Source organism: Mya arenaria, chromosome 12, assembly GCF_026914265.1.
Source record: "Mya arenaria isolate MELC-2E11 chromosome 12, ASM2691426v1".
NCBI classification, from domain to species: Eukaryota; Metazoa; Mollusca; class Bivalvia; order Myida; family Myidae; genus Mya; species Mya arenaria.
In genome coordinates this window covers 55,480,755-55,541,702 of record NC_069133.1, presented here as the reverse complement: position 1 = coordinate 55,541,702, position 60,948 = coordinate 55,480,755, and the positions used below count along the sequence as shown (strand labels likewise).

General features: G+C 37.5%; 2 protein-coding genes across 3 annotated transcripts; one reads left to right on the top strand and one right to left on the bottom strand.

The window, feature by feature from the left end:
- The first annotated feature begins 827 nt into the window (after nt 1-827).
- Nucleotides 828-39,807, top strand: LOC128210323 (transient receptor potential cation channel subfamily M member-like 2). Its single transcript, XM_052914595.1, has 28 exons — nt 828-859; nt 2,480-2,859; nt 3,363-3,497; nt 4,067-4,173; nt 5,467-5,579; nt 5,936-6,099; nt 8,672-8,845; nt 9,411-9,611; nt 11,871-12,045; nt 14,315-14,486; nt 19,817-19,967; nt 20,385-20,583; nt 25,878-26,008; nt 26,710-26,813; nt 27,464-27,595; nt 28,423-28,566; nt 28,822-28,963; nt 29,330-29,407; nt 29,655-29,792; nt 30,332-30,463; nt 30,944-31,186; nt 32,138-32,324; nt 32,898-33,042; nt 33,531-33,709; nt 34,159-34,291; nt 35,056-35,142; nt 35,678-35,861; nt 36,335-39,807. Exons 2-28 carry the CDS (start codon nt 2,587-2,589, stop codon nt 36,887-36,889), a joined length of 4,578 nt encoding a protein of 1,525 aa, XP_052770555.1. The 5' UTR covers nt 828-859; nt 2,480-2,586; the 3' UTR covers nt 36,890-39,807.
- Nucleotides 39,808-50,674: 10,867 nt separating this feature from the next.
- LOC128210348 (amiloride-sensitive amine oxidase [copper-containing]-like) lies at nt 50,675-58,651 on the bottom strand. 2 transcript variants are annotated; one of them, XM_052914639.1, is made up of 4 exons: nt 58,430-58,651; nt 58,037-58,190; nt 53,947-54,348; nt 50,675-53,679 (listed from the first exon to the last, which is right to left on the bottom strand). In XM_052914639.1, the coding sequence occupies exons 3-4, from the start codon at nt 54,064-54,066 to the stop codon at nt 51,280-51,282; spliced, it is 2,520 nt and encodes an 839-aa protein (XP_052770599.1). In that variant the 5' UTR covers nt 54,067-54,348; nt 58,037-58,190; nt 58,430-58,651; the 3' UTR covers nt 50,675-51,279. The 2 variants fall into 2 exon arrangements, with proteins under 2 accessions (XP_052770599.1, XP_052770598.1); XM_052914638.1 differs by lacking the exon at nt 58,037-58,190.
- Nucleotides 58,652-60,948: the final 2,297 nt, after the last annotated feature.

Genomic DNA, 60,948 nt, shown 5'->3' with positions numbered 1-60,948 from the left:
AATATGACGATCATTCCGATTGACTTTTTATTCGAAGTTTTTGGTGAAAAAAATGGCCACTTAAATAACTAGTTATTTTCGCATTTTCTGTAAAACAGTTGTCAGGCGTAAATTCGAGGAACGAAACATCCATTCACTGTGGTTATAGGGACGCTTGCGTACTGATTACTTGCCTCTTTTTGTTTCAACGTTACGCTTATCACCATCATTAAAAGCATCAAACACTTCTTAAAACATGTCATGAAACCACGTTCCAAAAAGGGGAGTTTCAATTCAGCCTCCCATGTCTGATATACCCCTAAATCCTTTTGATCAGATGTTAACAAAAAGAGCTTAGATCTAACCATCTCAAATTCATATTTATTTAAAAAAAAACATGTGAAAGCCCATTTCATTATTTACCAGGTGAACAGTGACGTTAATTACATCACATTCCGTATTTTGGAAAAAGGCTTTAAACAGTAGAGACCATTGCAAAGTTCCAGTAGACAAATAAAATATATTTTGCTAAAAGTATGTTATAATGACGAAGGCATTCGAATTTATTCAATGTTAGCGAATAACACGAAAAAAGCAGACGTTATAGTTTACACCTATAAAAAAATGCATAAATTAAAACATAATTTTCATATATTTCATTCCATTTTGTTACATATTAAAGCAAATAATATTGTCAAATTAGTTTAACATACATCGGCAACACAATCCGCTGCCCGAGGCTATAATTTATGAACCGGGAATTATGAGACCGGATTTTACGAGGGGAGACCGGGAAATAGTATCGCCCTTTATACGGTAGCGTTTTCTATATATCCGGATGTTGACATATTTTCCATGGCACTCAGAAATCATGAAACAGGTGATACTAAAACTCGCATAAAAGTAATTGTTGCATTTAGATAACAACGAAGTCCATTAATGAGTTTTGATATTAATATGTATATTTAAAATTATTTAGTTTCACATGAATTTGAAGAATGAAATGAAGAAAAGCCGTCAAACTCATAATTACAAGTTGGATATTTTTTTGTGTGCGTACGGAACTAATATAAAATAACATTATCTGGTAATATTTCTTGTTATTATGATATTTTATAGACGCTATATGCTTTAACCCGGAATCCTGATCGGAACAACTACCAACTTTTGATACTAAACAATTTGTACGTGAAGGATTTTTGATATATTTGCCATATCAAAAATCTAAAAAAAATCCGTCAACGTACAATTATTTGGACTACCGCCCGGTAAGCTCAGTTGGTTAGAGCGCTGTGCTAGTGTACCGGCGGTCGTGGGTTCAAGCCCCTCACTGGGCGCACTTTTCCTCCCAGGTTTACTGGCGGCAGCGGTGGGATGGCAGAAGTGCCTCCGTCGGCCTAAAAAGTTAATGGGGGAAGGAGTGTAGTGTGTGTGGGTAAGGACCAGCCGCCCGGTTAGCTCAGTTGGTTAGAGCACGGTGCTAGTGTTCCGGCGGTCGTGGGTTCGAGCCCCACACTGGGCGCCCTTTTCCTCCTAGGTTTACTTTACTGGTGGCAGTGGTAACCGGCAGGAGTGCCTCCGTCGGCCTTAAAGGTTAATGAGGGGAGGAGTGTATTGTGTGTGGGTAAGAACCAGCCGCCCGGTTAGCTCAGTTGGTTAGAGCGCCGTGCTAGTGTTCCGGCGGTCGTGGGTTTGAGCCCCACACCGGGCGCATTTTTCCTCCTAGGTTTACTTTAGTCATCACCCCCTATTTTTTTACTGGCAAACATTTTATATAAATTAAGTGTAATATTTATTATTTCAAGTTTTGTTGACACTACCGCTTAAACAACTATAATTGTAGAGTGTGGGGACAACAACCCATCAAATCAACTATTTTTATTTTAATTATATTTGCTGCAAATTTGAATCATAGTGACATTTTGAAAAGCGTCTCTCTAATTGCCAAATGTAGCTACAATAATAAATGTTTAGGGATAATTTTATTATTTTGACATTTCTACAGTCTGCCACAGTAATAAAACCATTAGACTTGTTGACGGCCAGTTAGGTGATCTACATGTTTATATGATGTATGAAGATTGGAAATTGCCATTTTTTGCTGACACTCTGCAATAACAATTCCCCACATTACGAAGTGCCACAGTTGTATAATGATTCACTAAAAAAATTACCTGAAAAATGCTGTTTCTACTTACATGTATCTAACTCCATACATGAAGGATGGTTTTAAGATAAAATGTAGACATTTGTGTTAAAAACAATATATAAATACAGATTATGAATTATGTAAAAATAAATGTGGGAAATGGTTTTTAAACACCTGTCCATTTGTGGATTCTGAAAATAATATAAATCTGTCCATTTGTGGTGATTGAGCTATGACTAGGCCAAAATCTGCCCATGTTTGTGAAAATCTGACCATTTGTGAGACCCTGCCAGTTTTTGAGTCTTATATTTTATTTATTCATGTATATTGTGTATATGTGTTGTTTTTTAGGTATTCATCGTGATGACCATTTTCAACTCCAGTGATATTTACAAAATTTGACTGGTTCTTCGAAAGAGATGCCATAGATTCTAACCGACTATAATATCACAAACAAGATGCCAGAACATTCCACTCTTAGCAGGCCAGGCCCACCTGTTAAAAGAATATCAGGCCTGTCTGTGGCTTCCCTGCACACCGGCCCATCCAGGACACTGTCAGGAATAAGCGGCAGGGTGGGTCACAATGACTTGAGCACTCCTGCATCAGTGAGTAGGGGAACTGTGGTCACCATACCAACAGAGGAACTCCATATGGCAGAGGAGACACATGGTCAGGGTTACAAGAATGCAAAGATACCTTACCAGGAGATGTCCAGTAAAGACAGGAAGGTAATTGACACAATGAAAATCACTTAAATTCAATGTGATCATAGATTTAGGCTTGCAGCTACCACCCTACAATACTCTACAATACAATGACAGTTCAACTGTCTGATTATTTAAGTTAAACATGTGTTACTACTATTTTATGCATTGGACATCTAAGATTTTCACTAAGAAGTATTGGAGAATTATTCAAAAGATAACAGTACAACTAAAAAGATGATCTTACAAACGATATACATCAGTGTTTTGTTACATATATGCCCTTGCTGCTTTTTTTAAGACAGACAGTAAAACTTTATTAAATAGATACCAGTATGTTTTTGAATGAACCATTATTCCTGCAAAATAGATAAATGTATTTTCAAAGTTGTTTAAATATTTATTTTGATCAAACATTTTTTGCATGATGCCAAAATCTGACAAATTAAAACATTAACTATAAGGTATATTTCTGTTTGTCTAAATTCAAATATGAGTGCAAACAAATACTTTGTTTCCTTTGTCAGTCGCAGCCATGGGAGGATAGTTCGCCACGACAAGAACAGTTCATGTCTCAGCAGTCTTATGCCACACCTTTGCCTCGCAGGTTCAACAGACATGCATCAGACATGTCACCTACATTTACAGCTGAGAATGAAAAGGTATTTATAGCATATGTACTAACTGTACATTGTACAACATGTGAACATGCATTATAGTTTGAATTTTAGATTATCTGATAATTCAACTGACCATAGATGATAAATTTTGATGCTTGGTGACCCTATAGGCTATAGAATGTTGGAATTATTTGAAAGTGTACATGTATAACTTTTTGATAACTAATATGTGAACAAATGACCGACAAAGCATTACACAAAAGCCATTGCTGTTTGTATTTGTGTGAAATTGGATGTGGATTTATATATTTTTTTTGAATTTCAAGGCCAAACAAACTGTGTTTCTTTTATTTAAGCCTAGACATAGGTATATTTTTGTGTTTTGTGCATAGAAATCCTTTCAAAAATACCAAAATTATGTGGTGTCACAATACATAAAAAAAATGTGCATACTTATTACACATAGTGATACATATTTGTGGAATCGATACATTAATCATTTTTGTAAAGCATTTAATTTGTCTGGTGGCACTAAACGCCTGCTTGTTTTATTCTTCATGTCTGTAAAAATGTTTCTCAATACTAATATGTAATATTTTTCTCTATTCCAGTACATGACCGAACTTCGGCAGTTTATTCGTCAACATTTCCACATTCTGGAGTGTAACAGATTTGTTCCTGCTCCCGGCCAGGGTGGAAAGAAAATTAGAGCTGTCAAGTGGGTTTCAATTGTGCAAAAAGTTTATTACTATTTTCTTTATACTAAAATTATATATTTAAAAACTTGTTTCAGTAACATTAGCAATTACAAAAAGTCTTGATACATGATAATTATATAATATAAAAAAACTTTAATTTTTTGTTATACCCCAATCACATAGTGGTTTGGGCTATATAAGAATCACCTTGTCCCATCCGTCCATCCGTTCTGGGACATTGGAACAAGTCTACTTTTCTCTTTTAGACCATATGTTTTCAAACCTCATTATACAGTTAGATCTCATTTAGGTGAAGTGTAGTGCATTTGAACCATAACCCTGTATGCAGTATTGTATATATGCCCTTTGTTAATTTTCATACTTATTTTTTGTCCGTATCATAACTTGAAAAGACTTTGAATTATTAGCTTCAAACTTCATACACAGAAATATCTCATTTAGGAAAACTACAGTGCATAAGAACCATAACACTTGGTTCAGTATTTTTGAGTTATTGGCCATTGTTTTATTATAATCCTTTCTCGTAAGCCGAAGTTGGTGACTGCTCTTGTTATTCTATTTTTTTCACATCCCTCCATATAAACTTTATTTGTTTTTGAGGTATTGATTTCAACTGTACAAAAAAAAACATTATTTTTTATCAGGTCAAATTAATTTAAAGCTGTGGTATGCTTTGGAAACTAAAAAGAACACTTCATGCCTAATTTCTCAGAAGTTATATTCCTTATTTCTTTAAAGTAGGACCATTAAATTAATTGATGCCTTCTCACCAACATAGGGCATGTGGGGGTATTAATCACATCCAGTGAAAGCTCTAGTTATTGTGTTGACTTTGGAATAAAAATAATGGTTTCAGTAATAAGACGGGATATTTGAATATATCGTACACATGCTTTAAAAGGAATCAATTTCATGTTGGCTACAATTTTTTTAAACTTTGTTGAAATTGAGTTTCTTTACTTTTTTTGACAAACAAACACCAAACAACAACTGGTAGCTCCTCATTTTAGTAATAATGTTGTAAGTCCAACCCTATAATTATTCATTTTTTAGTAGATACTATACTGGTTTTTTACAATAGAGCTTTAACTTGACCTGACAATGATATTTCATCATTGTAAAAAGCATTTTGTGTTCACATTTATTTTTTCATGTCAAACCATATAAAACGTGAATGAGTCCCTATACATGTGTTATGTAGTATCTGTTTCTTTAAACAAAAATGTCGCCGTTCTTCTTCTCCAAAACAGTTGGAAGGCATTATGATTGATATATTTTCAATTCTTGTCCAGATGTAAATGTGGTGGCGTATTAACAGAACATGCAGGTATCTCCCAGGCCAAGATTGTCAAGAAACAGACCGTGGACCTGACCAACATAGCAGAGATGGCCATTGTGCCCCCTGGTAAGTACATCTAGTTTAATGTAAGTGTGAATTTTTTTTAAATGAAAGAGGCCATCTTAACTGCTTTAAATTGATACAACGATGATTGGCAAAGTTTTAAGTACTGGTACTGGTAACCATCACTCTGATAGGTATGTGTTCATAAAGCATTATACATTTACCTCATTCATAATAAGTAGAATATTTCCATGATGGAACATAACACTCTTGACAGTGCAATATATTTTCTTTTAACATAATGCAACACCAATGAATCATATTTTTTTTATTGTAAACAATTACAAATATCTATTAAGTATCATATTTTGTATCCACTAAAATGTATATTTGCAAATCATTTCACTTTCAACTTTCAGAGTTGAGGCCCTACTTCCGTCGTGAGAAGTTGGACGACATATGTCCAGAGAAGTTTCCTATGCTGAAATGGGGGGAGGAGGCATTCCGTAAAACAGTGACCAACACATTCGGCAAGATTGACTTTGTCAATGTGGAACACAAGGGTGGGAAGAAACCAGCAAAGGTAAGGACTGGCATTGTCCCTTGTGACTTATTTGTTTTTCAGAAACAAAAAAGCACATGTTCAATTTTGACAAGAATTAAAGATATACACATGCAACTTGGTTCACATGTTCAATCTTGAAAACAATTTAAGATATGCACATGCAACTTGGTAAACATACACAATCCTGAAAACAATTAAAGAAATACACATGGAACTTGGTACACATGTTCAATCTTGAAAACAATTAAAGAAATACACATGCAACTTGGTACACATGTTCAATCTTGAAAACAATTTAAGATTTACACATGGTACTTGGTATACATATACAATCCTGAAAACAATTTAAGATTTACACATGGAACTTGGTATACATATACAATCTTGAAAACAATTAAAGATATACACATGGAACTTGGTATACATGTACAATCTTGAAAACAATTTAAGATATACACATGGAACTTGGTATACATATACAATCTTGAAAACAATTAAAGAAATACACATGGAACTTGGTATACTATACAATCCTGAAAACAATTTAAGATATACACATGGAACTTGGTATACATGTACAATCTTGAAAACAATTTAAGATCTACACATGGAACTTGGTATACATATACAATCCTGAAAACAATTTAAGATTTACACATGGAACTTGGTATACATATACAATCTTGAAAACAATTTAAGATATACATACGGAACTTGGTATATATGTTCAATCTTGTAAACAATTAAAGAAATACACATGGAACTTGGTATACATATACAATCTTGAAAACAATTAAAGAAATACACATGGAACTTGGTATACTATACAATCCTGAAAACAATTTAAGATTTACACATGGAACTTGGCATACATATACAATCCTGAAAACAATTTAAGATTTACACATGGAACTTGGTATACATATACAATCTTGAAAACAATTAAAGAAATACACATGGAACTTGGTATACATATACAATCTTGAAAACAATTAAAGAAATACACATGGAACTTGGCATACATATACAATCCTGAAAACAATTTAAGAAATACACATGGAACTTGGTATACATGTACAATCTTGAAAACAATTTAAGATTTACACATGGAACTTGGTATACATATACAATCTTGAAAACAATTTAAGATATACACATGGAACTTGGTATACATGTACAATCTTGAAAACAATTAAAGATATACATATGGAACTTGGTATACATATACAATCTTGAAAACAATTAAAGAAATACACATGGAACTTGGTATACATATACAATCTTGAAAACAATTAAAGATATACATATGGAACTTGGTATACATGTTCAATCTTGAAAACAATTAAAGAAATACACATGGAACTTGGTATACATATACAATCTTGAAAACAATTTAAGATAGACACATGTAACTTGGTATACATGTTCAATCTTTGAAACAATTAAAGATATACACATGGAACTTGGTATTCATGTTTAACCTTGGAAACAATTTAAGATATACATATGCAACTTGGTATACATGTTAAACCTTGGAAACAATTTAAGATATACACATGGAACTTGGTATTCATGTTTAACCTTGAAAACAATTTAAGATATACACATGGAACTTGGTATACATGTTCAATCTTGGAAACAATTAAAGATATACACATGGAACTTGGTATACATGTTCAATCTTGAAAACAATTAAAGAAATACACATGGAACTTGGTATACATGTTCAATCTTGAAAACAATTAAAGAAATACACATGGAACTTGGTATACATATACAATCTTGAAAACAATTTAAGATATACACATGCAACTTGGTATACATGTTCAATCTTGAAAACAATTTAAGATATTCACATGCAACTTGGTATACATGTTCAATCTTGAAAACAATTAAAGAAATACACATGCAACTTGGTATACAATCTTGAAAACAATTAAAGATATACACATGGAACTTGGTACACATGTTCAATCTTGAAAATAATTAAAGATATACACATGGAACTTGGTATACATGTTCAATCTTGAAAACAATTAAAGAAATACACATGCAACTTGGTATACATATACAATCTTGAAAACAATTTAAGATATACACATGGAACTTGGTACACATGTTCAATCTTGAAAACAATTAAAGAAATACACATGGAACTTGGTATACATGTTCAATCTTGAAAACAATTAAAGAAATACACATGGAACTTGGTATACATATACAATCTTGAAAACAATTTAAGATATACACATGCAACTTGGTAAACATGTTCAATCTTGAAAACAATTAAAGATATACACATGGAACTTGGTATATATGTTCAATCTTGAAAATAATTTAAGATATACTCATGAAACTTGGTACACATGTTCAATATAACAACACGCACATGTGTTGCAACTCCCATATATTGTGTTGGCATTTCTAATTAAAAATGTAACCAGATTCTAAGTTATTGATGTTCATATCTATCTTCCATGGATTTTTTCTTAAAGGATTTACCCATCAAGCAAGATTATTTTAAAATAACAGGAGGAAAATGATGTGACAACTGTTGACATGCATGAGTAAATTAATTATTTGATTGCAGTACATTCGCCTGTGTGCTGACAGTGCTGTGGAGGATGTTTTCAATCTGATGCAAGACTATTGGAAGATAATGGAGCCCCAGGCGCCGAACCTCGTCATCTCGGTGGTGGGAGGAGCTAAAAACTTCAAACTTGATGGCAGAAATAGAACCACATTCTCTGATGGACTTATCAAGGTTCTTCTTAAAGGAAACATTTGCTATTTATGTGTAGTAGATTGTCTTATTATTAGATTAAATTGTATCCCACGTATCGGTGCTTTTACACCGAGCACAATAAAGAACCAAGATGTCACTTTGCAAAGAGCTAGGGTAAAGCACCCAGACTTCTTGTAACTCCCTCTGTTACTTCAAGTCTCTAATACCCGAATTTGACAGGAAATTGCAGTCACTTCTATGTCATGTCACTTATTGCATTCAAACACAATTTAAGTTGTGATGGCGTTATGGGGATTTCAAGTCTTAATATACAGGGGCGTGCGGACCTTGATAAATTTAAATAAACAAACATAACAAATGTATTGGTTTTATTCTATGACAGGTTGAAAGGTTGTTGAATATGTGACAAAGATCAATATCATATTTTTTCTTCTATTATCCTTACTTCTGTATGTACATGAGTATAGTTGGTGAATTATGCCTTCAGAATGCATGATGAATTAATAAACTAAACAATATATATCATGAAAAAAATAAATAGTAAAGATAACTGTAAAAAAACTTGTACCTAACTCCACCTCAGACAGCCAAGACGACATCAGCTTGGCTTATATCCAGTGGTTTCAACATGGGAGTGATGAAGGCTGTTGGTCAGGCTGTACAACAGGGTCAATCATTTGCGTGGGATAACAACCGTATGGCACACCGCCTCCGCTGTATCGGTATCGCACCCTGGGGCTATATACGGGACAGAAAATGCCTCGTGGAAACAAATTCTGGACAGGTATCTCAAGAATCATTGTTTTCGATTAAATTGTATTTAATTGTAAGCACACGCTTTTTTGCTGATATCCTATCTAGAATGTTTGAATGTAGTCAATCTTTAACTTTCTAACTCAGCTACATTTGAGTCATAATTGGCAACTTACTGCTTAACCCTTTCACACAGATTGCAAAGATTTAAATTGGAATCTCAAGCTTTTCTGTCTTGATATATTATAAAGACCTACACTTTGAAGTGTTTTAGTTTTACACCATGTCGATAACTTCATAATATAACTTCTAACTCATTGAGCAAGTTCAGACAAATTAAATTTTGAATTCACATGATATGCATAGCTGATAATAAATACACTGAGGGATTTATAATGCATGCCATTTTTTTCATTTATGTCATGATGCGGATAAAGGAACTGACAAAGGTAACACTTGCAGCCATTTCATTTCACGTCTGATGCCCATTGGTTGAAAAAACAATGCTATTTATAGCCTGTCTGCAGTCATTGAAATTAGACTTTTGGATAAACAAGCCCGAATTCTTATACTTTTGCTTGACATCAAATTTTTTAACAAGCCCTGCTATATAAAATTAGAATTTGAGCAAGCCCGAAACATATTTTACCAGTGCAGGGCTAGTGGGCTTGTGTTAATTTCAACCACTGTGTCTGTTTTTCAAAAAAAAAAGTTAGGTCTTGTTAAAGCCTTGTCATTGTCTAAGAGGCGGCTCACAAAATCTTTTACCTATTGGCCATAACTAAAAATAATTTCAACATATTCACATGAAACTTAGTACCCATATCACCAATGGCAATAGACAATCACTTATGGTATAAACTTTCTTTGCTGTTGTTGTTGTCATAGAGTAGGACGCTGTCTTGTCTGTATAACTGAGGTTAGTGTTCAATATGAACATAGTACTTTTATTGTTCAATTAGTTTATATTTTCTATCCATTGCACAGACCTTTAAGGGGAATATGAATTAATTGCTAGATTTTCATCCCTGCCTGCCACCTCTTTTTGCTACCGCCCCATTATTGACTCAAATAAAAAATGTGGAACTAGGGTCTATGTTTGTCAGTCCGGTAGTGTCCAGTAGCAGCCTTTATTCATACCTACACTGTTGATGTATAACATTCACATGTAAAAAAGGAGAAATGTTACAATCGTATTCGTGGTCATTAGGAAACACATGTACATGGTCCCTTATGCAATAAGAAATTTAATGGTGATACAGAATCATACAGTCATCTAAGAAATGTAAAAACATAAAATTAAAATGTCAACCTCCGGCCCCATTTAAAAAAATGGATGAAAATCTAGCAAATAATTTATAATGAACTAATCATCATAGGTCACAATCACCTAACATATTGTACATTCAGCTGTCACCTTTGCTTTCCATTAACTTAGAAGTTTAGGGACATGTCCTTGTCAAATGAAGAACGATAATGTTTCTATTAGTATATTTCTGTGATTATTATATTTTCATTGACAAACAGTTTAACACCTGCAGCTACTATCTAACTTCCTACTCTCTTACTCAGCTTTATTAGCCCAAATACCAGTACTTGAAAGATGTGTGACCTCACTTGCATTCTGACCTTGTTTTGTTGTGCCATTGTCCTTTGTGCATGATTTCAAATATTTGTCCATAGGAATTAGGTTTAATCTTTGCTAGAGGAATTGGTAAGTATGTGTAAATCTCTTCTTCAAAGTTTTGGTTTGACATTTTACAACAAGAGCACAATGAAAATGAAATAAGAATAGTATTTGCTGTTTCAATCTGTCAATAAAGACACTGGTGGCTACAGAGAATATTGTGAACAATCCATCTGTTTAGTAGCAGATCTGTGGTCTAGTGTATACACTGGTGCACATCAAAGTACAAGGGGTTACTCTAACCAGAGCTACATTCTGCCTGTGCACTACACCCCTCAACCTAACAAGACTGATACATGAACTGGGGCCGACACCCATGTATAGGCCAGTGGCATAGTTAAATAAATATACATGCCCCACCCCCCGTTCATGTGTATAACAGGACCAAAACATCTGAATGACAACAACCATATGATGTGGATTGCTTTACACTAAAAGCAGATCTCATTAACTTTTTTGCATTGGATTTAATGTCATAAAAGACACATACTATAATTTTTAATGTTTATTTGAATGATAATTAGTATATTAATTAGTAATTACTAATAATAATTTTATATGATTATTTTTTATTTGTCAGGTAAATAAGTGTATCTGTTTCAGGGCCAGTTCTATGCCAAGTACCGTACAAGTAACGTGATTCTACACGGTGAGCCTGTGCCTCTCAACGCTGACCACACTCACTTTATATTTGTGGATGACGGCTACAGGAACCGGTATGGGGGCGTGGCTGAAATGAGGTCGAAGATTGAACAGAGAATATCAGCGCCTAAATCTGGTATTTTGCATAGTTTCAGTACTGTATATATTCATTGTTACATATATTTCTATTTTTATTATAACAAGGGTTTGCCTAATTATTACGTAGGATTCAGTGTCAGTCACATGTATGAGCGTTGATACAGAATTACGTGGACTTTTTTAATAATTCACATACCATTGCACATACAACATAGAAACTTCGCATAAAATACATATAACATATCAGGTATAATTCCTGAATTTGCAGACCAAAACATAAATATTTCGCTCAATTACAATCCATTCACGGTATATGGTTGAATCTGACCAGCGCAGTCCAATGACGTCAATGACATTGCGCTCATAAAGCGTCACATTTCGAAGTATTTCTCACCAACACTGACACACTTTTCATGACGCGTAATCCACTGCGTATGAACATTTGAATACAACTCCCTAAAAAACGTGGCTATCTCATTATACACATTTAGTGTCAGGTTTTATCGGTAGTAATGATCTGGTTCATAAATTGTTCACCTTCCCTTGCATATCTTCGCAGAAATGTTTTTGAATCACGTACATGCTTTTCTCTCTCATTTTAACTTTACAGTCGAGGGACCCATCTCGCACAATTTTTTTGAATGCCTAAATTGTCTGTTAAAAATAGGGATGCAAACGAATATTCAAATATTCGATCAAACGTTTGGTTTCGAATGTCAAAATCGTATATATTCCAATATTCGATCTTTTGGTGTCGAATAAGAATAATAATAAACCTTTTGCCTACAACTCTGTTATTGTATTTAAAGTTTGTCTTGTTTTTACAACAACTGGCCAATACTGCCATAGGTGTGAATGTGAAACACTAAACACGCGTCATATGCCATTTAGGGACATATCGTCGGCTACCATAAAAAGACCCCGTAATTTTACAATAACTGCCTTAATAAAACAAGTGACACACAAATTTCAATTAGTTTCGGTAAATTTGAATGCTTTTGCCAAGCAAGGAATAAACTAGTCCCGAGGTGGTTTGGTTTTTCCATAATTTTATTTAGTAGAGGTCAATCCCAGAACGAGGCTGCTCGTACTACGGAAAGACCTTCCATTGGCGCATAACAACATTTGACCAGAATCCATCTAAGTTTACTTTGTCTACAGATATAAAGGCAGAGGAATATAAATTAAAATATTTTGTTGTTTCTTTGTTCATATTTTATTACTTTTTGTTTTCTAAAATGAGGAATTTCCGGGGCTCATTAGGTGAAATTCATGGTCTGCCGCGCGTAGTGGTTACGACAAAGAAGGGCTAAAATGTAACACTATTACTTTAGCAAATATAATAAAAGTTAACTACAACTTTTATAAGATGTATTTTGGTTATAGAATATTCGAATATTCGTTCGAAAGAATTACCGAATATTTGAATATCAATTTTGCCATTCGTTTGCATCCCTAGTTAAAAGCATCGCACACTTCTGTGCCCCACCCCGACGGTGCTTGCTACATCAGGGACTGTCAAACGGCTATCCCCTTTGATGATGTTCTTCACCAACGTCACTCACGTCGTGCACCTTGTCTTATTCTGTCCTCTTCCCTTATCGGCTTCTATGGAATCTGGCCCTTTTCTAAAAAGTTGATGTCAGTTGAATACTAATGAACGGCACACAGGTTGCTTCATTTTAGCCTCTGCCATCATTGTCATAGACTTTTAAACAGAAATGACGCCAGAAACTTGAACAGAATATGAGTAAGCGTAAGTCAGCGTGATAAGTGATGATATTTGGCAGAATTTCATAGATAAACGTGGAAGAAAAGCATGTTGTGAAAGATGTATACTTTTTTGTAAACATACATTTTAGACGATGCGCAGACTGTGCATTCCTGTTAATTTAAACCCATAATTTTTCAATACTCATTAAATTTACAAACCTGAACATGCAGAACACTTTGAATAAGACATTCATGATTTTTTAAATGATTAAGACAAAAAAATATATAAAATATGTAAGTCCACGTAGTTCTTTACCACCCCTCGTATCGGTTACATATTAATGAATGAATGATACAAAACTGACAAGTAGGATTTAAGTGAAAAACTGTCTTTAACAACTTTAATTGTATTTTTTTGAAAACAAAAATAGTGAGCTTAGCTTAGCTTAGTGTTGTTATAAGGAACTTAAGAAATTCACACCTTGGAATTGGAGATCCTTGAGATGGAAGGGTTTTGTTTATTATCATTCAAATATTGTTTATATCATTACTGATTAATTGAACCATCTTCATATACAATGTTCTATCCCCAGATGGTGGACTAGAGATCCCTGTGGTGCTTATAGTGGTTGAGGGAGGGATAGACGCCATCGAGGATGCGAAATCTTCTGTCCAGCATGATATCCCTGTGGTTGTGTGCTCTGGCACTGGGAGAGCAGCAGACATTCTGGCATACGCGTACACTCACACCAAAACATCTTCCAGGTAATATATACCATACACTCACACCAAAATATCTTTCAGGTAATTTATACCATACACTTACACCAAAACACCTTACAGCTAATATATATAAAACGCTCGCACCAAAACATCTACTAGGTAATCTATACCATACACTCACACTTAAACATCTACTAGGTAATATATACCATACACTCACACCAAAACATTTTCCAGGTAATATATACCATACACTCATCCTAAAACATCTTCCAGGTAATCTATACCATACACTCACACTTAAACATCTTCCAGGTAATAAATATCGTACACTAACACCAAAACATCTTTCAGGTAATATATACCATACACTCACACCAAAACATCTTTCAGGTAATATATACCATACACTCACACCAAAACATCTTCCAGGTAATACATACCATACACTCATACCAAAACATCTTTCAGGTAATACATACCATACACTCATACCAAAACATCTTCCTGGTAATATATACCATACACTCACACTAAAACATCTTTCAGGTAATATATACCATACACTCACACCAAAACATCTTCCAGGTAATCTATACCATACACTCACACCAAAACATCTTCCAGGTAATACATACCATACACTCACACCAAAAATCTCCCAGGTAATATATACCATGCACTCACACTTACATCTTTCAGGAATATATACCATACACTCACACCAAAACATCTTCCAGGTAATCTATACCATACACTCACACCAAAACATCTTCCAGGTTATATATACCGTACACTAAAACCAAAATATCTTTCAGGTAATCTATACCATACACTCACACCAAAACATCTTCCAGGTAATCTATACCATACACTCACACTTAAACATCTTCCAGGTAATCTATACCATACACTCACACTTAAACATCTACTAGGTAATCTATACCATACACTCACATTTAAACATCTACTAGGTAATCTATACCATACACTCACACTTAAACATCTTCCAGGTAATCTATACCATACACTCACACTTAAACATATACTAGGTAATCTATACCATACACTCACACTTAAACATCTTCCAGGTAATCTATACCATACACTCACACTTAAACATCTACTAGGTAATCTATACCATACACTCACACTTAAACATCTTCTAGGTAATCTATACCATACACTCACACTTAAACATCTTCCAGGTAATCTATACCATACACTCACACTTAAACATCTACTAGGTAATCTATACCATACACTCACACTTAAACATCTACTAGGTAATCTATACCATACACTCACACTTAAGCATCTTCCAGGTAATCTATACCATACACTCACACTTAAACATCTACTAGGTAATCTATACCATACACTCACACTTAAACATCTTCCAGGTAATCTATACCATACACTCACACTTAAACATCTACTAGGTAATCTATACCATACACTCACACTTAAACATCTTCCAGGTAATCTATACCATACACTCACACTTAAACATCTTCCAGGTAATCTATACCATACACTCACACTTAAACATCTACTAGGTAATCTATACCATACACTCACACTTAAACATCTACTAGGTAATCTATACCATACACTCACACCAAAACATCTTCCAGGTAATCTATACCATACACTCACACTTAAACATCTACTAGGTAATCTATACCATACACTCACACTTAAACATCTTCCAGGTAATCTATACCATACACTCACACTTAAACATCTACTAGGTAATCTATACCATACACTCACACTTAAACATCTTCCAGGTAATCTATACCATACACTCACACTTAAACATCTACTAGGTAATCTATACCATACACTCACACTTAAACATCTTCTAGGTAATCTATACCATACACTCACACTTAAACATCTTCCAGGTAATCTATACCATACACTCACACTTAAACATCTACTAGGTAATCTATACCATACACTCACACTTAAACATCTACTAGGTAATCTATACCATACACTCACACTTAAACATCTTCCAGGTAATCTATACCATACACTCACACTTAAACATCTACTAGGTAATCTATACCATACACTCACACTTAAACATCTTCCAGGTAATCTATACCATACACTCACACTTAAACATCTACTAGGTAATCTATACCATACACCCACACTTAAACATCTTCTAGGTAATCTATACCATACACTCACTCTTAAACATCTTCCAGGTAATCTATACCATACACTCACACTTAAACATCTACTAGGTAATCTATACCATACACTCACACTTAAACATCTACTAGGTAATCTATACCATACACTCACACTTAAACATCTTCCAGGTAATCTATACCATACACTCACACTTAAACATCTACTAGGTAATCTATACCATACACTCACACTTAAACATCTTCCAGGTAATCTATACCATACACTCACACTTAAACATCTACTAGGTAATCTATACCATACACTTACACTTAAACATCTACTAGGTAATATATACCATACACTCACACCAAAACATCTTCCAGGTAATATATACCATACACTCATCCTAAAACATCTTCCAGGTAATCTATACCATACACTCACACTTAAACATCTTCCAGGTAATAAATATCGTACACTCACACCAAAACATCTTTTAGGTAATATATACCATACACTCACACCAAAACATCTTTCAGGTAATATATACCATACACTCACACCAAAACATCTTCCAGGTAATACATACCATACACTCATACCAAAACATCTTTCAGGTAATACATACCATACACTCATACCAAAACATCTTCCTGGTAATATATACCATACACTCACACTAAAACATCTTTCAGGTAATATATACCATACACTCACACCAAAACATCTTCCAGGTAATCTATACCATACACTCACACCAAAACATCTTCCAGGTAATACATACCATACACTCACACTTAAACATCTCCCAGGTAATATATACCATGCACTCACACTTAAACGTCTTTCAGGAATATATACCATACACTCACACCAAAACATCTTCCAGGTAATCTATACCATACACTCACACCAAAACATCTTCCAGGTTATATATACCGTACACTAAAACCAAAATATCTTTCAGGTAATCTATACCATACACTCACACCAAAACATCTTCCAGGTAATCTATACCATACACTCACACTTAAACATCTTCCAGGTAATCTATACCATACACTCACACTTAAACATCTACTAGGTAATCTATACCATACACTCACACCTAAACATCTACTAGGTAATATATACCATACACTCACACCAAAACATCTTCCAGGTAATATATACCATACACTCATCCTAAAACATCTTCCAGGTAATCTATACCATACACTCACACTTAAACATCTTCCAGGTAATAAATATCGTACACTAACACCAAAACATCTTTCAGGTAATATATACCATACACTCACACCAAAACATCTTTCAGGTAATATATACCATACACTCACACCAAAACATTTTCCAGGTAATACATACCATACACTCATACCAAAACATCTTTCAGGTAATACATACCATACACTCATACCAAAACATCTTCCTGGTAATATATACCATACACTCACACTAAAACATCTTTCAGGTAATATATACCATACACTCACACCAAAACATCTTCCAGGTAATCTATACCATACACTCACACCAAAACATCTTCCAGGTAATAAATACCATACACTCACACCAAAACATCTCCCAGGTAATATATACCATGCACTCACACTTAAACATCTTTCAGGAATATATACCATACACTCACACCAAAACATCTTCCAGGTAATCTATACCATACACTCACACCAAAACATCTTCCAGGTTATATATACCGTACACTAAAACCAAAACATCTTCCAGGTAATCTATACCATACACTCACACCAAAACATCTTCCAGGTAATCTATACCATACACTCACACTTAAACATCTTCCAGGTAATCTATACCATACACTCACACTTAAACATCTTCCAGGTAATCTATACCATACACTCACACCAAAACATCTTCCAGGTAATCTATACCATACACTCACACTTAAACATCTTCCAGGTAATAAATATCGTACACTAACACCAAAACATCTTTCATGTAATATATACCATACACTCACACCAAAACATCTTTCAGGTAATATATACCATACACTCACACTAAAACATCTTTCAGGTAATATATACCGTCCACTCAAACTAAAACATCTTTCAGGTAATATATAATATCTACCGTACACTCACACCAAAACATCTTCCAGGTAATATATAATATATACCGTTCACTCACACCAAAACATCTTCCAGGTAAATTATAATATATACCGTACACTCACACTAAAACATCTTCCAGGTAATATATATTAAATACCATACTCTCGCACTTAAACATCTTCCAGATAATATATAACATACACTCACACCAAAACATCTCCCAGATAGTATATACCGTACACTCACACCAAAACATCTTCCAGGTAATATATACCGTACACTCACAGCAAAACATCTTCCAGGTAATATATACCGTACACTCACACCAAAACATCTTCCAGGTAATATATACTGTACACTCACACCAAAACATCTTCCAGGTAATCTATACCATACACTCACACCAAAACATCTTCCAGGTAATCTATACCATACACTCACACCAAAATATCTTCCAGGTAATATATACTGTACACTCACACCAAAACATCTTTCAAGTAATAAATACCATACACTCACACCAAAACATCTTCCAGGTAATCTATTCCATACACTCACACCAAAACATCTTCCAGGTAATAAATATCGTACACTAACACTAAAACATCTTCCAGGTAATCTATACCATACACTCACACTTAAAACATCTTCCAGGTAATCTATACCATACACTCACACCAAAACATCTGCCAGGTAATATATACCATACACTCACACCAAAACATCTTCCAGGTAATATATGCCTCACTAAATGATCATTTAGGTATGGCATAAGCGTACACTCATAGCTTGTTTTTTTTGCAAAACTGGTCATTTTACTTATTTTTGAGCAAAGGGTTATCTGAATGGCTAAGATGGTATATTGTAGTATAAAAACTGATAATAAGGGGACCCCAAAAGTTGCCCTACCTTCAGCAAGTATTTATTGCTATTCCTGCTTATTTTGTGTTACATAAAATGTGTTAAGATGGTGCTTTTAACAAACAATTTCAGTGCTGTAATTTTCATTTTATTAAAAGTTTTAACGTTATAGATGTGTACATAGTAAAAAAAAAAATGAAATTCAGTTTGGCCTATGTATGCTCCTGACTTGTCTCACAAATATTGACATCCATGATTGTTTAGTGGTGAGCGTGAAATGTCTGACAAGCACCTGAAGAAGCTCCGTGAGAAGATAATTGACGCATACGGGAAGGCTTGGAAGGCAATGGAAAAAGAGACGAAATTTACGGGCATCAAGGATTCGGTCCAAATCTGTTGTAAAAATCCTGACCTTGTAAGTACTCTCGTATAAAAATTAGGTTATTTGACATTATAAGCTCAATGCTTTTCAAAGAAAAAAAATCATTCAATCAATTCATGATTTCTAGCTTATTTCATTTTAAAAGCAAGAAATATATTTAAAATATGTTCATGCAAGAGGATGTTAATTAAAGGTCTTGCAATACTTTATTTATTTTTCATTGTAATACAACAGAAGCTTACCAACTGACTACACATATATGACCGTTATAATGGTCTTCCAGTCCAAGAAAATAAATGATGTTGTTTTAAATAATTTTACATTTTAAGCTTAAATTCTAGACTTTACCAGTATAGTATGACAAACATATGTGATTCCATCAAGGAATCTAGAATAAAAATATTTTTTTTAGAATTTTATGATGACGCTTTATTCTGCTTGTTTCACTAGATGACAGTGTTCAACATGAACAAACATGATGAGCTTGACCTGGCCATCTTGTCTGTGCTGCTCAAGAAGAATTCAGGGGCAGATAAGCATGTGGGGGACACAAACCAGCGACTCAACCAGCTGAGACTCGCGCTTACATGGAATAGGGTTGACATCGCACAGGAGGAAATCTTCCGAGAAGATGTACTCTGGGAGCAAGGTTAGATCACTAGTCTGTCTCTCACAATAGATATACAAAAAGGTAAAGGCAAATTGTAAAGGCCTGCCCTCTGGACTTATGAGGCACCTTGATATATGAACATCTTTGCCTGGGGTTGTATCACTTCTTGTTGCTTGCGTCAAGTCCATATCACATGGGACCAAAGGACACAATAACAAAAGGTCTCGTGAGATGTGTCTTTATGCAAGCAACGAGAATGATATATTCCCATAAATCAGCTAACTAACATAGGATTTCTTTCATTTCATACCTATAGCATTTAAATGCAAAACAAAAACTTCCTACTTCTTTCGTGTAGTATTGCGGAAGTGATTTGGTATGCTCACTTTGCTGCTGTGTGCCATAGTGGATGATTAGGTGGCCTTCCTCAAGTTGATCCTGGAACAGGGCATCATCTTCAATAAACATGTATCTTTTATACCACAGGTAGCCTAGACCAAGTGTTGACAGAGGCCATAGTGGATGATAAGGTGGCCTTCCTCAAGCTGATCCTGGAACAGGGAACCACCTTCAATAAACATGTATCTTTTATACCACAGGTAGCCTAGACCAAGTGTTGACAGAGGCCATAGTGGATGATAAGGTGGCCTTCCTCAAGTTGATCCTGGAACAGGGCATCATCTTCAATAAACATGTATCTTTTATACCACAGGTAGCCTAGACCAAGTGTTGACAGAGGCCATAGTAGATGACAAAGTGGCCTTCCTCAAGTTGATCCTGGAACCAGGAATCATCTTCAATAAACATGTATCTTTTATACCACAGGTAGCCTAGATCAAGTGTTGACAGAGGCCATAGTGGATGATAAGGTGGCCTTCCTCAAGCTGATCCTGGAACAGGGAACCACCTTCAATAAACATGTATCTTTTATACCACAGGTAGCCTAGACCAAGTGTTGACAGAGGCCATAGTGGATGATAAGGTGGCCTTCCTCAAGTTGATCCTGGAACAGGGCATCATCTTCAATAAACATGTATCTTTTATACCACAGGTAGCCTAGACCAAGTGTTGACAGAGGCCATAGTAGATGACAAAGTGGCCTTCCTCAAGTTGATCCTGGAACCAGGAATCATCTTCAATAAACATGTATCTTTTATACCACAGGTAGCCTAGACCAAGTGTTGACAGAGGCCATAGTGGATGATAAGGTGGCCTTCCTCAAGCTGATCCTGGAACAGGGCATCATCTTCAATAAACATGTATCTTTTATACCACAGGTAGCCTAGATCAAGGTTGACAGAGGCCATAGTGGATGATAAGGTGGCCTTCCTCAAGCTGATCCTAGAACAGGGAATCATCTTCAATAAACATGTATCTTTTATACCACAGGTAGCCTAGATCAAGGTTGACAGAGGCCATAGTGGATGATAAGGTGGCCTTCCTCAAGCTGATCCTGGAACAGGGAATCATCTTCAATAAACATGTATCTTTTATACCACAGGTAGCCTAGACCAAGTGTTGACAGAGGCCATAGTGGATGATAAGGTGGCCTTCCTCAAGCTGATCCTAGAACAGGGAATCATCTTCAATAAACATGTATCTTTTATACCACAGGTAGCCTAGATCAAGGTTGACAGAGGCCATAGTGGATGATAAGGTGGCCTTCCTCAAGCTGATCCTGGAACAGGGAATCATCTTCAATAAACATGTATCTTTTATACCACAGGTAGCCTAGATCAAGGTTGACAGAGGCCATAGTAGATGATAAGGTGGCCTTCCTCAAGCTGATCCTGGAACAGGGAATCATCTTCAATAAACATGTATCTTTTATACCACAGGTAGCCTAGACCAAGTGTTGACAGAGGCCATAGTGGATGATAAGGTGGCCTTCCTCAAGTTGATCCTGGAACAGGGCATCATCTTCAATAAACATGTATCTTTTATACAACAGGTAGCCTAGACCAAGTGTTGACAGAGGCCATAGTGGATGATAAGGTGGCCTTCCTCAAGTTGATCCTGGAACAGGGCATCATCTTCAATAAACATGTATCTTTTATACAACAGGTAGCCTAGACCAAGTGTTGACAGAGGCCATAGTGGATGATAAGGTGGCCTTCCTCAAGCTGATCCTAGAACAGGGAATCATCTTCAATAAACATGTATCTTTTATACAACAGGTAGCCTAGACCAAGTGTTGACAGAGGCCATAGTGGATGATAAGGTGGCCTTCCTCAAGTTGATCCTGGAACAGGGCATCATCTTCAATAAACATGTATCTTTTATACCACAGGTAGCCTAGACCAAGTGTTGACAGAGGCCATAGAAGATGACAAAGTGGCCTTCCTCAAGCTGATCCTGAAACAGGGAATCATCTTCAATAAACATGTATCTTTTATACCACAGGTAGCCTAGACCAAGTGTTGACAGAGGCCATAGTAGATGATAATGTGGCCTTCCTCAAGCTGATCCTGGAACAGGGAATCATCTTCAATATACATGTATCTTTTATACCACAGGTAGCCTAGATCAAGTGTTGACAGTGGCCATAGTGGATGATAAGGTGGCCTTCCTCAAGTTGATCCTGGAACAGGGCACCATCTTCAATAAACATGTATCTTTTATTCCACAGGTAGCCTAGACCAAGTGTTGACAGAGGCCATAGTAGATGACAAAGTGGCCTTCCTCAAGCTGATCCTGGAACAGGGAATCATCTTCAATAAACATGTATCTTTATACCACAGGTAGCCTAGACCAAGTGTTGACAGAGGCCATAGTAGATGACAAAGTGGCCTTCCTCAAGTTGATCCTGGAACAGGGCATCATCTTCAATAAACATGTATCTTTTATACCACAGGTAGCCTAGACCAAGTGTTGACAGAGGCCATAGTAGATGACAAAGTGGCCTTCCTCAAGCTGATCCTGGAACAGGGCATTTAGTAAACATGTATCTTTTATACCACAGGTAGCCTGGACCAAGTGTTGACAGAGGCCATAGTGGATGATAAGGTGGCCTTCCTCAAGCTGATCCTGGAACAGGGCATCATCTTCAATAAACATGTATCTTTTATACCACAGGTAGCCTAGACCAAGTGTTGACAGAGGCCATAGTGGATGATAAGGTGGCCTTCCTCAAGCTGATCCTGGAACAGGGAACCACCTTCAATAAACATGTATCTTTTATACCACAGGTAGCCTAGACCAAGTGTTGACAGAGGCCATAGTGGATGATAAGGTGGCCTTCCTCAAGTTGATCCTGGAACAGGGAACCACCTTCAATAAACATGTATCTTTTATACCACAGGTAGCCTAGACCAAGTGTTGACAGAGGCCATAGTAGATGATAAGGTGGCCTTCCTCAAGCTGATCCTGGAACAGGGAACCACCTTCAATAAACATGTATCTTTTATACAACAGGTAGCCTAGACCAAGTGTTGACAGAGGCCATAGTGGATGATAAGGTGGCCTTCCTCAAGTTGATCCTGGAACAGGGAACCAGCTTCAATAAACATGTATCTTTTATACCACAGGTAGCCTAGACCAAGTGTTGACAGAGGCCATAGTGGATGACAAAGTGGCCTTCCTCAAGTTGATCCTGGAACAGGGCATCATCTTCAGTAAACATGTATCTTTTATACAACAGGTAGCCTAGACCAAGTGTTGACAGAGGCCATAGTGGATGATAAGGTGGCCTTCCTCAAGTTGATCCTGGAACAGGGCATCATCTTCAATAAACATGTATCTTTTATACCACAGGTAGCCTAGATCAAGGTTGACAGAGGCCATAGTAGATGATAAGGTGGCCTTCCTCAAGCTGATCCTGGAACAGGGAACCACCTTCAATAAACATGTATCTTTTATACCACAGGTAGCCTAGACCAAGTGTTGACAGAGGCCATAGTGGATGATAAGGTGGCCTTCCTCAAGTTGATCCTGGAACAGGGAACCACCTTCAATAAACATGTATCTTTTATACCACAGGTAGCCTAGACCAAGTGTTGACAGAGGCCATAGTGGATGATAAGGTGGCCTTCCTCAAGTTGATCCTGGAACAGGGCATCATCTTCAATAAACATGTATCTTTTATACCACAGGTAGCCTAGACCAAGTGTTGACAGAGGCCATAGTGGATGATAAGGTGGCCTTCCTCAAGTTGATCCTGGAACAGGGCATCATCTTCAATAAACATGTATCTTTTATACCACAGGTAGCCTAGACCAAGTGTTGACAGAGGCCATAGTGGATGATAAGGTGGCCTTCCTCAAGCTGATCCTAGAACAGGGAATCATCTTCAATAAACATGTATCTTTTATACCACAGGTAGCCTAGACCAAGTGTTGACAGAGGCCATAGTGGATGATAAGGTGGCCTTCCTCAAGCTGATCCTGGAACAGGGAACCACCTTCAATAAACATGTATCTTTTATACCACAGGTAGCCTAGACCAAGTGTTGACAGAGGCCATAGTAGATGATAAGGTGGCCTTCCTCAAGCTGATCCTGGAACAGGGAACCACCTTCAATAAACATGTATCTTTTATACCACAGGTAGCCTAGACCAAGTGTTGACAGAGGCCATAGTGGATGATAAGGTGGCCTTCCTCAAGCTGATCCTGGAACAGGGCATCATCTTCAATAAACATGTATCTTTTATACCACAGGTAGCCTAGATCAAGGTTGACAGAGGCCATAGTGGATGATAAGGTGGCCTTCCTCAAGCTGATCCTGGAACCAGGAATCATCTTCAATAAACATGTATCTTTTATACCACAGGTAGCCTAGACCAAGTGTTGACAGAGGCCATAGTGGATGATAAGGTGGCCTTCCTCAAGCTGATCCTGGAACAGGGCATCATCTTCAATAAACATGTATCTTTTATACCACAGGTAGCCTAGACCAAGTGTTGACAGAGGCCATAGTGGATGATAAGGTGGCCTTCCTCAAGCTGATCCTGGAACAGGGAACCACCTTCAATAAACATGTATCTTTTATACCACAGGTAGCCTAGACCAAGTGTTGACAGAGGCCATAGTGGATGATAAGGTGGCCTTCCTCAAGCTGATCCTGGAACAGGGAATCATCTTCAATAAACATGTATCTTTTATACCACAGGTAGCCTAGACCAAGTATTGACAGAGGCCATAGTAGATGACAAGGTAGCCTTCCTCAAGCTGATCCTGGAACAGGGCATCATCTTCAATAAACATGTATCTTTTATACCACAGGTAGCCTAGACCAAGTGTTGACAGAGGCCATAGTGGATGATAAGGTGGCCTTCCTCAAGCTGATCCTGGAACAGGGCATCATCTTCAATAAACATGTATCTTTTATACCACAGGTAGCCTAGACCAAGTATTGACAGAGGCCATAGTAGATGACAAGGTAGCCTTCCTCAAGCTGATCCTGGAACAGGGAATCATCTTCAAGGAGTTTCTTACCATGGACAGGCTCAATATCCTCTACAGCAAGGTACAAAGATCAGGGAGAAAAACTGCTCAATCTTTTACATGTAAATGCAATTGACAAGTCGCCAGTCAGTTGAAGAACAAAATAATTATATGTCTAAAATAAATATAAGTAAATGCTTGCTTTGTTCAGTGGATTGACTTGAAACCCATTGCCAAATGATCTTGAGTTGTGATAATTTGTTGCCTTGTCAATTGCTGAAAGAGAAAAATGCTTTTCTGTATGAACTGTAATATAAGTAACACTAGAATTTTATCCGAATAAATAAGATGCCTAAGATGTGTACGTTTGAATCTATCAAATTACAGTATAACTATTATGTATTTCTCAGGTGCCTATCGGTAAGTTTCGATCAATAATTAAAGTGAAAATTACTGTGTCTTGCGGGTGCCTCAGTTGTGATTCGTACGTTAACTGTGAAAATTATTGTGTATTTCGGTTGCCTAAGTTTCGATTTATACAATTACTGTGAACATTATTGTGTATTTCGGTTGCCTAAGTTTCGATTTATACAATTACTGTGAACATTATTGTGTATTTCGGTTGCCTAAGTTTCGATTTATACAATTACTGTGAACATTATTGTGTATTTCGGTTGCCTAAGTTTCGATTTATACAATTACTGTGAACATTATTGTGTATTTCAGTTGCCTTAGTTTAAATTCATGCAATTACTGTGAACATTATTGTGTATTGTATTTCAGGTGCCGAAGTTTCACCCAATTTTCAAGCTCCTACACAAGCTCACAGGACTGTCTGAACTCAACCTGAACAATGTCGCCAAGCTGCTTCTCAAGCTGCTGGACAGGTACACAGTCCTTTATGTCCAAACTTAAGTTTAGATGTTGAGAATCTAAATGGGTGGAAAATGGTTTAAGACTACAAGTGTTTGCCTTTCCCTCAAAAGGTCACAGAGTCCCACCCGGGGAATATTCTAGTGTACTTTTGAACACCAGTACTGTTTTTACCACAGGAACAGACACATGAGTGATTCAAATCAACTTACAGCTGTTTTTACAATTAGGCTAAATAAATTAAAAGCTCAAAATACATTTACTTGAATTATATGTTTCATACTTTCTTGTATGATCTGCAATAAGTGATAGGTGAACATTTGATTAACATTATTTCGGAAACACAGACAATCATTGTCTTATAAATCAGGTTTGATCTTTTAAATAAAAAGGTAGCCATCGTCCTTTTAATAGCAACATTACAAAGGCATGCCATGGAATTGTTCTGAAATCATTCATGTTGAATTTTCTTCAATTGCATGTACAAAGCGTAATTTCCAAAATATACACTCAACATTGGAACAATGGTTTAATTGTTGACAGTGAACAGTGAATTCCTGTATTCTCATAGCATGATGTCAACAAATTTTTGATAAGAATATTGTCTTAATAACTTGTTTCACAATCAATGTAAATGAAACTAAACTATGTCCCCTGTTTCCAGGTTTGATGAAAATGAGATGTCAGTGTTCTCCGACGTGGATGGTGCCTATGTCATAGACAATGATCAGGAGCAGGAGAAAGAGTTCTTGCGGCCATACAAACACCTCCTCATTTATGCTGTGTTGCTCTACAGGTGAGAAGAACTTTGATACACTTTGATACACACTTTACAAAGGACTGGAACTAATATCAATATTTTAACCATATTTTACATTTGTAAAAAGTTCTCCACAAATGTATTCTTAACCTTAAAGAACTTGTCAGGGTTTTCTTCATATGAAAACAGATGAAATAACAATTTTGTTTTAATTTTAAGTGTTATTATAAACAAATGAGCTTGGCATGAAAATGGGACAGTCATATGACAGGAGTCTATATTTACATCAGCTAAAAGTACTTCCACTTAAGAAAATTATCTCAAAATGGAAATGTACCTGGTTAGCAATACATATTCCTATAAGACATAACAGATATAAAGTCTTGTCAATGTTTACATACCCAAAACTTACAACTTGAATATATTTTTTTAAACATATTATTCAAATTACATGTAAAAAAATGTTAATAGTTTTGATTTTGTGTTGGATATGAATTTAAAACCTATCGATTTATCATTTTATTTATGTTTATTGATGAATAAGAGTGTCGCCAAAGTCACACAAAAAATAAAACTATATAACAATTAAAAGAATTTCCAGTTTGCATAAACATTTATACCATGGCCAAACATATGCACTAGATGAATTAGTATGGGGCTATGTCAGGACCTGTGATCAAACATTGCTACAACAGTGCATACACTTGTACAAAAGCATGGGTATAGAAATGTTATAGGCAGACCTGGCTGAGTTTTGCTGGGAGATGGATGAAGAACAATTCACAGCACCATATGGGTAACATATCAACATAGAGCAATCACATTACACATTATTGATACTATGATATATAAACATGTTACAGGCAGGACCTGGCCAAATTTTGCTGGGAGATGGGTGATGAACCAGTTACCAGTGCCATCGCGGTCACACGGCTCTATGGAGCCATGGCACGACACATTACGAGGGATGAGTCGAATGTCAGAGATATGTTCCATCAGTATAAAATGTGAGTTTGATACAAAATTAAGAGTATTCATGCTTTTGTTGTACAATATTAAAATACGATATATCATAAGGAGAGCACCGATTAATCAATTTTGGTAATTTTTGTGATATAAAAAACATTACGATTTTCATTGTTGAAGTTCTGTCAAATCTCCAATATATCAGCATTCATTGTGGATTCTTAACTTAACAAATAATTCAGACATCTGGAATAGGTGTAAGTCTTTAGTGCTCATTCATCCCTGTTTGTCTTCAGTGAGTTTGAGCTGCTAGCGACAGACGTATTGGAAGAATGTCACCAAAGTGACCCTGACAAAGCCATGATGATTGTGGAACGCCGGTCTCCAGTCTGGGGAGAAATGACCTCCCTCCAGATAGCAGCTGCTTCTAATGATCAGGTACAGCTTGTTTCATGTCTAGTCTTATTGTCACTAACAACATGGACAAGGCCTTGATGAAAGCGAAACATCATGTAACACCAGTTTCCAGACTGGCACATTGTAAAATGTCCACCTTCCAGCTGGCAGCCACCACATTGATTAGCTATGGCTTGTATTGTATCAAATCTAGTGTGTGTTGTTGTGCTCAAGTTGTTTACAAAAAGCATGCACAACTGAAAATGACATTTTTTTGTTTATTTCATAGTAAACTATTTAATTAAGCATAATGGTAGCAGAAGACATTTACCGGTAGTAAGCTTTCAAAAATAGAAAAAAATATGAAGCTTTTACATAGCATCTACATATGTGTGTGTTGAATTTCAGGTGTTTTTGTCAGCAGAAGCATGCCAGAATTCGATAACCACGACTTGGAAACAAGGCATCATGTCCGGATGGTCAAAGGTTTAATTGACATTTACATTCTGCTAGGAGAAAGACCTGACTTTTAAGATCTTAAATAGTTAAAATATTTCAAAAGAAAATATGTTCATACTGTCTTAAGAGTATTTAAATTTTGGTACATGCTGACTAATAACAGTTTTCATTCAAAACAAAACAACAATAGGGTTATTAGTTCTGCATTTTGTATTTTGTGATATGTATTGCATGCAGATTTCTGATGCATGTGATAATAAAAATGTATTTGCAGATGTTTTTAGCCATTATCTGCCCGCTGCTTGTCCTCTGCAATATGGAGATCACAAACATTGGCACCATCCAACTCAAGTGGTACCAGAAACTCGGGGCCTTCTACACTTCGCCCATTGCCAAGTTCTGTCATAATCTGGTCAGATTTACTATAGATCATATCATTTAGATTTCAAAAGAAAGGGAAAACTTTGGAACAATGGAAACCTTCATTTGAATTTACTTTAAGGAAATTGAATACGTCCTCATGCCTTAAAAATTTATGAATTATTTTTCTTTTCTCTAAATGCAATTAAATTAGTGTACCAAAATTTATGAAAATGTAATGAATTACGATAGTTTTGCTGAATAACTCTGGCTTAAACATTGAGTTAAGACTTTACTGGTACTCAGAAATGGAACAGTGTCACTCATTAAGTAAGTAAATAAAGAGTTTTTCAAATATTGAAAATAAACATCAGTTTCAATTTCAATATTATCAGTCATACCCGGTAATCAGTGTTTTCTTACACATTCTGTAGTAGAACTAGCATTTTTTTGTTTTATGTTGTAAGACAAGCATTCTCGTTCACCAGAGTGATGATGCCTCAGATTTATCACAATCAAACCTCTGATGAATGAGAATGTAAGACAAGATACCAGGAGAGTATTTGTCACATAACGCATTCTCTTTAACAGTTCATGCACCTGATATTCCTCGGGATTTTCTCATACCTCGTATTGGTTGATCTGACGCCGGACCGTGTGACACCCCTTGAAATTGTCTGCTTCATATGGGTCGTCTCCCTAATGGTCGACAAAATATATGTGGTAGGTGGCCTCTGTTTATTATGTTTTATTTTTGAATATGCATGGTTAGCTCCCTGAGTTAACATGTAGTTTTTTTATATAAACAATGAAGAAATTAGCTTATTTATATGATATTTTTAATCCATTTTCATAGAATGTTAAATGTTTGTAGTGATCAAATCAACACAAAACTGCAAGCCTGGAATTTCTAAAAAATTGAAAAATGATCATAATTCAAAATTCAACTTTTAATATGATAAAATATAAACTGGGGTTGTTGCAATTTTCAAAGTAATATTATCATAACCGGATTGGGGTTCATTAATCCAAATTCTAACTTCATTGTTTGACTCCTCATTTGTTTAACTTTTGTTTCATTTCTTTTAAACTTTCCTAGCCGAAGCTCTTTGACCGGTTAACTACATTGAGATGGCCAACTACTTTGTATTCTTATTGCAATGAATGTGTTTGACTCATTATTTTGTTAAAATTTTGTTACAGTTTATAACTTTCCCAGCGCCGACCCTGATGTCTAAGCTCCGTGATTGGTACGGCATGGTGAACTACTTGGAGGCGCTCAACTACCTTTTGTACATCCTTGCCTTCATTCTTCACCTCCTCGACTTCTACCAAGCCTCCAAAGTCCTCTACTGTATCAACTCTGTCGTCTTCATCTTGTTCTTGACCAAGTTTTACACGGCCAGTACCAGCATTGGCCCCAAGATGGTCATGATTCAGAGAATGGTAAGCTGCTCTCTGTTTTTGTGTATTTGTATAATTTAACATCTATTGAAAATGTTTTTTTGCAAAAGTTTATTCATATGTATTCAACAAGTAGCAATTTTAATGTAATGGAATAGCAGCCCTATCAAAATGGTGCCGGTTACCCTTCATATATCCATTTGATTGCATAATTACCACCAATAACAAAGCTTAAACATGTGAAAACTTTTCACATACTTAACCGAATAGGACGAAATAAAAAGTAATGATTTCATGAAAGACGGTATTTAAACAATATCCAACGTCAAGTGTATTAAAACTACTTTTTTAAAATCATCTGAACTCCCTGTCATTTTAAGCTGATCTAGCCTAGGTCATTGTCATTGTCAGCATCATCCTCGGGCAAAAATATTAAACTTGCTAATTTCTCAAATATATTTCAAGATATGGTATTCAAATGAAATTGGTACACATATTGCCAGAGACAATAGGCACATAACAAGGCTCGTAATTCTGGCCTTAATCGCTTTTGAGTTATGCTAAACATTGGCGTTGATTGCAAGTAAATGAATAGTGTTAATAACATAGGTATCAAACACAAAAATTGTACTTATATTTTGTTATATGAAATCCTTCCTAACACTCAAAATAGTGAAACATTTATTATTGTCTTCCTTTTGTAAATAAAATTATGCCAAAATCAAACCCCTTAAAATATAACATTGTATTGAGTCTTAAACTGTCAAATCATCAATTTCGCTGGCTTGAAAAAATGTCTTTCTTATCAGCAAAAGAAAACCTTTTAGATATAGTTGTATGTACAGATGGGAAATGTTGGTGCCTTCAATTAAAGATGTAACTTGTTGTAACAGTTGCACATCTGCCACACCCTGCAATTATTCATCCACTTTATCTAATGAATCACTTTTTCATATCATTATTCATTATCACATTATTCCTTGTCTCTTATAGTTGGGCGAGCTACAGCTGTTCATATTTGTGGTGTTGGTATTCCTATTGGCATATGGGATCGCGGCCCAGGGCCTTCTGTACTCTGAGCGTTCCCCGAGCTGGACCATACTGAGGGACGTCTTCTACTATCCGTACTGGCAACTTTACGGGGAATTGTTTTTTGATGCCATTGGGGACGACGGTGATGGTAACTATATGAGTGTTACATCTTCAGCAGAACATTATACAGGCAATGCTAGAGCAAATACATCTTTAACATAATCAGGAATCCTTGTAGTAAATGGAATACATTTATAGTGGAACAATATCAAATAAAACTAGAATGCACCAGGAGAGCTGGACTGTCTGAAATTCCACTGGATATTGTCCTTATGTCATGTATTGATGTGTGTTTACCCCAGGTTGTAAGAGTGAGCAGTCCATGAGTGGGTGCATGTCACGAGAACAGGACTGTCTGGCATTCCACTGGGTGGTGCTGTTATGTCATGTACTGACGTGTGTATACCCTGGGTTGTGACAATGATCAATCCATGAACTCATACATTCTGGGAGGGAATGGTTGTTAAATTGCACTGATTTATGCCGTTATCATTTATTTATGTATGTGTACCCTAGGTTTTGACAGTGACCATTTCATGGGACAGTGCATTGAGGGAGAGTGTGAATGTCTGACATACCACTGGGTATTGCCGTTATGTCATGTTGTTATGTATTTGTACCCCAGGTTGTTATGTCATGTTGTTATGTATTTGTACCCCAGGTTGTGACAGTGACCAGTCAATGGGCAAGTGCATCCAGGGAGATCGTGATTGTCTGACTTACCACTGGATGGTGCCGTTTATCCTCGCGGCCTACCTCATGATTGGAAACATCCTCCTCCTTAACCTTCTCATAGCTATATTTAGGTAAATAGTGTTTATTCTTTAATGACATTGGTCTCCCATGTTGCATAATAACCTACATGAATTTGCTGTGCAGGTTGGACATATTTTAATGACATCATAATGATGATGTCAGGATGTATGTTATGTTTCTCACACAATTTTTCAAATAACATGAAATTGATATTTTAAGTTTTTCTGTTATTCGAAGGAAGAACTCGAGGTATTGTCATAGCCTGTATCAGTGTTGGCATATTTGTGCCCATACTTTAACCTTGGCCTAAGTCAAACCCTTGATGATGTTTACATGAAACTGAGAACATGAGCCAAGAAAGTCATTTAATGGTTGGCATCTATCATCCATAGTGCTGTTCTTGTTGTTTTTAATCTGTATATTTTGGTAGCTGTAGAACATGGTGAAACTTTTTTCATTTAATGCTAAAGAAGAAACTTGTTTGCAATTTTCAATTTCCTTCATATGGTATTCAAGAGAGGGAGTGTTTTTTCCACAGTAACGTGTTTCACACAGTTGAGAAGAACTCATTTGAGATATGGAAGTTTCAAATGTATTACCTGGTAATGGAGTACAACCAGAAAACGTTCCTCGCTCAGCCTCTGTCCATCTTCTGTCACGCAGCCCTGGCTCTTAAGTGGCTCTATGAACTTGTATGCTGTAAACTGAAGCACGAAGGTAGGTGTTCAAAATGAAACAAATCTTCAAACAGAAACCATGGTATTTCAGTAGATTGTCAGTTTTCTTTTTAAAATGACGTTTTTTGGAGTAGTCAATTTTGCAAGGTTAAAATTTGCAATGCCATTTTCTAATCACCAGAAAGCACCATTTACCTGCACCTTTTGAAAGTAAAAGCAGACTATACATGTGCTATTTTAGACAAAATGTCCAGGGATATATGACCTTCCTGATGGTTCAGAGGGCCCATAGAATATGGTCATAGGTGTTTTATATTAATGTATATGATCAATTGAAAAACAAGTTAAAATGCAACTCCATTGAAGAGAGATACCTGGCCAAATAACCTGATGTGTTTGCAGGTGTTAGGTTGTGTTAGTTCCATTTTTTATGTAGATTTTGATGTAAAATAAGTATATAACAAAACTAAAGTTAGTTCCCAATTTCAGAGCAGTTCCTGGGCCGGAAGCATCTGGAGTGGTTACAGATATTTGAGAAGGAGATGATGGCCAACTACCTCCGCCTTCGTCGGGCTGCCGACCAGAACAGCCTTGATACACGGGTACAGCAGCTGGAGAAGAGGTAACACCTTTGTTTATACAGGATTCAAATTGCAATAGCTAATATGATAGAGAACCTGTCATTATACTTGGTCAAAATGATATAATTGGTCATGCTAATGTTAAGAAAACGTACAAAATTACGTGATTTTATTTACTTCAAACTGTTGAAAACTATGCTTATATTTGGTATGTTTTCTCTGATTGAGATCAGATGCTAGACATAAACCATGCAAGTCAGATCAAGTGAACACATTTATTCACTAAAATTCATTAACATGTTCATACTGAGTCTGAGAGTCTGGCCACCTAGTGTTTGTTATTAAAACAATGGTGAATAGTGGTTTCCTTATTTTGATCGATTTGATAATGGTGAGTTATTGGTTGATGATATTGACATTGATAATGATTATGGTGTTGGTGGTAGTGCTGGTAGTTGTTGTCAGCTGCTACAGCATACAAACATTTAGAAAATAATAATGGTATAATGATGATGATTGATGATGATGATGATGATGATTGATGATGATGATGATGATGATGATGATGATGATGATGATGATGATGATAATAATGGTAATGATTGACAATGATGAGGAAAAAACAGCAATGATGAAGATGATGACGACCACAATGAAGATGACGATAATTGTGATGCTGAAGTTGATATATTTTTTAGACGCACAGTTTTTGGTTATGGACCCTTGGTTCTGAAAAATGTCAGTCAAAATGAATCAATGAAGATGTTGATAATAAAAAAAATAATATATTGTATCCCTCCTGCAGAGTTGACATGTTGACAAAGCTGATTGAGGATGAGGTTATACAGGACCAGCAGCCAGAGCTGCCCCCGGAGCTCACATTTGTGGCAGGGTAGGCTTGTCATCCAGTTCTTTTAATAATAAATGTGACATTTGTACTCTCCATGTTTATTTCCAAAGGATAATAAGATAATACTTCCCCTAGTACTCGCACTCTTTACTCAACATTTTGAGTATTTATTTTTCATTTCCAATGGAATAAAAAGTTAATGCAAATCTAAAATTAACCGTGACTTTCATTTCATTGGAATGACGTCTGTCTTCAACTTTCAAGGATAATATGATGTTTAAAAAAAGTTATGTAACTATTCTTATATAAATATTCACTATCTATTAATAATGGTTTCAAGATCTGATGCTATTTATATTTTTCATCAAAATATCATTCACAAAATCAGAACATCATTTAATATGTATATGGAAAACCATAAATGATCAAGAATATATCATTTTCAGTGTAGCAAGGTCATAACTCTGATTCAATTATTGTCAACTATGGCTATTGTTTGACTGCAAAGTAGACTCGTATGGGAAATTGCCTGGCGGCATTTTTGCCATGTATTACATTGCTTCTCTACCTGTTCCAGTGAGACAGGCCAACGGCTGATTACCTCCCGATCCAGCTCGGTACTTTCCCAGGCCGGCAGGAGTTACAACTCCTGGCCTTCCACTCTTGATGTCATGGCAGTGAGCGTAGCTGAAGGCGCTACTGATGGTTCCCTTAAAAACCTCAGCTCAACTCACCCTGGTCCGAAACCACAGGCTCAACTGGTAGGTTCACAGTTAGCTTGTCTTTTTGATAAACCTCCATAGACCAAGTTGATTTTGGTTTGATATGTTGGGAGGGGAGAGTGGGATTAAGAAAATAGTCAAGGTATTGTTGTTACCTGGGTGTCATTGTCATTAATGTACTGAGTAGCTACAGTAGACGCCTTGCTCTGAGATATTCCATATGATAATATTTAACTAAAGTACAGAAAGATTATATTTCATTAACTGAAATATTTAAGTGTATTTATATGTAAAAGTTGTAAAAAAATTGATGTACATTGGTCCTGCACAAAGTGTTTAATGTTTGTGCAAATGATGCATACATTGTAGAAACCTGCAAAAAAGTGTGTTTGAACACTTGTGCTGTACACCAGATTAGTGTTTTAGGTATGCATTATTCGGCCTGTTAGATACAAAAATTATGCTGAAAAATAAAAGATATGTACATGTACATTTCTGCTCTTTGTCTCTAGCTGAGATTGAAGTCAGTGTACCAGCTGATTCATAAGCCAACTTCACCTGTGCTTTCTCGCATGAAATCTGCTCCTAACCTTCTACACGGCCAGTCTGAAAAAGAGCGGGAACACATCGATGAACCAGTCAAGGAAGTTAAAGGTGATGTTTTAGATCTTGATAAAGAGAAAGATGATACCATGAAGGACATTGATAATGATAAAAATGTTGGTGCCATTGGTGGGATGGAGTTGACTGAGAAAGAATTAGAGAAAATAAGGAAAAAGGAAGAAAAAGAATTGCGGAGAAAGAAAAGACAAGAACGAAAAGAAGAAAAAAGGAAAAAGAAAGAAATGAAGGAAATTAATGACAAGTTTGACAATGAGATGAATGATGTGAACAGACCTGGTAATACAAACAAACCTGATCGGCAGGTGACCTTTGACCTTGATGAGGAAGAGGCTGAAAGGTCAAGGCCTATGACAGCTCCTGAAATGTTTAGGTCAATTGAAATTGATGAGCAAGAAAACATAGCAGACAATAGTGGAAGATTTGAACATCGTTCTGCATGGTGAAAAGCTTAAAGTTTCAATTCAGTAGTTGAGCACTCTAATGATTGCAATAATATGAGTAATAATGATATTTAGTGTGTTTGTTGTTGATTTTTCTGAACAATATAAAAATATTCAAGTATTTCTTTAAATACCTAGACCAAGTGCTTAATTAATTGCTTGATAAATGTGTTCGAAAATGTATAATATACTCTTTGATCTTTTTGTTAATGCTATTTGGCACAATGTGCTTGAAATAAGATAAGCTTTTAGTGTCAGGTTTGAAAATACTGAAGTTGATACTACTGTTTGCAAATAGAGGAAGCGAAACTTGCTTGTAGTCTGTAAATAAACTCACACTGCACAAACAATAACAGTCAAACTCATTTTCAACAGGTTTTGAAGGTCGCGTTTAAGTCACCGCACTGCTTCAGTATTCGCAATTGGCCTGTTTTTGACCTGCTGATTATATTACCAGCTTAACCAAATATCTTTGAAATATGTCTGATAAAATTTTAACAGTTTTGTCACATCATACTTTTACATCCTTTACTGGCAGACTTTTCATGTTCCTCAAACTTAAATTCTTCTGCAGGCAGTCACGGACTAGAGCAGAATTAATAATTCATTTAATACTTAAAGAATTTAATATTTTTTTCAAACATTAGTAGTTTGATTATCAAAAATGTGTCATAGAGTTTACTATTTTTGTATTGTGATACTCAATAATGATATTATAGGAAATTTGCTAATGATCGTGTTGCCTTCGTTCGCACATATGAGTGCATTAACATATCTATCATCATTTGTATTTTATATATCTAACCACTTCTAAGGTATCTTTAACCATTTAATATACAATGGGCTGATTCTTCAAAACTTTGTTAAAGTTAACAACTTTGTTAACATTATCATTAACTTTCAAAAAAGTGTAACTGCTCTGGACGTTTTATGGAAACAAGGGTACACTTGTGACCTGCAGTATTTGTAACAAGATTTGAGACAGCTGTGTCAGCTGTACTTCTGTTATGTTTATTTCAACTATTTGACTGAACAATCGGCCCATTGTCATGATCATTGATCACATTGTTAACTTTAACAAAGCTTTGAACAATCGACCATTGTCATGGTCATTGATCACATTGTTAACTTTAACAAAGCTTTGAACAATCGACCATTGTCGGGGTCATTGATCACATTATTAACTTTAACTAAGCTCTGAACAATCGACCATTGTCGTGGTCATTGATCACATTATTAATTTTAACAAAGCTCTGAACATTCGACCCATTGTCCTGGTCCTTGATCACATTGTTAACTTTAACAAAGCTCTGAACAATCGTCCCATTGTCGTGGTCATTGATCACATTGTTAACTTTAACAAAGCTCTGAACAATCGACCATTGTCATGGTCATTGATCACATTGTTAACTTTAACAAAGCTTTGAACAATCGTCCCATTGTCATGGTCATTGATCACATTGTTAACTTTAACAAAGCTTTGAACAATCGACCATTGTCATGGTCATTGATCACATTATTAACTTTAACAAAGATTTGAACAATCGACCATTGTTGTGGTCATTGATCACATTGTTAACTTTAACAAAGCTCTGAACAATCGACCATTGTCGTGGCCATTGATCACATTGTTAACTTTAACAAAGCTCTGAACAATCGACCATTGTCGTGGTCATTGATCACATTGTTAACTTTAACAAAGCTTTGAACAATCGACCCATTGTCATGGCCATTGACCACATTGTTAACTTTAACAAAGCTCTGAACAATCGACCATTGTTGTGGTCATTGATCACATTGTTAACTTTAACAAAGCTTTGAACAATCGACCCATTGTCATGGCCATTGACCACATTGTTAACTTTAACAAAGCTTTGAACAATCGACCCATTGTCATGGCCATTGACCACATTGTTAACTTTAACAAAGCTCTGAACAATCAACCATTGTCGTGGTCATTGATCACATTGTTAACTTTAACAAAGCTTTGAACAATCGACCATTGTCGTGGTCATTGATCACATTGTTAACTTTAACAAAGCTTTGAACAATCGACCCATTGTCATGGCCATTGACCACATTATTAACTTTAACAAAGCTCTGAACAATCGACCATTGTTGTGGTCATTGATCACATTGTTAACTTTAACAAAGCTTTGAACAATTGACCCATTGTCATGGTCATTGATCACATTGTTAACTTTAACAAAGCTCTGAACAATCGGCCCATTGTCGTGGCCATTGACCACATTGTTAACTTTAACAAAGCTTTGAACAATTGGCCCATTGTCATTGATCACATTGTTAACTTTAACAAAGCTTTGAACAATTGGCCCATTGTCGTGGTCACTGCTATTTTATGTTACCATCACTATGCCATATTCATAAATTGATGTAATACTCAGATTGACAAATTTGCTATCAACCATACTTAATATATGTACATATTTGCTTAACATTAGATCCTTCTAATAAATGTTAAAGTATTTGTTAAAGAAACAAATAGAAACATCCATTTATGTATAAAGAAAAAAAAGTTTTTAGGTTATTGACTTATCTGTTAAATAAGCATGTCTAAGCTCTAGGAGCCTCTAAATTGTAAATGCCAATTGTAGCCTATCTGTTTTTTGGAAGTTAAATGTTAAGACTGCGTAACAACCATTGATGTATTTGTTGTCCGCAGAAGTCATACGAAGAAATCAACCTTTTGCCATATCTCAAAAACTGTACAACTGTTTAACATATTCACAGGTAAATATATTTAAAGAATATAGCATCAAATATATTATTATCATATTGTTGTTAGTCGCTTGTTACTCTTTAACAGAATGACCACGTGCATTAAGTATTGTATATACATATTACAAATGTTTTAACTGACATGAATGTATGAGGACTAGATCTTAATGAAAGAAATCTCTCTCTTTCTACCTCTCTCTCTCTCTCTCTCTCTCTATATATATATATATATATGTATATATATATATATATATATATATATATATATATATATATATATATATATATATGTTTGCATAGCATGTTCTGATGCTCACATGTATTACAATCAATGTTAGATATTGGTATGTTTTATTGTTATCCGTCCATGTTTCTAGTCTGTGATAAACCTTGTACTGCTATTCATATTTTCATTCTGTTTATACTTTATAGTCTACAAGATCACTTTCATTATAATGCTCTGTATGTGACATGAATAACTAACACAAGTGAACATATATGTTTAGTGCAACTTTATAAGTCATTGATGGGTTATTTATCATTTTCTTATTTTGAATGCATTTGAAATTTTGACGACACGACAACTCCATGAAAAGTTTTCTTGTAGAATTTAAAATGTACATTTAATCGCTTTTCTATTGATTTTCATCATTTGTGCCTGTTATTTTTTTACCACAAGTTCATGTTTTTACCATATACAATCTCCAGAATCATTAGAAATATTTTATCAATCAATTTAGATCAATAACTTTTTTTGCAATTTTTGTCTCACAAAATATATTTATATTATAATAGTGCTGTATTTTCTTGCTTGTTAGAAAGGATAGCACAACACCATTATATCTTGTATGTGTATGTTTTATAAGTAAAGAAGGTACTTGCATTGTATTTACTAATGGTGTCTGATACTCAGACATTGTGTATGAACACAAAGGAAATACTTTTGATTAGGGATAAAACGATGATCAAGTATTGTCGAAAGTCGATTATTTGTGTCCGAGGTCGGCGATAATCAATTTCATTATTCCATAATCGATTATCGGCAATGTACGGCCAAGGGAAGTAACCGTGTTGTGTATGTACTGATTTTCTTTAAAACGGGAAACAGTACAGACTTATACGGGGTTATACGGCAATTTATTCTCAATTATTTTAGAATTAAGTAATCTCCTAAAAACATTTTACTAAATTATCAATTGTAACCTAGAATGTATAACAAAACAGCATATAAAACAACTGATTGTAATATGTTTATTCATTTAAAGACATGTATAAACAAACCAATACAGTTTTGGATATATTTGTAATATATTCACTTGTTCTGTTTCAATTATATAATCGATGATTGATCGAAATGGCTCGTCCGATTATTTTCGATGATCGATTATGGCTTTGGTCCGATTTTCAATTCCTACTTTTGATATTAGTAATAAAGGCAATATCAACCCAGGAGCAAGCCCCAAAATGTACTGTGGTGTTGTTTAGGCAAAAAAGGCCAAGTTACCCAGGCGCTGCCTCCTTCATTTCCCCGCCCTTTTTTTGTTTAATTCCCAAAATGAATTTTTATACCGTATTTGTTCAAGTCAAAATATGGTAATTTTGGGGGGAAATGTATTCAAGAGGTCATTTTGAGATCAATTGAATAAATAGTATAATATTGAATTTTGTAAAAATATAAAGTGATGTAAATTTGATAGGTGTCAATATGTTTTACAAAAGTTCAGCGCAAAATTGCATCAGTGTTGGAAATATATATAAATAAAAAAAATATGCGCTCATCACCATTTGTTTAAATATGCCTCAGAAACTAAACAAAATAGATATTGGCCTTGATAGCACACAGACCTCTAACAAACAAGATATTTTTGCAAAGTACATGTTTGACTAAGAATATTATAAATCCAAAACAAGTATTGAAGTGTTTGTTCTTTGTATCCTTCAAATAAAAATAATGTATGTGCCGCAATATGATGGAGTTGTGATTATTTGTTCTTTTTTGTACACTGTTACTAAGCATGTTACACACTTTATAATGTACAGTAGAACTGTGATATTTATTTTGAAGTTTATCATAACTGTACATGTAGTTATAGCTTGGTGTTTGTTGTTTTGATAGTCTTGGTTTACATTCCACATGTTAATGGACAATGTTTTACATTTATACATGCTTTTTTGTTTACTCTACAGAACATGTGTTTTATGAATAAAAAATAACTTTCACTATTCTTTGAGTTACTGGTCTGCATAACCAGAGAGTATTCCGAAAAAAATGCCTACACTTTATTTTCGCCTATTGCTGATGTGCCATGAACTTTTATGATGTTGTAATAGCATAAATTAAAAAATATATTATCAAAGAATAATGGATCAGTCTGCTTTCTCTGGAGGCGTGCGCTTTCCCAATTGGCAATTCTAATATATGTATGATCTCCGTTATATAAACATTGTATGGTATGGTAACATTAAGGAATAAGCTATGTTAAAAATGTATGCCAATTCATTAAATGAGGTATTTTATTAACGATTTATTAACGATTGACAAAGCTTGAACATTCATTTTCAGAGTATATTTGCCAATAGTTTTTTTTGCGTTTAAAGGAGTTGGCAAATGTACAATGTGGCTATCAATGGACTGGAACATAATATTTAACACTTACACTTTCATTATGATTGATCAAGTATATGGGTGGTTTTGTTTCGGCTGTCGAATATCATTCTGTTTCTGGTTGATTATGATATCAATTTATGATATCAATGATAATAAATACTGAGCCGAGGTGTGAGTTTGAGAACTCGTAGACCGACTAAACCCCTTCCCCGTGGATCATGTGTTCAGTGGCCGTTCCAAGGTGATAACATGCTGAAGACTAAACCCTTACCCCGTGGATCATGTGTTCAGTGGCCGTTCCAAGGTGATAACATGCTGAAGACTAAACCCCTACCCCGTGGATCATGTGTGCAGTGGCCGTTCAAAGGTGATAAAATGCTGAAGACTAAACCCCTACCCCGTGGATCATGTGTTCAGTGGCCGTTCCTAGGCGATAACATGATGAAGACTAAACCCCTACCTCGTGGATCATGTGTTCAGTGGCCGTTCCTAGGCGATAACATGCTGAAGACTAAACCCCTACCCCGTGGATCATGTGTTCAGTGGCCGTTCCTAGGCGATAACATGCTGAAGACTAAACCCCTACCCCGTGGATCATGTGTGCAGTGGCCGTTCCAAGGTGATAACATGCTGAAGACTAAATCCCTACCCCTTGGATCATGTGTTCAGTGGCCGTTCCAAGGCGATAACATGCTGAATACTAAACCCCTACCCCGTGGATCATGTGTTCAGTGGCCGTTCCAAGGCGATAAAATGCTGAATACTAAACCCCTACCCCGTGGATCATGTGTTCAGTGGCCGTTCCAAGGCGATAACATGCTGAATACTAAACCCCTACCCCGTGGATCATGTGTTCAGTGGCCGTTCCAAGGCGATAAAATGCTGAAGACTAAATCCCTACCCCTTGGATCATGTGTTCAGTGGCCGTTCCAAGGCGATAAAATGCTGAAGACTAAATCCCTACCCCTTGGAGCATGTGTTCAGTGGCCGTTCCAAGGCGATAAAATGCTGAAGACTAAATCCCTACCCCTTGGATCATGTGTTCAGTGGCCGTTCCAAGGCGATAATATGCTGAAGACTAAACCACTACCCCGTGGATCATGTGTTCAGTGGCCGTTCCAAGATGATAACATGCTGAATACTAAACCCCTACCCCGTGGATCATGTGTTCAGTGGCCGTTCCAAGGCGATAACATGCTGAATACTAAACCCCTACCCCGTGGATCATGTGTTCAGTGGCCGTTCCAAGGCGATAACATGCTGAATACTAAACCCCTACCCCGTGGATCATGTGTTCAGTGGCCGTTCCAAGGCGATAAAATGCTGAAGACTAAATCCCTACCCCTTGGATCATGTGTGCAGTGGCCGTTCCAAGGCGATAACATGCTGAAGACTAAACCCCTACCCCGTGGATCATGTGTTCAGTGGCCGTTCCAAGGCGATAAAATGCTGAAGACTAAACCCCTACCCCGTGGATCATGTGTTCAGTGGCCGTTCCAAGGCGATAAAATGCTGAAGACTAAACCCCTACCCCGTGGATCATGTGTTCAGTGGCCGTTCCAAGGTGATAACATGCTGAAGACTAAACCCCTACCCCGTGGATCATGTGTTCAGTGGCCGTTCCTAGGCGATAACATGCTGAAGACTAAACCCCTACCCCATGGATCATGTGTTCAGTGGCCGTTCCAAGGTGATAAAATGCTGAAGACTAAACCCCTACCCCGTGGATCATGTGTGCAGTGGCCGTTCCAAGGCGATAACATGATGAAGACTAAACCCCTTCCCCGTGGATCATGTGTTCAGTGGCCGTTCCAAGGCGATAAAATGCTGAAGACTAAACCCCTACCCCGTGGATCATGTGTTCAGTGGCCGTTCCTAGGCGATAATATGCTGAAGACTAAACCCCTACCCCGTGGATCATGTGTTCAGTGGCCGTTCCAAGGCGATAACATGCTGAAGACTAAACCCCTACCCCGTGGATCATGTGTTCAGTGGCCGTTCCAAGGTGATAACATGCTGAAGACTAAACCCCTACCCCGTGGATCATGTGTTCAGTGGCCGTTCCAAGGCGATAACATGATGAAGACTAAACCCCTTCCCCGTGGATCATGTGTTCAGTGGCCGTTCCAAGGCGATAACATGATGAAGACCAAACCCCTTCCCCGTGGATCATGTGTTCAGTGGCCGTTCCAAGGCGATAAAATGCTGAAGACTAAACCCCTACCCCGTGGATCATGTGTTCAGTGGCCGTTCCAAGGCGATAACATGCTGAAGACCAAACCCCTACCCCGTGGATCATGTGTTCAGTGGCCGTTCCAAGGCGATAACATGCTGAAGACTAAACCCCTTCCCCGTGGATCATGAGTTCAGTGGCCGTTCCTAAGCGATAACATGCTGAAGACTAAACCCCTTCCCCGTGAATAATGTGTTCAGTGGCCGTTCAAAGGCGATAACATGCTGAACACTAGACCCCTACCCCGTGGATCATGTGTTCAGTGGCCGTTCCAAGGCGATAACATGCTGAAGACTAAACCCCTACCCCGTGGATCATGTGTGCAGTGGCCGTTCCTAGGCGATAACATGCTGAAGACTAAACCCCTACCCCGTGGATCATGTGTGCAGTGGCCGTTCCTAGGCGATAACATGCTGAAGACTAAACCCCTACCCCGTGGATCATGTGTTCAGTGGCCGTTCCAAGGCGATAACATGCTGAAGACCAAACCCCTACCTCGTAGATCATGTGTTTAGTGGCCGTTCCAAGGCGATAATATGCTGAAGACTAAACCCCTACCCCGTGGATCATGTGTTTAGTGGCCGTTCCAAGGCGATAATATGCTGAAGACCAAACCCCTACCTCGTAGATCATGTGTTTAGTGGCCGTTCCAAGACGATAATATGCTGAAGACCAAACCCCTACCCCGTGGATCATGTGTTCAGTGGCCGTTCCAAGACGATAATATGCTGAAGACCAAACCCCTACCCCGTGGATCATGTGTTCAGTGGCCGTTCCAAGACGATAATATGCTGAAGACTAAACCCCTACCCCGTGGATCATGTGTTTAGCGGCCGTTCCAAGGCGATAATATGCTGAAGACTAAACCCCTACCCCGTGGATCATGTGTTCAGTGGCCGTTCCAAGGTGATAACATGCTGAAGACCAAACCCCTACCTCGTAGATCATGTGTTTAGTGGCCGTTCCAAGACGATAACATGCTGAAGACTAAACCCCTACCCCGTGGATCATGTGTTTAGTGGCCGTTCCAAGGCGATAATATGCTGAAGACTAAAGCCCTACCCCGTGGATCATGTGTTCAGTGGCCGTTCCATGGCGATAACATGCTGAAGACTAAACCCCTACCCCGTGGATCATGTGTTCAGTGGCCGTTCCAAGGCGATAACATGCTGAAGACTAAACCCCTACCTCGTGGATCATGTGTTCAGTGGCCGTTCCAAGGTGATAACATGCTGAAGACTAAACCCCTACCCCGTGGATCATGTGTTCAGTGGCCGTTCCTAGGCGATAATATGCTGAAGACTAAACCCCTACCCCGTGGATCATGTGTTCAGTGGCCGTTCCAAGGCGATAACATGCTGAAGACTAAACCCCTACCCCGTGGATCATGTGTTCAGTGGCCGTTCCAAGGTGATAACATGCTGAAGACTAAACCCCTACCCCGTGGATCATGTGTTCAGTGGCCGTTCCAAGGCGATAACATGATGAAGACTAAACCCCTTCCCCGTGGATCATGTGTTCAGTGGCCGTTCCAAGGCGATAACATGATGAAGACCAAACCCCTTCCCCGTGGATCATGTGTTCAGTGGCCGTTCCAAGGCGATAAAATGCTGAAGACTAAACCCCTACCCCGTGGATCATGTGTTCAGTGGCCGTTCCAAGGCGATAACATGCTGAAGACCAAACCCCTACCCCGTGGATCATGTGTTCAGTGGCCGTTCCAAGGCGATAACATGCTGAAGACTAAACCCCTTCCCCGTGGATCATGAGTTCAGTGGCCGTTCCTAAGCGATAACATGCTGAAGACTAAACCCCTTCCCCGTGAATAATGTGTTCAGTGGCCGTTCAAAGGCGATAACATGCTGAACACTAGACCCCTACCCCGTGGATCATGTGTTCAGTGGCCGTTCCAAGGCGATAACATGCTGAAGACTAAACCCCTACCCCGTGGATCATGTGTGCAGTGGCCGTTCCTAGGCGATAACATGCTGAAGACTAAACCCCTACCCCGTGGATCATGTGTGCAGTGGCCGTTCCTAGGCGATAACATGCTGAAGACTAAACCCCTACCCCGTGGATCATGTGTTCAGTGGCCGTTCCAAGGCGATAACATGCTGAAGACCAAACCCCTACCTCGTAGATCATGTGTTTAGTGGCCGTTCCAAGGCGATAATATGCTGAAGACTAAACCCCTACCCCGTGGATCATGTGTTTAGTGGCCGTTCCAAGGCGATAATATGCTGAAGACCAAACCCCTACCTCGTAGATCATGTGTTTAGTGGCCGTTCCAAGACGATAATATGCTGAAGACCAAACCCCTACCCCGTGGATCATGTGTTCAGTGGCCGTTCCAAGACGATAATATGCTGAAGACCAAACCCCTACCCCGTGGATCATGTGTTCAGTGGCCGTTCCAAGGCGATAACATGCTGAAGACTAAACCCCTACCCCGTGGATCATGTGTTCAGCGGCCGTTCCAAGGCGATAATATGCTGAAGACTAAACCCCTACCCCGTGGATCATGTGTTCAGTGGCCGTTCCAAGGTGATAACATGCTGAAGACCAAACCCCTACCTCGTAGATCATGTGTTTAGTGGCCGTTCCAAGACGATAACATGCTGAAGACTAAACCCCTACCCCGTGGATCATGTGTTTAGTGGCCGTTCCAAGGCGATAATATGCTGAAGACTAAAGCCCTACCCCGTGGATCATGTGTTCAGTGGCCGTTCCATGGCGATAACATGCTGAAGACTAAACCCCTACCCCGTGGATCATGTGTTCAGTGGCCGTTCCAAGGCGATAACATGCTGAAGACTAAACCCCTACCTCGTGGATCATGTGTTCAGTGGCCGTTCCAAGGTGATAACATGCTGAAGACTAAACCCCTACCCCGTGGATCATGTGTTCAGTGGCCGTTCCAAGGTGATAACATGCTGAAGACTAAACCCCTACCCCGTGGATCATGTGTTCAGTGGCCGTTCCTAGGCGATGACATGCTGAAGACTAAACCCCTACCCCGTGGATCATGTGTTCAGTGGCCGTTCCTAGGCGATAACATGCTGAAGACTAAACCCCTACCTCGTGGATCATGTGTTCAGTGGCCGTTCCTAGGCGATAACATGATGACGACTAAACCCTTCCCCGTGGATCATGTGTTCAGTGGCCGTTCCAAGGCGATAACATGCTGAAGTCTAAACCCCTACCCCGTGGATCATGTGTTCAGTGGCCGTTCCTAGGCGATAACATGCTGAAGACTAAACCCCTACCCCGTGGATCATGTGTTCAGTGGCCGTTCCAAGGCGATAACATGCTGAAGTCTAAACCCCTACCCCGTGGATCATGTGTTCAGTGGCCGTTCCTAGGCGATAACATGCTGAAGACTAAACCCCTACCCCTTGGATCATGTGTTCAGTGGCCGTTCCTAGGCGATAACATGCTGAAGACTAAACCCCTGCCCCGTGGATCATGTGTTCAGTGGCCGTTCCTAGGCGATAACATGCTGAAGACTAAACCCCTACCTCGTGGATCATGTGTTCAGTGGCCGTTCCTAGGCGATAACATGCTGAAGACTAAACCCCTACCTCGTGGATCATGTGTTCAGTGGCCGTTCCAAGGTGATAACATGCTGAAGACTAAACCCCTACCCCGTGGATCATGTGTTCAGTGGCCGTTCCAAGGTGATAACATGCTGAAGACTAAACCCCTACCTCGTGGATCATGTGTTCAGTGGCCGTTCCAAGGTGATAACATGCTGAAGACTAAACCCCTACCTCGTGGATCATGTGTTCAGTGGCCGTTCCAAGGTGATAACATGCTGAAGACTAAACCCCTACCTCGTGGATCATGTGTTCAGTGGCCGTTCCAAGGTGATAACATGCTGAAGACTAAACCCCTACCTCGTGGATCATGTGTTCAGTGGCCGTTCCAAGGTGATAACATGCTGAAGACTAAACCCCTACCTCGTGGATCATGTGTTCAGTGGCCGTTCCAAGGTGATAACATGCTGAAAACTAAACCCCTACCCCGTGGATCATGTGTTCAGTGGCCGTTCCAAGGCGATAACATGCTGAAGACTAAACCCCTACCTCGTGGATCATGTGTTCAGTGGCCGTTCCAAGGTGATAACATGCTGAAGACTAAACCCCTACCCCGTAGATCATGTGTTCAGTGGCCGTTCCAAGGTGATAACATGCTGAAGACTAAATCCCTACCCCTTGGATCATGTGTTCAGTGGCCGTTCCAAGGCGATAACATGCTGAAGACTAAACCCCTACCTCGTGGATCATGTGTTCAGTGGCCGTTCCAAGGTGATAACATACTGAAGACTAAACCCCTACCTCGTGGATCATGTGTTCAGTGGCCGTTCCAAGGCGATAATATACTGAAGACTAAACCCCTACCTCGTGGATCATGTGTTCAGTGGCCGTTCCAAGGCGATAACATGCTGAAGACTAAACCCCTACCTCGTGGATCATGTGTTCAGTGGCCGTTCCAAGGCGATAACATGCTGAAGACTAAACCCCTACCTCGTGGATCATGTGTTCAGTGGCCGTTCCAAGGCGATAACATGCTGAAGACTAAACCCCTACCTCGTGGATCATGTGTTCAGTGGCCGTTCCAAGGTGATAACATGCTGAAGACTAAACCCCTACCTCGTGGATCATGTGTTCAGTGGCCGTTCCAAGGTGATAACATGCTGAAGACTTAATCCCTACCCCTTGGATCATGTGTTCAGTGGCCGTTCCAAGGCGATAATATACTGAAGACTAAACCCCTACTTATTGGATCGTATGCTCAGTGGCCGTCCCAAGGCGATAACATACGGAAGACTAAACCCCTACCTCGGGGATCGTATGTAAAGTGGCCGTCCCAAGGCGATAATATGCTGAAGACCAAATTCCTCGCACGTGGAACATAAATTCAGTGGCCATTCCGAGGCGATAGCACGTTGAAGACCAAATTCCTACCCCGTGTATAATAAATTCAATGGCCGTTCCAAGGCAATAACATACGGAAGACTCAAATGCGACACTGTTTTATCTGCTCAAGTTTAAACGTGTCCAGTTAGGCACCTGTTGCTTTTCCTGGAGGCTTGTGCACGATAAAAAAGGCACACTTTTAGTTGTTCTAAACTAATGTCCGTTAACTTGTTTTTGCAATTAAAATTCTGCAATTAAGCCATTGTCAAACTGCGCTACCAAAGCGTTCATATACTTTTCAATATTTTTATACAGATCCGGGACTAATAAGAACAGCATACGCTATTCAGCATTAAATGAGCACAAAGTAGTTTTTGCAAAATACATTAAGCAGGGATTTTGGTTGTTGGCACTTTGGTGACAATCGAGATAGGCACGTGAACACTAGCGTATACTTGGTACCATGTTCTTGTGAAGTGTCATGTGGGTTGTTTTTCATGTTAATTATGTGTGTTGGCATGCATACCTAATGCCGACTCAGTATCTCCGAACCTATTTTAACCAAGGTATATCAAAGTGTTTATCCTTTTTTTAAAGCTGCACTCTCACAGATTGAACGTTTTGACAACTTTTTTATTTTTTGTCTTAGAACGAGCCAGATTTTGCGAAAATCCATCAAAGCCAGTTATAAAAGACTGCTGACAAAAAAGCAGATCGCAGAATTTAACATTTAAGTTCAATAATTGATGTTTTATGCATATTTCTTAAACCGTCAGTAACGGTTTAAGCCATAAAACATTAATTTTCGAACGGAAACAATTACATCTACGATCTGTTTTTTTGTCAGCAATCTTATATCATTGGTTTGCAGATATTTACGCAAAATTTTGCTCTTTCCATGACAAAAAATATAAAAGTTGTAACAATGGTAAATATGTGAGTGTGCAGCTTTAAGTGAACGATTCTGACGAATGCATAAAACTAAATAAAATATTGAATTTCTTGAAAACAATTTTCACGTAAATATTCTTTCGTCAAAGCTATTCATAGCAAATGCAGGTATATGCCCATAAATTATGTTTTACTTCTCTCAAGTTTCAAGAGAGTAAAACAATCTTGAAGATCGTCGAATTGTATATACATTATATCCTAACATATTGTCCGCCATCCCGACTGATACTGCCGGCTATGGTAAAGACATAAAAAGGTTCAGAAGGGTACGTCTTTCTATCTAGTACAGCTTAATCTAACTTTACACGAGTGAAAAAAGGAAGTCACGCGTGATTTAATACATTTTTTATATAAATATTCAATAAAACATAATGCAAATATTGTTGGTTTTTACGGAAAAGTTCAGTGAGCCATTTAATGACATACAATGTACAATGTTTATAATTGAACTATGTGTAGCGGGATCATATGACAATAACATAGAATAAAAAATGTTCAATGAAATATTCTAATGAGTATATGTGTGATTATGTATTGCTTAATCATAGAACTTTCATCACAACAATACATGGAATAAATATGTAGGCCTGTTAATAACATTATAGAACACAAGAGCGATAATGCTATACGTACCACAGATAGTAAGATTGATCATTATCAAACCTTTGATGAATGAAAATGGTTAATAAGAGCTAGATCGAAAATAAACTATTTGGAAACACAAAAGCATAGGACATTAAACACCGGTTAAAACACACAATCAAATATACATGTATAAGCAGTTGGTAATATTGCGTTCTTGTTCCATCCTGAATAGCAAGCATATCACATGTACATGACAGTCAAAGAAAGTCTGAAGTATATAATACCTCGTGAAAGCATAATCCTAATTAAGGGACGTAAGTGATGTTCCCATAACACAAACAGTACATATTTGCCTCCCTTAATCGTCTGCACGATACCCGTAGAATGTCTGCGGACCCAGCGATTGAGGAGCGCAACTGACGTCATCTGACGTACCGAACATGTTTACTTTTATATCCTCGCCATCAGGAATGATTTGAACTGTATTAGGAGACGACACACTCGGGTCCTCTGTGAAGAAATTGTACGGGACGAGCCGAAGTGATCTACTTTGCGATGACGTTGACGTTGACGGTACGTCTTCTGTTGACGGCACGTGGTAAATTCCAACTGCTGCCCAGATAACAAGATCCTCGTTCACGATTGTGTCATTATCATTAACAAACCTTTCAAAATCCACCACAGGGTCCCAGGGATCATTTTGAGCGTAGATTGAACTCGAATGGTCCTCTGTATCGTCATATTTAGTGACAATTACCGGATACTTTACCCAATTAGCTGCGTTAGTGATGTTGACGTCATCTAGGAGAAATGGCGTCACGCCTTCATTTATGATTCTATATGAACGATGAGTCCCGTATTGATTTGTCGGGTTCTCGTCAAATAGTAAATAATAATTTGGATAAGGAAAATCTCCCACAACAAGGTCCATTTCTCGTAAAAGACTGTGTTTCTTTAGCCGGAATTGTGTTTTATTGAGTCCGGGGTACCATGGGTGTCTCTGCGTCTCTTTTTTAATTTCTAATATAGCGAACCTATTTTCTACTCTCCGTATATCTAAATCAGTTTTAAAATGAAATACAGTCTGTAGAACGTTTCCCGCGACACCAAAATATAATGGATTTCCGTATGGACTTTCAAACGGTACGTCATATGTAGCTTGAACGTAACCCGTTAGAGAAACACGTAATTGTATTTCCCCATTCAAATGAAATATGTAATCAAATATGTAATCACTACTCTGAATAGTCGCTATATGCCTGACAACTAAATGATAATCGACCAGACCACCGTAACGTCGATAGCCGTTACGTAAATCATCCTCGTAATGACGGCGTAACGGAATACCGGGGTCCTGCTCAAATACACACACAGACTTTCTATAAAGCATAGGTTCATCAGAGTTCACAAAATGATGAAGGTCCAGAAATGAAGCGGTGTCCGGACAATCCACGCCACGGACGAGTTCGAACGAGGACGCGCCAATCATCCACGAGGCCAGGTACAGGTTGCTGATCATCTGCGCTGGGCCGTAACCGGATGAGAAAACTACTGCGTCCTGTAAGCTGATTTCATACGCCAACCTCTCCCCTTGAAATCGGACATCGAATATCTGTAGCCCAGTTGATGGCCTCATCCGAACGTCGAGGTCCCAGTGCATGTATTGCACATGCTGGTTGGTGATTGTAAATCGGTTCCCATCGGGTTCCATCAAGCGTGGTGGACGCAGTGGATGTGGCATTTCCGACGTCCCGCGTCGATGATAGGAGGAATAAAGATCCTCGGGGCGTCCGACAGGTCTCAAGAGAGAAACTTTTTTAATTTGGCCAGTATTATAACGTTCAATAAAATCTGAGACGGTATAAATGAGATGACCATTGTACATGATACGTTCAATCATCCAGTCGGAAATGTCTGTAGATTTGTGGTCAATCTGTATCTCCAGTCCAAGGGGATGTAGGAAGTACCCGTCGACGTCCCTATAGGCGCGGAACCACGTGATTCGATCGCCGCTCTCCAGGCCACTGGGCGCAGTGTCCCTAAATAGCATACAGTTTATACCTTTTGTGCAATTATGATAACACAACCCATAACTGTCCATAAGTATATGATAAATTTCTTTGGTAAATTGTGAAATTATCGGGTAAACGAACCGATAATCGACCTGGTCCATGGGTCGGCTGGTGTACGGTACCGGGTATCGGGCGTAAAGAGGGTTTCTCGCCAGACGGTGACTCGTGGGAACCGGAAGTGGGGATACAAGGTACTCCTCAACCCGAGGCGATTCTAAATTTCCTCTGATTACAACCACTTTTGCGACCCGTTTTAACCTTACACTTCCCCGGTCTAAATGTTCAAGCACCGACGTCTTCAATGGAATGTGTAAATCTATCAAATAAATGTAACTTTGATTCGGAAAAGCTTTGGTGATGGGAACTAAGCCGATTTTCGACGTTTCAAACATGTAGTCTCTAACAGATTTGTACTCATTGGGAGACAGGTCCTCAAACACACCTCGGTTCGAGTCATCGGTGTCCCGGAAGATCCGAGTGTGTCCGAATATACAGTAGTGTACGGCTCCAAGGTGGAAGGCCATGATGACCACGACACACACCAGCACCATGGACACGAGGCCGCTCGATATGGCCACACACGTGGGACTGCACTTCGGGCATTTTTGACACAGGGGTTCAGATGCTTCATGACCGGAACTGCCTTCACAATCCGCCTCAGTGTCAGACGTCGGCGCTAGTGGATCCTGAAAAAGACAAAGAATACAAATGTAAATTGCAATAACAAGATCTGAGTCTGTACATGAGCACCAGAATTATAGGAAAATAACAACATGATATTATCCGTTTGTCCATTTTGTGCTACTTATTTGTCACATTAATTAATATATATATATATATGGAGCCAAATGCTGTCATTCTAAACAGAACTGATCTAGAGTCTTTATACATGTTTATTTATAATATCGAAGTATTTTTTTATATGAATAATAACATATACGCGCTGCATTTACACTGCTATCATCCTCTTCGGTCGGCGCATCGCCATTGGCATCCGGTTCCGATTCCTCTTCTATGACGTCAAAAGTGGCACCTTCTGGGTCCTTCCTAGGCAGGGGAGTTAATTCAATCATTTAAACGGTTGTCGACCCTAATTTGAACTTTGTGGCTAAGATTCTTCACTCTAACAACGCTGAAAGATCTGACCATTTCCAGGAATTTTGTTTTTCCATGTAATTTAAGATATTCATCCATAGGATTTTCTAAGCATACGTTCCTTTGCATGTACATCAATTTTCACAGTGATTTAATATGTGTCTGTTGTTTGTGTTTGCCAACTTGACATGGTGTTTATTGCTCTAACATTCCGTTCTTGGCATCATTCCCTTGTTTTGACATAACACTGTCTCCTTGGCCTGGAAATGAAACAGGTGGAATGTGATTTAAAATTTACAAACAAAAAACATAGTATGTGCTTTTCTTTTTACAACTCCACCCACTGCTTTTAGTGGTCAACATTTTATTTTGTCCAATGTGAAAGCAGTATTTCTATAGTTTTTACATTTATTTCAGTAAATCAGTAGTCAGCCATTATTGATTATAATCAGGTGAAGCGGTAGATATAAACAGTTACTGTCCCAGTTGATGGATAAAATACATAATATCATGAAGATGCTTTTTAGTATGTACTTACACAAAAAATGCTTATGTGACTGTGTCGTACCAAACCATTTATTTATATACAGTTTGGAAATACATACTTACAAGCTTTAACAATTACTTAAAACGTCCGCCTCGCACATGACATGTCATAGGTAACAGTGGCGTAGCTACATTTAGGCCTTGTAGGCCAGGGCCTTCAACTTTTTTGAAAAATGACAAAATTTAAATATGCCAAAGATGCAATAAAAACTTATAGCTGATCAAACAATTTGAACAACTCAAAAGTTTGTTTTATTTTAACCAAAGTTTGGTGTTTATTGAAACTACGTACAGGGTGTATTGCTTGATTTTATTGTAATCATTGCAAATATAATTGTGTGTACTGCACATATAAAAGTCCCCAAACTCACAAAGAACCATCAGGCCTTCAAGTTTTTAGGCCTAGCTACCGTGTGGCTACGCTCCTGGACCGTAATAGCATCATCGTATATTTTCAAATTAATTTTAATCATTCTTCTGCGTGATTACTCACTACTATTGTAAAATAGATCATAAAATTCGAACTAAAATCTTTATACCATGAACCAATGAGATGTGAAACAGATTGATGTATAACGTAAGAAAACTACAGGTAGAATAAAATTGTTCAAAAGATGTATTAATTACACGCTTCTTAGAATCCATAAACATCATAAAGAACATTGAACTCATTGTGTATATCACCATATGAAACATTTCAGATATCATTAAGTCATTCTTGATAAACACCGGGTAGCATCAAGAACATTCATATGAGAAGTTGTGTATGTAAGTTTGTATATTTTTGTGATGTTATGTTTCACCTGGGGATGGGGTGATTGAAATATTCCTGATTAAATGAAGCACTTCGTGAGATTTCCCAGCTATAACATGAACCTTGCATTAATACATCATCAAAGATTCTTCATTGGCTTCATCATGTACAGTAGAGAAATGGAATGAGTGGTAAATGTAACGCTGAAATGAACTTGGTTGAAGTGTTAGCAGTACTGAAAGCAGTTAGATTAAGAAGTAGATGTAGTATAAGTATTGGTACAAGAAGTAGCAGCAAAAACAGCAATAGTAGTAGGAGCAGCAGAACAGTAATATAAGAATAGTAGTACTACTCCTACTAGTATTTATAGTTGTAGTAGCAGTAGCATAAGAGTAGCAGTAGCATACGAGTAGCAGTAGCATAAGAGTTGCAGTAGAGTAGCAGTAGCAGCAGCGTAGCAGTAGCATTAAAGTAGCAGTAGTATAAGATTAGCAGTAGCATAAGAGTCGCAATAGAGTAGCAGTAGCAGCAGCGTAGCAGTATCATTAGAGTAGCAGGAGCATTAGAGTACAAGTAGCATAAGAGTAGCAATAGCATAAGAATAGCAGCCAGCATAGAATAAGAGTAGCAGTAGCATAAGAGTAATAGTAGAATAGCAGTAGCAACAGCAGCGTAGCAGTAGCATTAGAGTAGCAGTAGCATAAGAGTCGCAGTAGCATAAGAGTAGCATAAGATTAGCAGTAGCAGCAGCAGCGTAGTAGTAGCATTAGAGTGGCAGTAGCATTAGAGTAGCAGGGCCATTAGAGTAGAAGTAGCATAAGAGTAGCAGTAGCATTAGAGTAGCATCAGCAGCAACTGCAGAAGCAGTTGCAGTTGCATTACAGTAGGAAGTTGCAGTAGCAGTAGCAGTAATACTTAGTAAAAATGCATATATATATGTATATAGTTATACGTGAAACCCGTCTTAACCAGATGATTCAACTGAGCTATGATCAATTCTACTACTCGGCCTTTTTAACAAATAACTCGATAATATGTTTGTTTTATGTAATTTCTTGCACGATTGTAAGCTTTATTATTTCATGTTTAATACATTATGTATTAATCAATGCGTTCAAGTAAACAACTGTGAGCCTGATGCGTCATGATGTCAGATAACTCGTGATGTATGCGTCCTGTCTTGTGTTTTGTCTGGAACTGCGCGTTTTACTTTAAGATATTTGAATAAAAACTGCTTCAAGAAATTCGAATAAATAGCTTTTCAGCAGATATATAAGTAAAGTCCATATTTTATGGTGGCTGATTTCTGCCATTTCGTATATTTGCGGCGAAAAATGCGACAATACAAAATACGCCGTTTTGCGTGCGAAAATACTGACGGGGTGAAATATGCCGGATTATTATTTCGTATTTCCGCCCATCCATATGGTATATTTTCACCCCGCAAAATGGCGTATATTCGTGTTTTCGCCACGTCACTTGTCGTATTTTCGTATTATCGGTAAAAGTCTTAATATTATATGTTGGCTGATTTCTACCATTTGGTATTTTCGCAGAGAAATGTCGAAATGGCAGGAATCAGCGATCATAAAAATCAGTACTTTAACTAAAATGAAACTTCTGCATAGAAAATCTGTTTAAATACACAAATGACTTCACAAACTAACATTTTATTTTTTTAAAGCACACTCCACTGTCTGTCCAATAAAGGTCTATGAATCATAATGATGAATCATCCGGTTCCAATTGATTTCCACGCTTATCAAATTAGTTGTGCTTTTCAGTGCAGTTCTGTCTGTAAGTCCAAGGACAGATGTCGACATATTGCCACAATATCATCAACAAGAAATATAGTTGCATAGTACTGAAGATGGTGTCACTCTCGGAGACACTCTTTATACCCCTGTGGACCTAATTAAGAGGCCCTTTGCACGAATGCAAAGGTAATTGTATTTATAATTAATGGAGTAATTTACGAGCAAATACTTAGTAATACAAGATAAGTGTTTCAGTATTTGTCTCGAGCAACACCAGCTGTAGTTAATGCAGAATTACAATAAATTAACCATTACACTATTTGGAAAGAACTACCGTTATTTCATATAGGTATTAGTCTCTGTTTAGTCTCTGTTTAATGATACATAGTTGTGCAGATGCAATAATTAATGTAATAGTCAGATTATTACGACTGTTACACACATTCCTGGCTTGATTATAAAGTGGCTTGGTTTGAAGCCAGCTTGATCTGACTCAATGTTGTAACCGTACTCCCAAACAAATGCAAGCAACATGTTGAAAATGAAATTAAGACTTGGTACAGCTGTCATTAATCTTGCAATTTTGAGTTGAGAGAAGTTCGAGGGCAAATCGTCTTAAAACATAAAACATGATTTAAACATATTAAATGATTTTGTTTCTACCGATGCATTCTCATTCAAGTGTTGACATCATCTGCATCAAATGGCTAGACGTGTCTATTGAACTAATGCTGGTCTCAGTGGTCTGGATGATCGATCCCCGGGAAAATACAGTGATATCATTGAACGTCACATCGATTTTATACATGTACATCAGCGTTCAATATGTACAGACTTGATCCTAGAAATACCACAAATATTCAGCACCATAATAAACAGAGCAAGATTTACCTGCGTAATGTAACGTACAATGGCATTTTCTGAGACCTTTAATTCAATGTGTTTGGTTTTCTAAGAGCCATTTATGACAATCATCATCGATCATATGTGCGACTGGTTGCACGCTTCCCATTATAATCTCATTAGCTGTCTCGTTACAGACAGTCTGAAACAATTAATGAGCATCATCTCAGTGTCAGTTTATCTAAGCAGCGGAAGACATTCTGTCAATAATTCGTCTGCGCTATACGTATATTTTGACATAAAACTTTATTTTTAGAAAAATCGCTAAACCATTACTAGTATTCCTTATGTTTCCTTGCCAAAAATAAATTATATCAAAAGAGTATTGTGAATGGTATACTTGCAGTTGGAAACACACATTTGTAAGAGATATGGACATACCTTAAATAATTAAATCCACACCATTCTTGAATAATTCCAGAAAGTTTCGCCTACATCATTGTTCACTCTCAGAGTTCAGCAGGAAAAAATATCCATATGATTCATAAAACCGTAACATGTTATGCATTCTCTGGTAAAGCTGTAAAGTTCCCGGTTTGTGGTTGAAGCTGTGTTTGTGGTAATGCTATCGAAGACGAGGATGCACGGAGAGTGACTGTACAAACATATCAAGAAACCGGTGCGGAGGGGTTATCCCAGAGTTTGATTTATTCAGTTAATCATTCTTGGTACATTTGGTTTTTAGTTCTAGATTACAACGATTATGTGTTTCATATTACATGTTTTCAGCGAACGCATGCAGTCGTTACATCAATTAGGTGCCGGCGTAAATGACGGGACAATCTACAGATGACGATCTAAGGGAGGCTGAAAAAGGGCTAACACTTTGTTCAAGAGGAGTCTACCTCAGGAACTCAATATACTGAGCCAGTATTTTTTGTAACACTCGTGACATAGAAGATGAATATCACTTTGTATTAATTTGTCCTTGTTATATGGATATTAGAAGAAAGTATATTAAGAAATACTTTTACATTAAACCAAGCATGTATAAATTTATAGAATTGTTAAAATCTGAAAATCAAAATACAATGTTTAAACTGTCAAAATATATTAAAGAATCTGTAAAACATAGAATTTCCCTAACTTATAATAATTAGTATAATATGCTCATCCTCACATTATGTACGTGCATTTATTTGCATTTGCTCATCGCAACTTTTTTATTTCTATTTGTATTCAACCTACATCGGTTCTGTATCATGTGACTTGTTGAATTCATATTTGTAAATGTGTTTTGATATTATTTGACTATGTACTGTGATGGTAAACGTCTAATAAAATTATGTTCTGTTCTGTTCTATATATAAACGATCTTAAGTAATTTCCTGTATAAAGTCATTTTCTTAAGTTAAGTGTCTCACTTAACCTATGATATACTCGCTTCATGAGATCTAAAATACCTATTTTCCATTCATTTCATTTAAAATACACACTTTTATGTAAACAAACACTTATACGTTGTCTTTAATGTGACTTCATTTTTTAGGAACGTGACATAAGCCAAGAAATGACTCAAGGTGTTTTATGAATACCGCCCCTTGTTACTAGTGGTCAGCTACAACTAAATCACCTCCATCTAACTGTGTTTGATTTTTGAGTTTCTTACTGTATACACGAGACAAGCTAGTACGTGCACGGGGAAAACAACTATTATATACTTACCACAGAGCTATAATTATCCGGTCTACAGTTTACATAGGAAAGAGCCAGTTCTAAACAACATCATAAACACCCCTCATGGATTTGCCTGATGCTGGACGCTGCATGCCCAGATGTTTATACAGATTATCATTCCCTATATCGGCTTACATCTAGATGTATCTATCTATACATGACTTCCTCAACCTGGCAGCTAATCCCGACTACCCGGTGCTTCTAGACTACGATCATAACATGGAAATGGTGTGTATTTTTAATGACCTCGACTGTTTTTCAAAAAAGGAAAATCGAGTTGATGCTATACTCTTCATGTCGGCGGCGTCGGCGTCGGTGTCGGCGTGCACAACACATCGGTCATACCTTAAACTTTGTTCAAGATACTCACATGAAACTTTGTAATCGTGTGTTACCAGTAACAATACGACAATAACTCTGCCTTTAGTAATGTTCGAGCTATGGCCCTTGTTCGACCGAAAAGCAGCAGACGAGAGCGTAATCATCCGCGAGCGATGTTCAGTGTAATATAACACATGACTTACTTCAGAGCCATGATATCATTATAACCCTGACAATTCCCCGTATTTTGTTTGTATATATAAATATACTGGTGTTATCTTTATTATCTAACTACTGTTGATTAAATCAGTACAGAGTGCATGTACCTAATTGTTAGTATAATGAAAAAGTTATTAAATGTAGATAAAATAATTACTTTTCCGTATGTGTATATTTGTGAATAAACTTTGTTCTTATTATTATTAATGGCAATCACAGCGAATTTAAGGTAAGGAATATAAGTTAAACAAGGTCACCACTGTAAATGATTAAATATTTTAGTTTTCGACTAAGTACTAGTAATTTTTGTGAATGATTGTTCCGCAAATTTGTGTGTTTGTCTTTTTGCTTCGAACGGGCAAAACCCCGACAAATTGCGGGTTAAAAATGCGAAATTATTATCCTGCGTATTTTCGCCCAACCACTTGGCGTATTTTTGTATTTTCGCCCTTCCAGTTCGCGTATGTTATATAGACTTCCTAGTCCGAAAGAGCGTGCGCAAAACGGTATCAAGACGAATCATACTGCTGCATTTTCTATCCCTATCGGAAGGCGAAACATGTAAAAATGCGCAAATTTAAAGTGGCGGGGCAAAAATGCGCAGTATTATTATAAGCATTTTTTCACCTTACCATCTAGCGCATTTTCGCATTTTCTCCCTTCCGCCGGGTGGCGGGTTCGCG

Bases quoted from the DNA above. Each gene is read 5' to 3' on its own strand.
- LOC128210348 (XM_052914639.1), bottom strand. From the start codon at position 54,066: ATGATTGAATTAACTCCCCTGCCTAGGAAGGACCCAGAAGGTGCCACT. The intron at 53,680-53,946 runs GTAAATGCAGCG...TGTCTTTTTCAG, and splicing joins CCGAAGAGGATGATAGCAGT to GATCCACTAGCGCCGACGTC.
- LOC128210323 (XM_052914595.1), top strand. From the start codon at position 2,587: ATGCCAGAACATTCCACTCTTAGCAGGCCAGGCCCACCTGTTAAAAGA. The intron at 6,100-8,671 runs GTAAGGACTGGC...ATTTGATTGCAG, and splicing joins GTGGGAAGAAACCAGCAAAG to TACATTCGCCTGTGTGCTGA. The intron at 26,814-27,463 runs GTACACAGTCCT...CCCTGTTTCCAG, and splicing joins CTTCTCAAGCTGCTGGACAG to GTTTGATGAAAATGAGATGT.